Source organism: Asterias rubens, chromosome 6, assembly GCF_902459465.1.
Source record: "Asterias rubens chromosome 6, eAstRub1.3, whole genome shotgun sequence".
In the NCBI taxonomy this organism is placed as follows: Eukaryota; Metazoa; Echinodermata; class Asteroidea; order Forcipulatida; family Asteriidae; genus Asterias; species Asterias rubens.
The window spans coordinates 8,240,219-8,312,307 of NC_047067.1; the positions used below are offsets into that span (position 1 = coordinate 8,240,219).

Consider the following 72,089-nt stretch of genomic DNA (forward strand, 5'->3'; position numbering starts at 1 on the left):
GGAGAAAGCTGAAACAATTGTTATGGAACTGTCAATTTGGAAGTCTGTGAGAGATTGTGAGCTAGCAACTAGTAATGTCGAGACCTGTGGAACCAAAGCTTACAACAGTGCTTCAAATCCATTCGTTGTTCCTGATTTATTTTACTTTTTTACTAAAATGTTATTAATATTATTTAAAAGTCAATTGGACCCATCTCCCCCTGGATGTATTCAATAATGTTGAAAATATATTTTTTTACAGATTTACATTTATACATATACTATGGTCATGGTGGACAACTTAAATTTAAGTCCGAGTCCAAAATCTGATGTTTTAAAACAATGAAAACATAAACATGAAACAAGTGTTTTTTTAAATGATATTCTCGTAGCTCTGATGACCGATTGAGCCCAAAGTTTAGCAGGTTGTCCGCCATATGGCTCTTTGGAAGAGTGGAAATGTCACTCTTTTGGAGTGGTGTTCACTCTATTACACCAAGAGAGTATTTTACATAAACCTGATTGTGATAATATAAAACGTTCACTTTTATGGAGAGCACAGCGATTCGTTACTTGATGGGCTAATTGTTCCGTTCCCAACTATACACCCATTTTGGGGGTCACAAAGCAAGGGTCATGGCCGATAGTTTTTACGTGACGATACAAAGACTTTAAAAAAAAAGTGATTTCGACCGTTGCCGAAAAAAGGGAAGGAACAGTAGAGAAACTTTGTTAGCTTCGATCCCAGTTTATATTCTGTCGCTACGGGGGACATTAGGGTACAGCAATATGAGCTAGGAATAATGAGGTTGTATACACTGAGTAAGTTCTGGCAGTGTGGAACTGTACAACATAATACAAAGGAAAAACTTCAATTCTTCGTATAACCACCGTTTTATGATTTTAATGACATTCACTGATTTTGCATGTACAAAGACGTTAAGGTGTGGGTGCAACAGTTAAGACCTGCATAATAGAACAACGTTATACATACGTCCTCTATTTTCACTTTGATATCTTTTTCTTCATATGCATTTACCTTGATTAAGTGTCACTTGTTTTAACTTGACGGTCCGTTTTTACAAAGAAATAAAACCTAACGGGCTTTAATTAGTATCTGTGATACATTGAAACTAAATATCTTGCCTAAAACAGTTAAACGGACATTGATGTTTTTTCTTCGAGGCTCTCAAGTTGTTACACAAATCGAACGAAGTTATGCGTTTTACATGTTTGTTTCCCCATAGTTACCTAAACTTTATGCAACTTAATTATCCACAACTCAGTAGCGAGCGCATGTTTAATGCATAGTGCTTTACAACATACCAGGTACATTAAAATGCCCATTGATAACCAACAAAGTGTTGCCACAGGCTCCGCTGATTGGTTCTCATGAAAGTTCCCGTATCAAGCATGGCCCATTCACTGCGTAATTAGGCAGTTTTACAGACATTTAACCCCCTTTTTCCGGGGCAGCCCGAATTAATATGTTAATCTGAAGACTTGTTGACACGAAAACAAGAAAAAGTTCACATGCAACCAGGCGTCTCTCGGTCAGTAACACTGGTCGAAGATGGAGTCAATCAATCAAACCGCGAGCAGGTTTAGCTCTTTTTTTTCTGGTGGGCTTCCAACCCCGCATAGATTTCTAATTTCTCTGAGGTTTTACTTGTATCCAATTTGAGGTAAAGTAAGCCCCGTCCCCTGGACTTACGATTGATTATATCTGTAAATCCATCCATTACCGAGATGATGCTGAATAATTGCTTAACCAGCCCTTGCTCTAAAAACATGGCGACCTTCGTGGGTTTTTTCTAAAACTCGCTGTTGCAAACACATTCCTATGCAAACACGCCGACAAAAAAGGGTAGTATTTTTGTTGGCTGGTATTTCACAATATCCAACGAGTCACAACAGTCTAAGCATAGTTTTCCATTGTGTTATTTTACTTTAGTGACGAAACCCACTGCGTAACTTTCGATGGTATCCCGCAGATTGATATTTTTTTGGAATGTAAGAAAAATGCTATCAAACTTTTTTTTTCTTTTCTTTTTTTTAATTCAAAGACACCGTTCCCCACCGCGAGGGTTCAATTTCTAGCTCATTCACGACTGAAAGCCCCCGCAGAATGCAGCTTAAACCCGAGATCACACACCAGCCGTGTATTATTTAGGAATTTTTGCTCTTTTAGCCGGCCACACAAAACGTTAAAAATTTACAAAAAAGTCTTTCAATCCAGCGGCATGCCATTCAGCGAGTCTTTGAAATGGTTGTTGAAATCGTAGGATTAGCCAGTGCGCCCTCGTTTTCCCGCGCGAATCGCTTTATTCTTGACAAGTACACTGGAAGGGGGGTAGAAACTTTATCGCTCGCCGTCGGGCCGAGGAAACTATGTATAATTCAAAATGTGTGTTGTATTTTGCAAGGAAATCTGTATTTATTTCTCCTTTCAAGAGTCAGAACGGTCAGGCAGTTGAGTTTAGGAAACACCGATTTAGGCTTTTTGGGGATTTAATAATGGCTGGCGTTCTCATGAAGTCGTCGTGCCAATCAACTCTAACTCCTTCAAGTTTTTTCTTCTTTTGACTCAAACCAGTACAAGTCACGGCACCATATAGTCACTGTACATGGTGTTGTTTGGCAAGAGGACATTTTTCTAAACTAACAATGTGTTAGCGGTTTGGGTTGTGCCTTTTCAAGTCTTGCCAAACAAAGATCACAAGTCATTATTGATCTGTCACGACTTCTTAGTATCATCGGGTGGATTTGCTTCTCTATATGGGAAAGGGGGGGGGGGGGGTTACTGGCAACTTAAAAGAAACAGCTTTCGTCGGATTCAAATAATAAAAATTCAAACAATAACAATACAAATCTGCGAGAGCAGCAGCAACAACAAAAACTACTACACAACAATAACAAAAGTAGTGTCTCCAACTGTGATGACCATGTTATTTTGACTTCTTAATAGTTTTTTATATCAACAATCTTTTTTGCATTTGGCAAAAAAAAACGTTTTTAAATCCTCGTCGGCTTTTAAAAAACTTCAAAATTAGTTCGCGAATACCCCTTTATTGCTATAGTGTTAATGGACGCTGTGACGTCACTTGAGTAGGGCGCCCTCGGCTAGAGGTCAAAAAGAAGGTTGCTCATTTTGCCAATGCCGCGCACTTTACGTATAGTAAACACGATGCATCGTGGTTTGTCAATCTCCCTGAGCAGCTTTTCCACGACGGTTCCCCTCTTCTTTTCTGTATCCTTGAGAATCGAAGTATGTCCAGACAAAAACGTTAATACAAATGCAACACTATTGGGGAGTGTATCTTTTGCAAGTAGAACCATCGCAAAGACATGTACATGTATACCTGCCAGCTTATTGCAAAGGAGGAGCAAACTAGGCCTATGTAGCTCTAAAGAGAACAAAATCTCGTATCGGTCATGTCAGTCATTCCTCACGGCAGAAATGGCGCCCGTGAATTTTTAAGATAACCACCTGATAATTGTACTCCAAGAAAATGGACAAGAAAAAAAGAGGGCGACAAAACAGAGGATGGAGAGATGAACTAAATACATTATAGTGGCATTGCTTGGCAACAGACAGTGCAGGAAAAAGTGAGATAGAGAATTGGTGAAGAGGCTTCCTCCTGCAGTGGAGTGAAATAGGCTATAAAAGACGATGACGACTCTGAAAACCAAAGGATTCGTTGTGAAAATAACTCTCCAAAAAAACAAATCAATGAACTCATGACAAGATTTATGAATTCCCGGAACTCCACCACATTGACGGATGCTGTTTTGTTGATGATGGATTAGGGCGGGGATGGATTTATTTAGGATGATCACTTTTGAGCTAATCGAAGGACTCTTCTTTTGTATCATGTGTTTCCTCTTAACTTTAAAGTGCTTTTTGTAAGAGTAAATCTTCTTGTTTTCAGTCAACAAGGCATATAAATGTATAACAAATCTATGAAGTCAACCGTGATTTGGTTATTCAGAGAAACACAGATTGTTGTAACTTCTTTTATCACTCAAAACCACAAGGGAAACTGAGTGATGGGTCGAGCTTTTAAAAAAATAAATTTGGGTTGTACAAAGAAATATTGACTAGAGTGTGACGGCAAATTGGTTGAGAGGTGTACTTTATGAGGGGTTAAATTTGGAGAAAATTTTGTTGTAGGTCTAACATGGCAGTTTTTAAGACTTGAAACACGCATAGCACTCTGGCATATTATCTAAACTGTATGACTGTGTAAAACTACATGTCAATCAATATGACATTTATTTCCACATCCACCTGGTGATACATTTTTTGTTCCTGAACACCCAATTATGATTTGGTCATGATCCTCGAAAAACAACATTTCTTAAATTTTTCTCGAAAATGTAACCATCTCTTCAATATTTTCTTGAAAAAGACAAATGATACAAAGGTAAACGCCCCTACATTTGCGCTATTCACATCCTCAACTAAAACATCATCATTCAAACCATGGCTGACAATCCCCATCTAATCCCCTGTTTAGCAAGCTACCTACTTAACTTTTAAATAGATTTTATTTCATTTGTTGTCAATGTTTCAGATTGACATAGCTTGACCACCCACTCCCTCACTTTCCATTAACTGGTTGACCACAAACCCCCGAACGTTTGCTTTTATGAGCTATCCATTAAATGGAAATAAATCGAACCCAAGGTGTCTCTGAACAGAAACCCGGATTAACGGATTTTCAAGGAAAACAAGTCGAGACCTTTTTATTTTAAAAGTCGTGTCCTCGACGAGGAGGAAATGAACTCTCCGGGGACCGTGGGTTACGCACGCGGTTGTCGATGCCGTCTAAAACGTCATCCTCACGGGGGCGTGTTCTTTGAATTGAGGCATCGCATTGTGTTTTGTTAGGTTGATACACGGATCATAATGGTGATGCTGCTGTGTGATTGATAAACTGTCATCAATGAATGTTGTGGTTTTCCCTGCATTGAGTACGTTGGAAATGGGAAAACCTCAAAATGGAAGGTCGAATGACAGTTGAGAATACTCTGCCTCTATAGGCCATGCCTTTTTAAAATGTACATGCACAAATCTTTACAATTTTCTAAAAGCATATCATCCTTAAGTTGACTTGAGGGCTAAGCCCACATCTAAGGCAACCCTTATCTTCTTTAGAAGCATACAGAAACAGAGGCACAGAGCCCGTCACTCTCATGAAGACGATCAGAGCATACTGATCGAAACGTCAATTTATATAGAGATATACGAATACAACTTGGACTAAGGAGAATGAACATTCGTTCTTCAGAATGCTCGAAATGAGCTTCCCATTACTCGTTACCAAGAAAGGTTTTATGCTAAAAAATATTTTGAGTAATTACCAATAGTGTCCGCTGTCAAAGAAACATACAGCAACAGAGCCACAGAGCCCATCACTCTCATGAAGACGATCAGAGCATACTGATCGAAACGTCACAACGCTCGGAATTAGTATAAATGCCAGGAATGAAAATCATCAAACTCTTACGAACAGGAATTCCGAGATATCAAGAGTAAACATTCTAGTCTTGAGAATAATTGTCGTTGTCGCATGATTTTCTTTTTACAAGAAAGCGTATCCATCTCATGAAAATAACTTTTTCAGCCAGATTTCCAACTTGACCAACTTAATATGAGCAACCATGCAATGGCTAGCCATAACCAGATTCATCAATAAAACAACACAATGTCAAGGATTCAAGACGGCCGCTCCGGCGTCCTGAATTCTCAAAGGGCCCCCCAGTGCAAGCAGGGCCCCTGTGCAAGCAGGGCCCCTGTGCATCAGCCGATACTGTCATTAGGTTTACAACGACCACTCCAATATACAAAACAACCCCTCTAATATTCAACAACCGAGCGTGGGCAATATAGATATGCTCACCTGTGCATGTGTGTCCCTGTACTGACAAGGGGCTACGGGGGCAATACGTTTCCCAACGGGCAAACGAACCCAAAAGGGGAGTATGACATTTATTTTGCCCCTTCATTTTCTCCACCGTGCCGGATATTCCCCATTAATGTGAAGGTGGTAAACAATTAAGTTGACCGGCATTTCGAGAAGGCAATGCGCGAGATACTAATTGAAGATGACGTAACGTCAAGCTGAACACGTTTTGGAGACGTAACATGATCAGGGTGTGCCTGTAACTTGATCGGTCATTTCGCGATCGGCCGGCGGTTTCGCTATGGTCCAACATTTTAGTTTACTGGTCCATATTTTCAGGGTTTCTTTCAACATTTATTAGCCTTATTGTGACTTTTAGAGGCATTTTTTCAATTACAAATTTGAGGTCATTATGGCCAGGGGTGCAACGGGGACCGGTGGGGGGGGGGGGGGGGGGTGTCATCGAGCCGATGTCCCATGCCATGCCCCTCCTCGATGTCCGTGGCCCACACCAGTTTTATATTTGTAGCCAAATTCACATGCAATATTGAGCAGCAACATTGTAGGCTGGAACTAAATTTATCAGAAATGATAATCGAACGAGTTTTACCCAAAAGTTAGAACTGGTGCCGATCCGTCTGCAACCCCCCCCCCCCAATAATATGACAAAGTTACACTGTTGTCAAAAAACAAAAGGTAAAACCATTGATATTCACCACTTTGCACGTAAAGTCGATACACCTGTATTCCACTCCTAAAAAACAAACTTGAACCATCGCGAGACCCTTCTAATAACTTCAAACCAGCCCGTAGATTTGACAGATCATACAAAAACCAGTATCAGATCCACCCTTCATTCTAACATTAACTTTTAATTATTTTTTTTCCATCCAATATCCACCGACAAAAGTTCCTGAATGTCGGTCCTGCCGCCGCAAGGCGCCAGCGACTACCCAGCCCCAAAGAAAGTTGCTAGACCTTATACCCTTGCATAAAGGAATACCACGCACCTTTGATAAATGCTTGATAATGAAGGAGTCTATTGGTCTTGACATAAAAGTAGGGTTGCGGATTGGGTTTTTGTCAACGATTGTACTGATTTATAAGAAATGAAGAGACAATACAAGTATCAAGTGAAAGTTTCAGCCGAACACAGTATACTTGCTACGAAAACAAGCACACTGGTTGTTTCACAAGAATTGCGAGACCATCTATGTTTTTAACTTTTCTGTTTCCCCCTCACAATCAACAGAGTTTTTGTAAATAGTATCTTCTCCATATAGGTCATTCTATTGAAACATAAAATTGGAAGAAACTATAAATGAATAGTAAACTTGCGGGTACAACCATGCTCAAAGTCATCTGAAAAGAGCCGGTGTGCACACCAGCTCTTAAAAGAGCCGGTGTCAGATGTAATTGTGTCCGCCATGCAATACTGTCCGCTCCGGACACTTTTGCATATGCATTCGTGTCCATGCAAAAACCGTCCGGTGGACATGTACATGACTATGTATACATTAGCGTGCATGCACTGAATCTACGTACTATATGCAGCATGAATATTCACGTATTTTATGATTTGCAGCGAATGCCCAACGGCCAAACATTTTCCATGTCATTCATGACATGGCAAAAAATGGCGAACGTATTCCGACGACCAAGTGCGTTTAATTCACTGCAAGGACGGTTTTGCACGGGGGCGGACACAACTGCATATGCAAATGTGTCCTGGTGGACACACTTGCATTATGCAGCAGGCATCCGGGCGGACACGGTTGCATATGCAAAACTGTCCGGCGGACATTATTGCATATGCAATACTGTCCTCCGGATAGTATTGCATAGAGGACATAATTGCATGCGACACGGGTGTGCAAACGTCGTGGTCTCGACGTTTGGAACATTATACTCTGCTCGTCTTCAGGACTGCACATAAATTGTCAAAAGGTGACTAATCAAAACCGTATTTGAATTGAATGTTCCTTGATCATCGTGAGGTGAGTTCACCTTCACCTCATTTTCTGTGTACTTTTCTTCGGCGGGAAATACAGATTTTTCAATTGTATTTCACGTGCGGTCAAAACGTAAATGCGATTTGATCGAGCACATGGTATATCTAATTGGACAACAGCACAAAATGTCGGCCCCGACGGTCATTCAACCCGAGTGGGTTCACCAATTTTCTTGTCCCTCCCAAGGACGTACCTCACAATGTGACTGAACCGTATGACCGTCCATCGCATGTTTAGATACACATTTTACATGTAGTCCTGCTGGACCCATATCAACATAATGACATTTTGTGGGATACATGGATGTGTCATGCATAAGATATGACTTGGATAATGTTGAGCATCGATCAGAACGAAACACCGGGAACCCTCCTGTTCAATACCTATTCTTGGGGTATCGAATGACCGGTGTATACGGGGGAAGTTTTGTTTTAAACTGGCGCACAATTACTTCACACCTCGTGGGGTCTATTCAGAGATTTGAAAAGTGACGTGTCAGGGGGTGGTGTACATCCGTCAGGAGTGCTGTCCACATGAATGTTCACTCGATGATTCACACAATGTATAACAAACATGAATTAAGACGTTCTCATTGGGTTCTTTTGATGGGGCATTCGTCGATCAATGCATCACAGAATATTGACAATGGCCCAATGATTGTCAAACACTATACAGAACTCAAATGTTATCATAGAGCAAAGACATCTCAATGCTTAAATATAAAATGGAAATCTTATCACAGAAACAGGCTAGCTGCTAAAAATGGCAGTAGTTTTTAACATAGATGCGGCTGTTCCCAGATATTTTTCTAGATTGTGCCAAGCATTATTTTTCTACCTAAAGAATATGAATTTGAGCTCTGTGAGATTTTCATAATAGGCATACCATTATATTTTCCGTCATTGTTAAAAATATTGAACAGAATTCTTTGACGTAGATGATTTGCATATGTGAACAATACATCAGCCCTCTGTAAAAAGCACAATAAAAGGGGGTTCTGCTTATAAAGAGTATGTCATTTAGAATATACCGAATCTTGACTCTGCTTTGTGTTTCTTTGTTTGGTTTTCCTTTAACGACAACGTTCCTGTTATAAAGAGGTATAGTTTGGCCAGTCTCAACGATCTTGTTACAGCATTATTTATTTTACAAACTGTCTGCTTGTGTTTGTAATTGTTTAATGGCCAAAATAAGAATAAGAACAATAGTCGATAGTATTGTGGTTAGTAGTGCACGTTTATTCTAAACCAATAGAAATTTCCCGATGTTTTTTTTTTTTTTTTTTTTTTTTTTTCCAAAGTCACAAATAAGGTCTTTATCAGCATTCATATCTTTCAACTTTGGTCATCCATTTTACAACGTAGTCTTGTAACAATTTCTGGTGCCACACGATTTTTAATTACCCTATCTATGTCAGTTAATCTTACCTCACAAACCATGGCTTAAATATCACGGTAATAAGATTTCTTTATTTATTGACAACATTCCTTACGATAACAAACCTGCCAATTAAAAAAGTGCTATATAGTCACTCATAGCGATACCCCCTATATATTATTCACATTCCAGTCAGGCTCATCCCTAGACTGAAGAAAAAAAAAAAATGAATGACAGCTAAAAAGGCTCGTCTTCAAAAGCAAACAAAAGAATGCTATTCTTACTCCAATCCCGTGGTGAGCCTTTAATCTTAATACGTCAATCACTACAGGCTTGATCGGGATTAGCCTGCCATGCACGCAGAGATGGATTGATTATGAAATTGATTTCCGGAACTCACTCATTATCAAAACCCCGGAACGGTGCAGAGGAGTAGATGGTGAAGCCGATATTTTGGGAGGAAAAAACAAAACACAAGAAGTTGACAAAGTGTTTTGGACAACATCCAGCTTTTTTATAGTAATGTTTAACATCCTCAAATAATGTGAGAAAACAGGAGACCAGTGCACATTGAAAATGAAAACAATAGAGCATGTACGCCTTCTTAAACCTCGACTATTCGAAAAGGGACATTGGATACTACACAAATATTGCGTTCTTTTCACACGAGGTTATTTTTTACAACCATACCACAATTTAGCAAAGGACCCTCGCCAAATTGCGCTCGTTTGAACGGGGGTTAAAAGTGGCATTCAAGTGGAAAAGTTTCCGAATCTTCTGGAAAAAGTAAATAGACAAATAATAGTCTGGTTCTATATCGAGAAAATCAGTGTTCATATTTGCGTTTCACACAGGGAACACGACAGAGACGAGTCATTGAGGGTTGTAAATGGGAAATTCAGTCGAATTGATTACCCGCAAAGTGATAGATCACCGGATGTGTTTCATTGCAAACTCGAGTACACGTGTCACAATGTATTTTATTTATTTTCCTTTTCCCTGAAGATTACAAAACGTTTTTGAGCAAGTTTACTTCATGTTTACTTCATCGTGTTCTAAATAAAAACCTCTTGCCATGTCGATGTCCTGCTCAATTAAAATGTAATATGTTTCTTCCTTTATGAACATTCTAACCGGTAGCTGTTTACTTAAGCTTTGGGTATCACTTAGACCCAATTGCTGCATGAATAAAGTGAACATTTTTGAATGAGAAGAACTTGTTTGGATTATGATTGATCGAAGTTGATGTCTTCATTATGGAGAGGGGGTGGAGTCATGAGGGATAAGTGATCAATCGGGCCGAGGAATGTGTCTGCCAAATATGGATCAAATCACAATATTATGGCATGAATAGTCAGTTTACAGATATTATACATCAATCAATATTGTAGTCGAGACCCGGTGGAACAAGACCCGTAGGTCCTACCTCTAGGGGGCGAGACCGGTGGGGAGCATTGACGTCAATGTTCTGTAATACTGTAACATACTTATTCCAATCTTCTAGATATACCTATACACCAAGCAAGTGATACTGAATGATTAAGACAGAGAACGATTGGCAACTCTAAGTACATTATATCATATAGCAGTATCTATTATTCAAAACTAAACCTTGGATGATATCGAATGGTCAGCCAGTAGGAGGGCTGACTGTGTACTGTGTAGACGTTTTCACCACCTGATAGTAGTGCATGCTGACGTACAGTTTATCCACCATTTGAAATCATTGTGAATGGTACCGAAGGGCATGGTGGTTTCAAGCATGTATTGCCTAAATATTGATATCTCTGATGTTGTGTGTGAGAGCAATCGACTAGACTAAGTAGCCAACAACATTATTTCAGTGTACCTTTATGTAGTTGCACTTTTTTAATGGCGCGTTATAAATGCCTGCTAATGTCATGACCAGGAAACAACATTAAGAAAAGCTTGCTTTCGTTGAAATGAAAGTTCTCTTCCTTAAGTCATCAATGTGTTCAGAACATTATAACATTAACGAACCACAGATTGGGGACATATAGGTTTTTAATGGCGCGTTATAAATGCCTGCTAATGTCATGACCAGGAAACAACATTAAGAAAAGCTTGCTTTCGTTGAAATGAAAGTTCTCTTCCTTAAGTCATCAATGTGTTCAGAACATTATAACATTAACGAACCACAGATTGGGGACATATAGGTTTTTCATTAACCCGTTCTTAATTACAAACGAACAAACAAGTTGACTCTAGACTTGTTGACAAGTCGTTAATTTACACTGAAAACATCACTTAGTCAATTGTCTAAACAAATTTAGTCATTTACATGGTTTAATTTGACTAATCTTTAATTGGTCACTCAATCAAAAGATTAGTCAATACACACTGAAATGACAAATTATAGTTTGTCTTTGAAAATGGTTTAAAATGACTAATTGATCTGGAGATTGGTAATACACGAAATTTAATTAGTCATCCAAAAAAATTAATTAGTCATGCAGCACAACTATTTAGTCTTTCAATTAGTCTGACAATACCAATAATTAGTCTTTTACACACTTCTGTTATAATTAGTCACTGTAAATTTATTGCAAATCCAACACAACTCCAACTGAAGCAACTTTGTTAACCATCAGTTCCTTTGAGAACAATCTGCTGAATAACTACTGAATCTCAAAATTGTTTAACATTATTAAACAAACTTCAATAGATTTTTTTTTCCCAACTTGCAAAGTCAAAAAGTTGTTTTAACAACCCATTAGCCCCACCTACAGTACACACCGTGGTGACAGGACTTTAATAAAGCGGTATTTAAAGTCAAATTCAGTGATGTACCATTGTTTCAATCGACAGTGAAACAATTATGAAAGTAAACAAGTTATCACAAGTCTCTAATTTTACGTGAAAACCTGTTATTTTGTATGCCCTTTCAGTGCAAAATTTTGAACACAACTTCATTCACTGCCAACAATAACTTTAAGAGGTATATTCCATAGAGGAATTTCATTGTTAAAAAGTGTAATTTAATACAGTTTAGACACAATATTATGGAAATTTAGTATACAGAACCATATATGGGAATTACATTCACATTGCACACGTTTTGGGGGTGCTAACAGATTTTGCACTGAAAGCGTATCAAATAAAGTTAAAACTTACACAGATTAATAATGTAAGATTGGCCATGATGATTTTGTCTTTCTTTCACAAGTGGACTTTGACTACTGAAAAATAATTGTACTGTTTTATTTATGGTTAAAGATTTGCACAAAACTTACATGGTATAAAGATGGTCATGGTAGAAAACTTCCCTTGAAATAGTTTTGCTTGAAATTGCATAGTTTTTAGGAAATGAGTAAAACAATAGTATTTATGGTAGGGTCATATCTTTGGATTCCGTGACCATTTTTTTGCTACCTTTTTTTCTCGATGGATTTGACTTCAGGAACCATCTAAAAGAAAAATAAGCCCCTATGAACCTCTGAAATGTGATAGGAACTTTTTTTTTATTGCGCAATATGCAAAATGGCCGCCGACGCCATCATGAAAAACATAACTTGTAAAAGCTCTGGCACCATATGAGCTAGACAGACAAAATATATGTCCTTTTCAACTATATCTGGCATGCCAAATACACTGGAATGGTAATTGTAAGGTTTGGGGACCATCTTGACCTCTAAATCCAAGATGGCCGACATCTCCAACTTGAAAAATATACTAGCTATATGGAACCAGATAGGGAAAAAGAGGTGTATATTCCCACTATTTCTGCCATTACAAAATCCACTGGAATGGTAATTTTAGAGTTAGCGATCATTGTGGTCACAAAATCCAAGATGGCCGCCTCCGCCATCTTGAAAATTATGAAATGTGGTAGCTCTGGCACCAGATAAACTAACAGAGAACAATCAGGGTTTCATTTTTAACATAAATCAATTATGGTTTTTGTTTTGTTTATAGGGATAATATTTAATAAGATTATTATCTAAAAATATCATTGGCCATCCTGAGTGATGAAAACCTATTCATGCCTCTATTATATTATTTGATAGTTAGAGTCTATGTCTGTCTAGGTCATCTGGTGCCAGAGCTAATTTATGGAAGTTATGTTTCAAGATGGCGAAGGAGGCCATCTTGGATTTAGAGGTCAAGATGGTCCCCAAACTTTACAATTTCCATTCCAGTGTATTAAGCATGTCAGAGATAGTGGAAAAGGACATCTCATTTGTCCGTCTAGGTCATCTGGAGCCAGAGCTATTACAATTTATGTTTTTCAAGATGGCGTCGGCGGCCGTTTTGAATATTGCGCAATAAAAAAAGTTCCTATCACATTTCAGAGGTTCATAGGAGCTTATTTTCTTTTTAAATGGTTCCTGAAGTCAAATCCATCGAGAAAAAAAGGTAGCAAATAATGGTCACGGAATCCAAAGATATGACCCTGCAGGATAAATTATGATGTTTGAAAAAAAGTTTAAAACGCATAAGTCTTATTGAGCTTAAACTTTCACATGTTTGCTATTTTACGTGCATGTTGGGTCGTATCAAGTTTTTTTTTTACATTTTCTTGGAAAGTGACCTTTTCTAAGTTAAACGTGCCAGTAGGCTTAAAACTGACTTATGAATACCAGTCTGGTCGTCAATCTTAAGAACACCATATTGATAAAAAGCAATTGTCTTCACTAGTTCTGGGATGTACTGCAGGTGAAATACAAAAAACGAGGAAATGTAGCACGCGACTGCTGTTGTTACATCATCAACAACAGAAACTACCTCGCCTTCTGCAACTCCTTTAAACTCTGTAGACACATGTGCCGATTGTTCATCCATTTCGATGTACACAGGATGTGTGGTGTCTTCATCCTTCAATAAATAAAAGTAAAAAGTAAAATTACTCAATATTGCTGTAAGCAACCAGATGTCTTATTCATACTTCAAGTAGTAAATGGACAAAACTTTATTTATGCTACAATACAGCACATCAGTGCTTTGGGAAGCAATTTTGCAACATTTTTTTCTACAATTTGAGACCACTGCATGACATCACATAACACTATTAGTTATTATACAAGCATGAGAGGAATACAGAAAAACACGACAGTCCTTCTGCGTCCCATGTCAACATGGGATGCAGATTTTTTTGGGGTGCATATTCCACGAGTTCGTGGGTGATCACCCCCCCCCCCTTTTAAAGGAATAAACCATAAATAGGCAAGTTTTCCACAAAATTGTGCAAATTTGGATCAGAATAAATGCTCTAATCAAAAGTCCTTAAAATAAGTAAAACAATAACTATGATCTTTGACACAATACCTTGACCTTTGACCAAGATTAAAAAAAAAAAATATTCCAGAAATTTCATGAAAAAAACTCTGCTTGATAGAGCAGATTACCACGTACAAAAACCATTACAATTTATTTGGGGTCATAAAATGAAGGTTCTGTGGTGGTTTTGCCAGAAAGGAGGTGGGTGCATGCAAGTTGTATTCAGTTGACATACATTACCGCTTACACTAGAATTAAAAAAAAAACTTGATCCGTGTTTTGTGTACCAAACATATGGACACGCGTCTAGGAATCAGACATCTGGTTCCCAGACGCGTGTCCATATGTTTTTGTACGCAAAGCATGGATCAAGTGTTTTTTAATTTTAGGACAAACGTGTGTAGATAATTCTCCACGTTTGTCCTGGGAAAAAAATAATATGAGCACGCTGGTCACGTGTCGTGACTTCGCGATGCGTTCGGCAGATATCGGGGACAATCAGTATTTGTAGTGTAGAGGTAAAACAGCGCATTTGGGGACTGAATAACGGTAGGAATTTATAACTTTTGACATTTTTTGAGATTGCGGAGTGGGTTCTCTGGTCGCCCCCTTGGACATTGAGATATCAAAGGACACATAGAGCCTAATTTTTGCGAGATTAAAATAAAAATAAAGAGAGATTTTTGATTCCAAAATTCATTGAACAATGATTGAACCATCATTAATGCGTGAGAGGGATAACTTTCCGTATGGCGCCACCACTTTTTCACTCATTTTTCCAAAAAGGGATATATCAATCAGGTAAATTAGATACTATATTATTTTATTTCGAATGAAAAAGTGGTGGCGCCATACGGAAACTTTTCCCGTGAGAGATATAAACCTATGAGGTTACGGGAGACGATAGCCGGACGAAACCGAAATAGTTCTAGGAGTAGTAGCTACTCTAGTACACTTCTAGTAGTGGTAGTCTCCCTTGTGCAACTTACATAGTATTAATGATTGGGTACGAAACGTCCTGCTTCGGGTAATCATGCAGAAATTTAATTTTGCCATCAATAAATATAAAATGTGTAAAACTGTTGACTGTGTCTGTGTAGGCAGTGAACTTACTTTGTCGAGTCCATGGTGAAAGTTGTATGGGATGTATGTAGGCCTGTGTACATGCACGTCAACCTGAAATACAAAACAAAGGTTTCTTAATTAAAATCCTTTAAGTGTTTGGGTACTTTTTGTTCGACCCAAAACGCAATGTCCACAGATTTACATTTAAAGTAAAAATTAAACTTACACAGTTTTAAGATAATGGTGGTAGAAAGCTTCCCTTAAAATACTTGCTGTGGTGCTGTAGTTTTTGAGAAATGAGGAAAACAATGTCACAAAAATAACTTCGCCTCAGGATACAATTTACAAACATTATTTTAGCATGTACAACGTACATAGCAGTACTGGTATTTACTATTTAAATTAATACGAGACTCTCAGACTGAAAACATCGCTTTGCCCTTTCCTTTGTGATTTTCACCTTTTTTCCAAAAACTTGGCGACTATAAATCATGCTAATAAAATTGTTCTTTGGTTTAGTTTGTTTGTGACTCACAGCTAATTTCTGAATGGCTCATAACTTGCCGTCACTGCACTGGTGACTGGCTCAACAGAAACCGGTTGCTCGTGTATGGTGGTGTATTTACTTAAAAGTAGTGTAGCAGTAGCAGTTTTATACTACGTACAGCAGTACAACATACATGTACTCCGCAGTACGTTAGTTCATGAAACTTTTTTGAGTTGAGATTGAAATTTGAAAAGGGAAACTAAAAATGTTGCTTATGTAAGTTAACGTTTGTTCATTCTCAGCCAGGCATGTCCTCTATGCGTTACTTATTAACATGTTATTATATTTCTGAATAATTACAACAGAATACAATAAATTAATTACCTTATTTCACATTCCACCACCCACCAACAGCACACGTTGACACGGACTATCCTGACGTTCTTGTTCTGGCAGACGATTGAGAGGGAAAGTTACGAATCGCGCGGGCGATATTTGCGCGACAGTGAAAATGACACGCTATTTTTCGATAATGGTTTTTGAACAGTGTAACAAACTGTGCTGAATTGCAATGCTGCGCGACCATCGCGCACTAAACAATATCGGCGCGAAACCGGCCTGACCGGGGGGTGCGATTTGTGTTCTGGCTGTTCTGTTAATTGTACTCACCGTGCTGATTAATGACAGCACTGTTTACAGACTACCTCCCAAGGTTACAAGCGGCGCCCATGTTTTCCAAAAGTTGAAACAGGAGTTTATTCTTGTATTAAATTTATTAATTAAGAAATGCCCTTTGATGAAGTATACACAATTGTATTTAATTCACAACCTCTTGATAGGGAGGAAGGGTCGGTGGCATTCGACCGAACGTTGTACGAGTAAGTTCTGTACAGGCTTTTGTATCGAGTGCCCGCCTTCGGAGCCAATTCAATTAGTATTTTTCTCACACATTAGTCGACAAATTTGTCATTGCTATGTCAGACTGGTCATTTCATATTTTGGAGAGAAACAAATTAGTCAATCAGTACTCTGTATCAACTTATCTACGGACAAAATTAGAAATAACAAATTCGTATTAGTCTTTAAAAAATATTGATTAGTAATTTCATTAGCTCAATTAGTAAAAATGTTTCCTATTAGTTAGTTCGGATTGAAAAATTAGTCATGAATGGAAAGACTAATTTTTATTGCGTAGTTGACTATTTTTTTCTCCAAATTGACTACTAGATGTTTTCAGTGTAATGTATGTCGCGGTGATAGCGAAACGTCCCTCTCGCAGCTGTCTCACGAGAGGGCAGCTCAGCACGAGACTATTGCTCTTTCGATTCGGCATGGGACCAACCATGTAGTTCGAAATAATATTTTTTCTGTGATGTAAAAAATCGGACTCCTGCACTGTTTGGCTATTAAGGGATTCCCATTTTGCATTTTCTGTTTTTAACTATCTGTGGACGTGAAATGTGTGGTTAAACTGTGTGGTTAAAAGTCCAACTGCCTTATTACTTAAACCCCCATGCTTAAACCACTGTTTATTATGGTTGTATGTGCGAATAATAATAAAAGTAAGTTTTATATAGCGCACTTATCTACCAAACTCAAGGCGCTGAGTATATTCAAACTTTCAGAAAGATAGGTTATTGCAGTGATGAATTCTGAAACCCAATTATTTAGCACATTATAAGGGTTTGGTGCTATGGCACATACAGCCAGGAACACCGAGGCGAAACCCTTATCTTTTCGATCAGTACACTTTGTAGAGTGTCACGGCCGAGTGGTTAAGAGCATCGAATTCAAGTTCTGGTGCTAATTCACCGGAGTGTGGGTTCGAATCCCGGTCGTGACACTTGTGTCCTTGAGCAAGATACTTATACTATAATTGTTTCTCTTCACCCAGGGGTATAAATGGGTACCTGCGAGGGTAGAGGTTGATATTGTGAATGACAAGCTTTCGGAGCGCCACGGCAGCTCGGGGCTGTATACTCCCTAATGGGAGCTGAGAAAGATTAAAGGGATGTTTATTGGCCCAATGACCAGGGGACCAATGTAAAGCGCATTGATACGGTTTATTGTGAAATGCGCTATATAATAATTTGTTATTATTATTATTATTCTTTTACATTCGTTACACAACACATGGGACCAACGGCTTTACGTCCCATACGAAGGACGAGTACGTTCCTATCCGAACGCAAACTTCTATCCGGGCATCAAACACAGCAAGCAGAGGACCTTGCTAAACAGACGCCACCCCAGTCAGCCTGGCTTTACATTCAAACTCCGGATGTATCTATTTGGCGCACCTGTCAAAACTCTGCGCACCCAACCATTGAAAAGAAAAGAAAAGAGCCATCAATATTCTGGTTGTATTTGGAATTTGCAACTCCCCCTTCTTGCCAAGCACTGTTACGGAGGACACATTCTCACCTTTAACCACTGGTTATGACGTCATCTTTGGTTTGGGGTAAAAATCTGGATTGTGACAGCAAAGTTGTTTGCAAAGTGTCATTCCTTTCTGTAAAGGTTGTCCTTTAGACGACCTTCGGTAATATAAAAACATATCAATTGATGAATGAGTAGGATTTGAAACTTTGCATGGTGGAAGTAAGATGTAGAAAAGTTTGCGGTAACACTATGTAATAACAATCTCTAAATGAGTTGGGGTGGTTCTGAAAAGAACCGTTGGATTAACTCGACGTTTCGATCAGTATGCTCTGATCGTCTTCTGGAGAATGACGATCAGAGCATACTGATCGAAACGTCGAGTTAATCCAATCTCCAGAAGACGATCAGAGCATACTGATCGAAACGTCGAGTTAATCCAACGGTTCTTTTCAGAACCACCCCAACTCATTTAGAGATTGTTATTACATGGTGTTACCGCAAACTTTTCTATATAATTGATGAATGGATAAACATTCATATTGTGTAACAGGTGACAAGGTTTTCGATTCGAGCTGTGAAATAAAAATCAACGTTCCATACGAATGTATTGTGAATTAACACCCGGTAAAAGAGTTGGGTGTTTACAATTGTTTTATTGATACCAATTTGTGACATAAACCGGTAGTATATATTGATTGATTGATGGGGAATTTGAACTTTGGGAGTTGACGTGTACAGCTGCAAGAAGGGCCTCTGACGTAATTGACCATAATTAAAGCATAATAATTGATTCTCTCGTAATTATTAATCAATACTCTCTGGCCTAAATACAAAGTGTGCCAAACTATTTGCTGCATATTGGTACATTAGACCCCTTAAAGACACTGGACACTATTGTATGTGTCAAAGACAAGTCTTCTCAACATAATATGCATAAAATATCAAATCTGTGGTAATTTTAGCTCAATTGGTCGACGCAGTTGCGAGATAATAATGAAAGAAAACACAAACTCTTGTCACACGAAGTTGTGTGCTTTTAGATGCTTGATTTCGAGACCCGCAATTCTAAGCTTGAGGTCTCGAAATCAAATTCGTGGAAAATAATACGTCTTTCTCTTAAACTATGGCACTTCAGAGGGAGCTGTTTCTCACAATGTTTTATACCATCAATCTCTCCCCATTACTCGTCACCAAGTAAGGTTTTATGCCAATAATTATTTTGAGTAATTACCAATAGTGTCCACTGCCTTTAACACTGTTCCTGTTTTTGGTGACGCCGTGTGTCAGTACCATGATACATGATGTTTTTACGAAACAAAAAGAAAAAAAACCTTTGAAAAAACTCATATGTTTTCAATTCCAGTAAAGAAAATGTGCCCACTTGGATTTGAAATTACATGAATGAACACCTGATATCATCAGTGACGAAACGGGTCTCAAACACATACCAAGCTACATCAAATACCTAATGTCTCTGCTGCGAACGTCAGTGTCTGAAATTGGGACCAAATATAACCACAAAGTCTTTCCAGATACAAAAGGTACACGGTTCATCAGACTCCGGCATAACTCCACGGTCTCTAAAGTTTATCAGAATCTTAACGAAGAAAAACTGCAATGTGTGTAGATGTCATGCATTGTCTAGTTTGTCGTTAATCAAAATGGTAGTATGGCGACCCAAGTTGATCAAACGACAGAAGAAGGAAAAAAGGCTTTTGCAATTTATGCTCTTCGTTTCCCAACCGGTCAAGGTCTTAGTGGTGCGGTTACTTGACTTTACGCCAGGAATATGTGTCGCTAAACAGCTTGCCAATGCTCATTCACATCATTGACGGCTTACTGAAGCCCCGTGTCGTCATAATCTGGACAGAAGGGTGAACTTTGGAGGAAGAACAAGTGAACATTCTCTTGACTTTCTTTTGGGTGAACTTGATACAAGGTACTTTTGCTCGACAATAAAAGGTCAGAGGTGGAGTGCATGCTCGGCGCAGAGCCAGACTTTTTTTTCACGAGTTGTTGTTGTTGCTGTTGTTGTTTGTGTTTGATCTGTTGGTGGTGGTGGTGGTGGTGCATAACGGGAGCGGGTTTAAATTTATGGGAAGTGGGAACTAGCTCCATAGGAATGACCATTATTGGTACACTCTTATAGACGCCAATGGATGTTTCAGGGGAGTGAAAGTCGTGATTTATTCTACTTCCTGGAGAACAAACGCTGATATAATCTCATAGTTGGAACACAAAGCATATTCTTAGTGCAATGAAACACATAGTCCTATATTTAGCATTATCAGTCTTAAACTTTCCCCTTCATTTGCTAGAGGAGCACCATAAAATCACTAACCTCAGAACAATTTTAAAAAGAGTAAGAAACAGCAACTGGGCTATACGTTGTTATCAAAACAAATCCTCCGGTTTACTCCTGAGATCAGCAGGGACCCTGGACCACAACAAATCCTGCCCTTCCCCAACTCGTCACGACTTCTGTGTGTCCCCAGAAGTAGGTGAGAAATGAAAATAAACACTCTTAAGTGCTTTGATATGGCGCTACTGAATTACGCATTCCACAGCAAAGGGGAAGCTGTCAGATGGGCGGCGTATGGTGTTACGCTGAATCTTGGTTTTCCTGCCGTCGATTTCACGAAACTCTTCTTAACTTAAGAAAGTTGCATGTCTGTATGTAAACTGGAGTCGCATTTATATTGAGGAACACGTGTCCAGTCTCTCCACATTGCTTTTATGTTGGGTTGAATATCAACCCCCTCGAGCAATGATCACTTTATGTGAGCATCTTCTAATTTTCAGGGGTGCTTGTGTCGTGTAATCCCACCCTGGTACACAACAGGGGACACTTAACTCCCCGTGAAACGAAGCCATTCTTCGGCGTTCATTTTGACCCGAGAAAGGGGTCGAGAACGCTAATCTGAAGTCTCCAACATCCTTGAAGTCCTGATGACAAAACGATACGGGTGGAGTGTATTCTTTAGAGTGAGATTAAAGGGCAGTCAGATTTGTAATTGTCATCCGTAGTTGATCTCATTTCTTCTTCCCCTTCTCAATTTCCTTTTCGTTGGTTGATTTGATGTGATGTTAAGCCTTTAGGCCTATTTTAAATCTTCTTAACTACATTTATAGAGAGGGTTAGTCACCTGTCGATGCACTGGTCCTCTGAAAGGGATGATCGTCATCCCCATCTTCCATATCCCCCATCTGTGTTAGCAATTGTCATCTTATAATTGAAGCCAAATCAGACTGACGGACTCAAGATTGGAAACTTTAAAGTGTTTTAGAGAGTAGAGTTGTTCCTTTTCTCAACCTACTTTCCTGGTCAATCCCTGATCAAGGTCGTGTGTGATTAATTGACACTGATTTACTGCCAGTACTAGTCTTGTCTCAAAACCTTACGATGCATGTGTTTCACTTTATAACAGGAGTAACCGTTGCTCAAAATACAAATAACAGAACAGACGGCTCATTTCGAAGATATTATTCAATCAATGAATCAATACTTCCCGCAGGTTTTATACGAGGTTGCAAAACACATATCGAACCACACAGTAATAATTATGACGCCATCACACATGACATAGTCAGGCCTGCATGTACGCTTCGTTTTTGAATGGGCAAGTGCACCAATGCATGCTCTCCGTTGGTAAACGGCACTTTATGAGGAAAATTTCTTCGGGAGCATTTCAAGGGCACCAAGGCAATGACCAGGGGGCACGGGGGGCAATCACCTTCATTGCCTCTGTGAAGTCATAGTGATAGAAGTCTCAGTCATATCAGGTCTGCATAGTTAATGCTTTCATGTATTTGGAAAATCCGGGGTCGAATAAAGAGCATCGGACAATCTGGTGGTGAAATAAAATAGTAACAATTCCCAGCGCGAACAATTTAGAAATCTCTTCTGCGTAGAGACAGAATGAGTGAATGCCTGAAGGTAGCCAGCCAGATGGAACTTGCGGCTTTATTGAAAATAAAACCCAGGAAATTGCGTCTGTATAGAAGCAGTGATCCTAGAAGGTTGTCTCAAAACTGCATTTAAAGTATTGTACAAATATTAAGTGATTGTTAAGTTTCAACCTTGTGTAAAAATATCACTTTTTAGGCCCCTTATGAATACATAAAGCAGAGAGTATGTGTTGACATTCATAACTTTAACCATAGAGTAAGGTTTAAACAAATCACAACTCACCAGCAGGACTATAATATTAGAGTTCTCTGCGGAAGTGACATCTTTTTTTCAAATCCTTTTTTTTTTTAATGAATGTTTTCTCTCTCCTGCCTATCACTTTATGTGGGCAGAGAATATGAAACAGTTTTCTTTTGTATTCACCATGGGCTCGTTATCATGGAAAGTATGATCTACTCTCGTTTCAACAAAATTGCTGTGACTGGCCAAAATTACATATTTTTCCTGGCATGTTGTTATGAGAGGATACCAAAGCAACGACAAAAAAAAAAAAAAAAAGTAGAAAATATGGTCTAGAGTTTCAGAATGTACTTTTAAAAGCAGAACCTCTGTACTGTACAACGTGTTCGTTATAACGAGTGTTGACGATTGGTATCCTAAAACTGAGGCATGGATACATATTACACGAATTGTTATCACCGGTACCACATAAAGGAGACTCTAAACCAACAACGATGCCTATTTAGGCTATTTCCCAAAACCAATTAATTTTCATCAAATTCTGACCTGTTTCAACATAACTAAAGCGAGTGACTCATCTGTTGTTATTTTCTGCACTTTTCATGAATACAATGAATGCCGTTAATTTGACGTCGCTGTCATTTCATTGGAAACCGAACCAGGCATGTCCACCGCCGTAGACTATCCACCTTTTGATGAATGGGGTCTCGTAAAACTTGGACAAAGGGCTGGGACTGCTAATTTTTAATGACATTTTAGTCATAAGGGCAGTATGGGTGTACTCATTCACACCCACCGATGGGATAAATTATACGAGGTAAAAGCTTATTCAATGATGACAATGAGGGGTGACATGTCTTTCTGACGAGGGGCTCAACGTCAAGGGCAACCCACCGGGGAAGTTTCCCATTCTTACACCCCGGTTTTATAATCTTTTAACCTGTCCATCAAAGGAGAGAATAACTCCTGCATCTTAACAATGTCCCTAACTAATAACAGACAACCTTCGAGTTCCTAACTGAATTGTAAATGAACTCTCAGTACCAAGAAATATTTATGGTGTTTTTGCTCCCCCACTGTTTGGACCATAAGTGGCAACTGTATGGTGCTTGAATGCGTGGCATTTAGAGGTTTTCATTTTGCAAGTGTGTTATTAGTGGGCAGTGCAATTGCTGATTGTTTGATTTTAAAGGATCAACTCTTTTGAAAATCAGCGTTTCAGTGGAGTGTTCCAAACAGCACTTATTTGTTTCCTAAAGTTCGGTGGTGAAGACGAAAGTCTTCCTTTGTAAAATATACTCCAAGCAGTGATAGAGATAGCCTATTTTAACTACACACCCAGCGTCCATATTGTAACCTGTACCTGTACTGAAAACATGACAGAATGTAACGTACATTTGCGTCTATTGTAGAATAGACTCACAACAGTTATTAGGGAATGCCTGTTTTATTCACAAACCCAGTCTATTATATAGCCATACTGTGTCCTTAAAACATGACAGAATGTAAAATGCACAACACAATCACCAACACACATTCCATACTGACTGATTTTCTCCCATTGTATGTTACTGGCTCTCGATTGATTGATCACCAATGTCTATGGAGCCTGTATTTGGTGTCGAACCAAGGTTTTGTAAAACCACAACCAACATGGCGAACCTATTACAAGCCCTGTGATCTCTATAGTTTTTCATTGATTTGTTTCCCTTCATCTTTCACTGCAGAACAATGCATTTACACGGTATTTGTGTCCCATCAACCTTTCCTTGACTCAGAACTCAACGATAGTATTAGTGCAAGAATTCAATAAATTGAAACTCTACCAGTGTGAAGTGATACACCATTATTTAGACACCACACCATCCGCCTATTGTTTGTTAGCAGACCATGCTGTGGTCTGTAGAAGGCCGTCGGTCAACTGATCCCATTGTCACACATGTGATATTGTATGACTTGGAAAACATTGAAATAAAAGGGAAGACCTGAGCCGATTTTCGTAAACCCAGCCCAACCAATTTCCTTAATTCCCAAGGATTATTTCACTACTTTTCATGCCAAGACGTATAAAGGTAACATGTCCAACAAGGACAGCTCCAACAGAACAAGACAAAGAGAGAAAAAGGCAATTAAAATGGATACGGAAATAACCGTGACACAGATGTAAATAATTTCGCCACAATTCACGGACAAATTGTGCGTTTCAATTTCTGCTCGTAGCTGCTGAATTATTGGTCAGGTCAAGCAGCATTGATTTGATGCAGGCATCCGTTTTGTGCTGAGTATTTTTTGTTCGTCAAAATCAATCTATAAAAGGGTCAATGAAAATGATATAGTTTCCACTGACCCAAAATAATGGACCGTTAAGTTCTTGAACGGTCCATTAGAGCTTATTATTTGACAAGGAATGGGTTCATGTGGAGTATATAGGGGAGGTCACTCGTCTTACTTGTAAGAAACAAAATGGTTTTCAAAAGCTTAAACAATTTTTTTCATTTGATCATTTTGTTTTATCCCAAAAGGCATAAATTGAAAACTACGATTTGATAAACACGTGAGTGCAGCACTTTTAGAACTTTCGTATGATAAGGATAATATTACAGAAGAGCATGTTTAAATGACTGATTTTATAACCGTAACATTTTATGTTTCCAACGAAATAGGCGGCACTGGGAGGATGTTCCATGGGGCTGATCGCTTCGAACAGACCCATGACCTTCATCCGACTGGCAGCCCCCCGTCGTACCCTTCTGCGTCATTACAAGACCTTCTCCGTATCCGAATTTACACCTTGAGAAGGTTAAGGGCCCGGGGAGGAGCTTTCCAACAAAGCCTAAAACATCTTAACGTTCTTTAATTGCTAGTACTCAAAACTTGGAAGGCCAATTGCAATTGTTCACCATTTAGTTTTACCCCGGGGGTTAAAAAGTACTTGTGAGCAGTTAGGACTCTTCGTTTAAGCCGCGGATCGTTTTGAGTGCGAACGAACAAACAAGTTTTCAAGGTACCTGTATTCGTGTAACGATTATCTTTCAACAAGACCACATTTTACGAGAAGACATATTTAACGTCGTTAAACTGTGACTTTTCAGAGGGGATTGATTGTTATTAACGGTCAGAAACTGACCTTCAACATATAGGCCTTGGTCGCCCCTTAGACTAATCACATTGTCCTCAATATAAAGAACTTGATCTATCGGTTATTTTGCTGGTAAACTTGACAAAATCTTTTGTGAAAGCTTGTTTACAAAAATATAATTATTTTAAATGTTGGTCATACACGTCAGTTTCAATCAGACTAAAAAGTAATGGTTGTTTGCGCTCTTGATAATTTGTTCAGTGAACGCGTCGGGTACGTGAAGAAGAAAACGGTGACATACATTCCTTTTAAAAAGTGATGTTTTTTTTAGTATAATTTGAAATACCCTTCCCTACTACAATACCGTATACAAAATTTAAATATAGGCTGATTTGAAGCAAGTCGATGAAAGCAAAGTGAAATTACAAAGCAAGTGAAACATTTACACAGTCGACTCTCCTTATAACAAGGTATGTGACTGACCAAATTACATCTTAATAACAGGAATGTTGTTATAAGAGGACAGCAAAACAAAGAACCACAAAGCAGAAATGAAATTTCTGACTTCAGAATGTACTCTTTATAAGCAAAACCACCATAATGCTCTTACCAGGCAAGCAATTTTTCCTCGGATCGGCTGATTTCCACTTTTTCTAATCTCAGTTTTACCATTCAAATATGAAAAATGCTATACACAATCATTGACATTTTGTTGTTTTCCTCTTTTTTTTTGATGAAGTTACAGTTGCATGCCTGTCTTATATAACGATGGTTCTGTGCACGATGCGTAATGGTGCATGTATAAGACACTGGTGTTGAGTCTTAACGAAGTAGTTAAAATTATGCCGTGAGTAAACCGGTTGAGTATTGATAATTCGGTTATAGCGAGGACCAGGGTGAATTTTCCACGGAAGGATCATGTTTTGTTTCATCATAAGTTGAATGTTTACTTCCGCCTTACACAACACATTGTTCGAGTATTGAATGAACATACTTTTCACACGGGTACTTTTGTGACACGCATCAACTCCGCTTTAAAACTGCAAACAATTTCGGCTTACATAGCGAGATGTATAATATATTCGTTCGATATTCACCGATGTCACTGGGGTGCCCCGAAACTGTTCCCATGGGGTCAACTCTTTAATAATGCGCAATAAAGATACCCCGATCCTATTGCATGGGTCTTTTTTCCCAATTCGTTTGCCCATAAAGGAACTGAAATTCCGAAGAATTTAAGGCTCCCTCGCTCCTTTATCATCCGTCGATAATTCAGGGTTTTTTTGCCCAAAAGATGACATAGATTGATAACTTACGCCCGGGGCCTTGGAACGTGGTGGGAAATTCTCGGATTTAATCAGTGTCAAGAGTCGCTGGTTTTAAATACAAATGGAGGGAGAGAGAATGCGTGAGAAAGGAAAGAAAGGAGAAGGAAAAACAGGGGAAATTCTTGATGATTAAACTTTAAGAAAAGAATCTCCGGTTCACGCATAAAGATCCGTTTATAAAGAACACTGAACGGCATTGAACCGCAGAAAATAGAAGAGAACAATAGCTGGAATTATTCGAACTCAGCGGCAGAGGGCGACAAACTCGGTTCTGAGTTAAATACAATGAGTCATGATTATGGGGACAAATTTGTACCATTGCGACAGATCGTGATACTCGACACTTTTCACAAAAGATTTTACTTTGAACTATTTTTAGATTCAACAAATATTTGGCCATATATAAATAACAACAGTAATGACAGTGTGCTTCGTTGTTTTTAAGGACAACAAGGCATTTTGCCCTTGGTAAAGGGCACATGATGAAATTGTAAATTTCTACTGCACCAAGGCAATGATCAGGGGGCATGGATGCAATCGCCTTCGTTGCCTCCATGAAATATCAGGCCTAACAGTAACACGTGTCAACTTAATACGAGCCAAAGTGAGGAAGAACCTGTACTACAAATTAGTGTTGTATTTTGGATGAAACCAATATCAGTTAGCATGTTTTCAATGTAGTTTATAACTGGCTCCCGTCTACTCCAAGCAATTTGACTTTCAATAATGCAATGTTTCCATCCAGCTTCTCTGTAATAAATTACACATTGACACTACCACAATACATGCACTTAACAGTGCTTCCCATTAAACACAATATACCATCCATCGAGCCTTTAATGGCGTCAGTCAGCTTCAGCTGCTTCCAATGTTATGGCCGACCATGACTAATATTTTTGTTAAAAAGCATGCATGAAAAAAAGTATTTCTTAAAACTGATCAAAATCATCTTTGTTCCCTGGAGGTTTACAGACCTAAAGCTCTGGTAACCGTAAAATTGCGGCACACTTCAAACGAGTGATGTCATTGTGCTCACTGACGTTTATTTGTTCGATAAAAATGGCGGGCGCCTTTACGTGTACTAATATACCGAAAGTGTGGGATTATTAAACAGAGAGGCAAAGGGCTTTCTGTAAACAACAATTTCTGAGTCTTTTATGGTTTTTTTTTTAAGGAGATTTTATATTTTGATAAATATTTCTTTTGATGCTATGGTTAGTAAATAATTATGGCATAAAATGTTCCCTAACCACAACTATGCGAAGGTGATTTCGTTTGAAGTAAATGCAATATCAGTACAGAAGATACATGCATCCAGGCCTATGTATACTTCGTTATGAAATGGCAAGGGCACCAAGGATTTTTCTCCTTGGTACAGGGCACCCTTGGGGAAATTTTAAATGTAAACTGAAAGCAATTTAAGGGCACCAAGGCAATGACCAGGGGCATTTGTAGTTAAAGAAGGAATTACTTTTTGAATTTTGAAACAGACGTCTGATATCATCACAATTTTCTCTTTTTGAAACATAACCAACTTCTTCTCTCTTTTATTTTGCAGGACACTTGGAACTGCTTACACATTTGCAGATGACCAGATTTTCGAATACCCGTGTAGAAACATACCTGGTTTCCAGAACAGACAGCTCCGTTTCTGTGAACAAAACGAGGAGTTTGTCCCGACCGTCGCTGAGGGCGCCAACAAGGGTATCGTGGAGTGTCAGTTTCAGTTCAAAGGACGCCGATGGAATTGTACAACAATTGACGGAGACGAGTCTGTGTTCGGAAAAGTTTTACAAAGAGGTGGGAATATTATTTAAAATTGTGTATTTTACTACCCTTATAATCATGGAAGTCCAAGTTTGTTTTTATACATAAACAGAATACAACAAATGCTAACAAAGCATGTATAACATTCATGAACTAAAAAACACCTTATAGGGAACATTCATCTTAACAATAATACGCAAAAACTGAAGTAACACGATGCTTGCTCCCTGATATTTAAAAGCTGAAATATTTCCGTAATTATTTGACAACCAATCGTGATTTTCTTTCACTCAAATCAAACGGGACTGAGTCGTTGGGTGGATAGTAGGGTCCACATTTTGTTTGAGGAACATCAGTATCCATTGGATGTTGCATTTGGGAACATGACCAAAATGGTGGCAGTATAATGACGAAGTCTATTCATCGATCACCAAGGGAACGAAGTTGCATTCTACAAGTTACCTGCAAATGATCACATTCTGACACCATTGTATACTTGTTTGTTTCATGTAAGTTGCATTTGATTGTTTTGTACCAGACTTTTTGTTAAGCTTTCTAAACTAGTAAATATAATATTTTTATTCGCCAGGTTCGAGAGAGAAGGCTTTCGTGAATGCCATATTTTCCGCAGGTGTAGCGTACTCTGTCAGCAGAGCGTGTTCCAGGGGCGACTACCTTGGATGCAGCTGTGACACACGGCACCAGGGCCCGACTGATCAACCCCACCAGGTACGTAAACCTCGCACTCAATATTTCTCTTTTCAATTCTATATCCTCGTCTTCTTCTATTCTTCAAGTATGATGTGTTATTATTAAGCATGCTAAGTTGAAACAACTCATGAAGACGAGTATACTGTTCGAAACGTCGAGACCAAGTCGGCTCTTTTCAGAGCCACCACTCCTTCAAAAGAGATTTTACTCATGGTTGTACCCGCAAGTTTACTATTCTATTTATGTTTATAGTTAATATTCTTCTAACCCATGAGCCATTCACTCTTTTTGTTTGTATTACCCAGTGTTTGACTATGGCCGAGTAGTTTGCCCAAAGATTTCTTAGTAGCATTCAAAATATGGGTTCAAAAATAATCTGGTTCACAAATTAAATGTCGAAATTATATTTTGCAGCGAGAGACTTATCACAGAAAGTCCAAATTGCGGTGATAATTTTTTTATTTACACAATTTTGTTCTCTGCTGTATATTGAGGCTGGTTCATCCTTGTCATTCGTCGCAAATTACTGACAAAAATAACTCACAGAAATTAAAAAATCGGACCAGAAGCTTCCGTGTTTTCCTCTTAGAATTGCAAGAGGGGTTGCAAATTGAACTGAGGTGGATTTCACAACGAGTGAGTATGAGTTATTCGTCCTATCTTACGGGATGGCCTTGAGTTTGTAATAACTCCTTGGTCCTAAGTTGGACTGTCTTTGTGAAACCGACCCATGGGCTGTCATTGATTATGAAGCTCAGGCGAACACTTTTTGGAAAGATAAAAACTGTCCGTCTATAAATTAATATTTTGTTATTTCATTTTGTCTGGTATCAGATAGTTGCAAACAGCACGTGGCGATGGGGAGGGTGCAGCGAAGATGTTGACTTCGGTATCGACTTTAGCCGAAAGTTCACCAGCTCCAAAGAGCTCAGGAACAGGGCCAGTGTCATCATGGATAAACACAATGACGAGGCTGGACGCAAGGTAAACCTATTACTGATTCTTTTTTTTTTATACAGAAGAGCAAACGACGTACTTTTAAGTAGTTGGAACGATATAATAATAATAAACTACAGCATTTATAAGGCGCACTTAACTGAAAAAGAGAACCATTCAAAGGCGATGGTCAAGTTTTGTCAAGATGTTGGAAAGCAAGCAAGAACAAGTGTGTTTTGAGTTCCTGGTGGAGGAGAGTGATGTTGATCGAAATACTTAGTACGTCGTTCAAAACTTACGATTCGAACGAGACAAAATTCGATCCTTATACGAACGACTCATTGCCCAAACGACTTATCTTGTTTGAGAACTTATGATCTCGTTCTTGCCAGAATGTTTGAACGATTCAAACAATATTTTCTGAGGTTTTATTCAAATTGGGAACATTGTACTACAGTAGTTTTCGGTCACGCCTGCAGGATCATATTTTCCTTTTTCATGTTCAACAAAAATGATTTTCAGATTTGCCTAAAACTTTAAGTCATCTTTATGGGTACTAGTATTATACTGAGTATAACTTATAAAAAGGTATAGTTGTTACACAGTCAGCTCTTTTTCAGAACGTAACTAAGTACGTCTATTTCTGATTTGTAAAATTTCAAATACTAGAAATGAACATCACTCTGGATCGTAGGGCTTGGGCGTGTATGGGTGGAGCAGATCAGACATTTTTTACTTTTGTGTGCGAAGGAAGTTTCGAAGTTTGTTTAATGTCTTTTTGGAATATAACTATTAGCTCTATGATCTCTAGCTCTATGTCTATTTCTGATTTTAATTCAATCGTTTTATCTTTCGTATTTCGCTTGTATATTGTAATACTTTACACAGATGTTTATATTAAATTTCAATGTATTTTTGTCTAAATGGTAAATTTTTAGTGTAATTTTCATATAACCAAAACCAAAACGAATTTCATATAACCATACACGCAACCATACACGCAAAACCAAAACGAATTTCACTGTACAAATATTTGTTTTTACAAGTGATAATTAAACATTATTATATTTTATCTAAAACTATCGCTCATTGCGTTTTCTTGTTTTCAAATTGCAGGCAGTATCAGACAGTCTCGAGTTGAAGTGCAAATGTCACGGTATATCGGGAAGCTGCGAGCTCCAGTCCTGCTGGTGGCAGATGATCCCGTTCCGTAAACTCGGCCTGTTGATGAAAGATAAGTACGACAGCGCTGCCGAGATGCGGATCGTCCGTCAGTCCGAGGCACGGGGCCGCATCGAGACCCTGCAGCCCAAATCACTCCTCTATAAACCGCCGACCAAGGCTGACCTGGTGTACTACGAGAGCTCACCGGACTACTGCGAGTTCAACCCCGAGCTTGGCTCTCTCGGCACGGTGGGTCGCCAGTGCAACAAGACATCCAACGCGATCGACGGGTGCCAGCTCATGTGCTGCGGCAGAGGGTACAACACCATCGTGCACCAGGTAACGGAGCGTTGCAATTGCCAGTTCGTCTGGTGCTGCAAGGTCCTGTGCGACAATTGCGAAAGGAGTTATGAGATTCACACGTGTAAATAAAACAATTGAAAATAGGATACTGGGTTCCTTTTTTTATTATCCCTTTTTTTGTTTTACCTCTTTCAAACATTGTCATTGCCGTGTTGACCTGGGAATTGATTTTTGACTACCGTTGGTTACAATGGTAACAATGAAGAACTCAACTTTTAACTGATAAACGCCATATTCAAATCCCTTTTCTGACCTTTTAGGACTATTTTGGCAAAGTTTCGGCTTTAATTTGCCATTTCGAGGACTCTTTTTAGATTAATCGCACACAAGTTTCGTAGAGGAACAATGACTCAATGAACTCGCTGGTCTAATCTGACATAGCGAGCGGCTTTAACTATAGGCAGAAGGTGTCACTAAAATAATGCATTGCAAGCAGACAGTTGTGGGCCAGTTACTAGTAACTTTAACATCATGCTGCCCGATTCGCCACAAAAGCGACACAACATTTGTGTTGACCCTTTCGGTATCTACCTATACAATTTGAACTATACTTTAGGTGCCCGATGCATTGATATAATGATAATATTCCCTCATATAAAAAGAGAACCCAGAGAATGCAATGTGTGTAGTTATCTGTACGTATCATGCTTTGAAGCATTTCGTGCACGCTGCCATTTTGGCTGTATGGCAATTTACAGCTCTCCCATTGGTTGATGTGTGTCACTTTGACCATACGTCACATTAAGTTGATACCTTATCACTGACAAAGAGGGCGCACTAAGTATTCTCCGTGTTCTTTTTTACTATGATTTTCAATAAACAAATTATACTAAAACGTCCCTTCATACAATGAACTTTTTTTAAAAGCTGTATGGCAAAGTATTAAATATAACGATCGAATGTGTAGATATTGTTAATGACTCTGTATATACTATTTTTAATTGTAAGCAGTTCGCTTCTCGTTTTTTTTGTATTGACGGGCGGCCATCTTTAGTCTGGCGTCCTAAACGCATGGTATGGATTATTAATGGTATGATGGAACATCAAGTTTGGGTACCATAATTTAGTAAAAGAATAATGAGTGTGTAATTAAAAACATTTAGAGAATGTTACCTTTAAAAAACTACTTGAATATGTGTATTTTAACCGATAAAGGCGTCGTAGCTCTGTAAAAATGTAGCATTGTATACTGTACAAAAACACAGCTCAAAAGTCGGCATATGGTTTGACAAGTTTAACAAAATCATTTGCTGCGATCGTTAAAATGTATTATGATGACTATTTATTGAGTATTATTGAAATTATAATTTTGAAAAAGAAGAAGTTAGCACCCACTTTAATATGGTACTTTACAGCATTAAACACAGTCTCACTTGAAAATAAACAAATTCCGTAGTCTGAAATTTGGATGAAGTGCCTTGCAATACCGTAGGCCCCTTTTTCGTGTTACCACCATTTTGGTTTACTCTGTTTAAATGTGTAACCAACCTGATGCTGGAAGGGGATAGTCTGGTCCTTTTTCATAAAATTAATGCATAGTGTACCAACTAACTCCTCACTGTTGATACAGACATCCTAGCAAAGAGGGCCGGAATGTTATAAATATTGTCTGTTTCATCTACCAATATGATTTATGAATGGATACAATTTTATGCAAATTAGCAAATTTGCATGCAAAACAATTTACATATAAGGCCTATGTATACGAATAAGTCCACATTCAGCTGCATATTAAATACACTCTTAGGGCCTATATAATGCGTTTCGTAGACTCCATAGTAAAACGGTGCTGTATAGTAATTACTGATTTAATAACGTTGAGTTTTTGACTGCTCTTTTCAGAGCCATTGCATTGTGGCTTGTGTTCTCACCGTGACATTTCAAACATTGTTGAGTTGAGACAATTCTAAAACCTTCTTGATCTACACCAACGATACGAAGGGTCTTGTTTTCAGTTTGTTTCTGACAACACTTCGTTTTCCATAATGGTGTAAAATCGAAATAACCAACACTTCAAAATATACTTCACTTAAAAGATATTTTTTTTTGAGATGTACAAATTTATCTGAACATTTCTCATATATTAAAATTAATAACCATATCCTGTTTTAAGGCGAAGTGGTTGATACGAGTTATGATTTATATACTGAAATTGCTGTTATTAATTTAGCATGTACGTGTACATTGTGCCTGAACCGCATTAATGTACCTTTTTATATCATAGTATAATGCATTGCATTCGGTGCAGTGTATTTCATGTATTTATATAAATAAGGCTTTTTTTGCATCTACTTTTACGACGAAATAAACAAAATATTTCTTATAAAATGCAAACTTGTATTTGACTGATATTTATTTGTCCCTTGATGACTGGTCCATGCTTAAACAAACATGTGATTTTTTAAAATACTTTTTGAACACGAGCAGTGGAGGGTGAGAACCGGGGCCAACATCATACGCTTACAGCTAGTTTAGGCAACCTAAACATTTGGGAAAATTTTGTGTAGATCTTGCGTTGAGATATTCTGTTTCAGTGCACACATTAGAGGGACACTTAAAGACACTGGACACTATTGGTAGTTACTCAAAAATAATTGTTAGCATAACAACTTCCTTGGTTACAAGCAATAATTGAGAGCTGTTGGTGGTATGAAAAACGGCTCCCTCTGGAGTAGTTTTTGAGAAAGAAGTAATTTTCCACGAATTTGATTTCGAGACCTCAGAATTAGATTTTGAAGTCCCCGAAATCAAGCATATGAAAGCACACAATTTCGTGACAAGGGTGTTTTTTCTTCCATTATTATCTCGCAACTTCGACGACAAATTGTGTTCAAATTGTCACAGGTTTGTTATTTTGTGCATATGTTGAGATACACCAAGTGAGAAGACTGGTCTTTGACTATTACCAATTATAGTTTGCAGTGTCTTTAAAATGGGCTTCAGGATTTAAATTGCGGACTAAAGTATGTACCTGAAATTGGAATTTCTGAGAAGTTGGTTGGTTGACTGACGTTGGTGCACAACCCCCATACCCCCAGTGAACATGGCCAGAGTTTATCAACAACTTGGTGTTGTTTTGGTCGCACAATATTGAGAAATATTGCGTCCGCACATCGAATTTGATGTGATTTCTCTTTTATTATTCAGTAATGTATTTAGGCATTTGTAGTGAGATATTCTTTGAAAGCTTGGCCCTGGTTTCCAATATAGATGGACTGCAGATGCATTGATAACATTTGCTACACAAATGAGCTTATTATGAAAGCCTGCAACAACGATGACAAAGCAACTTTTCGGAAGTAAAATCATCCTGTGTCAGGTGATACTGTTTTGGTCATGTGATTCTTTCTAAGCGCACGTCCTTGACTAAATTGTGTATGCAGTGGGTCAATGAACAGGTACATTTAAATGTACATGTATAGGCCTGCATACATATCTTCTTGGTATGTAAATAGAGTGGCTTATCAGTCACAAGGTACCGTACATCACATGCTAAATTTTACGGGTGTGTGCAACGTTCAGAATGATAACAAATAATCCCCTCCATACCTATGTTGTTATTGACTGTAGTCATTTCAGTCACGAGTTCTTTCGGGAGTGCAGAACACCTACTACAATTCGCTCATTCAAACACACACCATAGTACTCGCAGGTGCTTGGTAACTTTAAAAACAAATTTTGAATGAAGCTGGAATTCAACCGAATAAGAAGATGACACTCGCCATATTCTTCATAGCTGCTGTCCTTTTGGGCACAGCGAGTACGGGGGTATCACAGGGCGTCCCAATACCCAAGAGACCACCGAGAGGGTTCGTCTACAACGCCAGTTCCTGCACGGCACCGGTGGAACTCAAAGTATTCGTAGACTTGACTTGTCCTGATTGTAAGGCAGCATGGCCCACACTGCTACAGGTATTGTGATATATATTTTAAAATTAAGATTTAAAACTTTATTTACAGTTGTTTGAATTTATTCCCATGCTTTTTGTATTTTTGCCTCACTTTATACCACATATACAGTCTCGATTGAGCTTTCGGAACCTCTGATCCATCATCTATCGGAGATTGGGTGCAATTGTGTGTGATTTTTATTTTTGAGAAAATGAAATAAGCTGTTGCATAGCTTTGGCTGCAGGCAAAAAAAATGACCGGTGCGTTTAGAAGTACCATTTCGTCACAATCACTTTTTCACACACCCCTAAAAACAGCTATTGTATGTAGTACTATGTGTTTTAATTTATGCCGAGTCTCATGGATTATTGACTTACATAAGATGATACTAAGTAGGCCTACCAGGGATTTCCAACCATCAGCTGCAAGCCATGGAAGAATGGGAAAATAACCATTACATCGCCATGCACAAACTTACCATAACTTAAAGATATTAAAATCCGTGCAATTGCTGCAGGCAAAAAATGACGGTGTGTTTAGAAGTGCATTCAATAAGAAAGGTGAACAACTATGTCAACTATTTATAGACATGTACAAAGGAAAATCGTTTTTCTATTGCTCTGCCTGGAAGCCAATATTTTAAAAGAGTTTCTGATGTGCAATATATTGGCGGGCCAGGTTCAGCTATAGATATTCTTCAAAATAAAAAGAAAACAAAACACTTAAAATTTAAGGAGTCGAGTTGTTCCAATCAATTTACAATCATTATAACGTTTTAATAAAATTGTGTGTGTGTATTTCAGGTAGCCGAGGTTTACAACCATGCGCATATGGTTACCTTCGAGGTGCTTATTTTCCCGCTGCCGTACCATCGGGCCTCATTTCCAGCCGCACAGGTAATTACACTGAGTTAGAATGGAATGTGACGCTTGTTGGCGGTGACCCAGATAATTCTGTCCGCCGGAGATTCTGTGGAAAATTAACGCGGGCTGAAGGAGGATGTTTCAAAAGAGGGCGCTATCAGAAGAAGTTTGTACCACAGACTTAAAGAACCCATATCTCTGTGGTTTGTACACAGTTCGCCGTATTGGGGGAATGGGAGGGGGGGGGGATCTCCTGCCACCTATCTCCTGCATCCATCATACAAAATAATCAAATTCATCGCACTCATTTAATATTTTTTGTCTTACATACAGGTATCCTATGTTCTCAACAAAATTGCACCAGAGAAAGTCTACACGTGGTTCACGTACATGTTCAAGAATCAAGCCAAGTACTACAACTCCGCCATCTTGAAACAATCTCAAGATGTTGTTCTACAGTGAGTCAATTCAACCAAAAGTTTCCGTGTACTGCATTACTATTAAGATGGTTGACGTATTTCCCTATACATGCCTACGACTAATGCACGTTGTTTTTAGTAATGTATTTATTTTCTTTACACATAACCGGTAACAACTGCTAGCAGAAAAGGAGTAATGATTTAATGTTCCTGGCATTGATGCCTCCAGTAACAGGAGTGCGTCTAAAATGAGTGAACACCAAAACATTAAGACTTCTATAAACAAACCAGCCTGTATATATGCGTGCGCGATTGATAGTATAAGTATTCCTTGGACAAGTTTCACAAGTAGGATTAACACTTTAAATAATTTTCTTTCTATAGGATGTTCGCAGATGACCTTTTTACAGCCACTGGTATCAAACAGAGTGAAACGCTCCCTCATCTCGTTGACTCTGATGCTTCGAGAGAAGACGCCATTGTCATGTGGAAGTATGCCTGTTCACGTAAGATCAGATTTCAATTTTGTTTTAATGAGATTTTATGAACTTGTGTTCGGAATATTCAGAATGAAAACAATTATTGCAGTATACATCCAACAGCACAAGTGCCACGAACGGGATGGTCATTGGACGCGACAGGAAATGCTTAAGTTTAAGAGGTTAGATGAAAACCCAAAGTTGTGGAAAACCCATGACATCGGGTAGGGACTGAAAACCCATAAACCCACCTGATGCACGCTCTGATTTGAGGTCGTGGGAAATAAACCGGGTCCAGAGAGGTGAAATGCAGGAAAACATTCGCCAGATCTGAATCTGAAAAGATGTAATGCTTACTCTCCAAAGTATACGTTTGTTCCCCGTGTACGTAATCTTTGAAGACACTCAAATCTTCAAAGAAACCACTGAGACAACCTTTTATGCCCTTGCAGCATAAATGGACATGTCAATGCTTACGACCTGGGCCCAATTTCTTAAAGCTGCTTAGCACAAAAATTTGCTTAGCACACACATTTCTTCCTTGATAAAAACAGGATTACCAACCAAATTTCCATTTGTTGCATATTTCTTGTTACATGTATTCAGCTGTTGTTTGCTTATCCTGAAAATCACGTGGAAATTTGGTTGGTAATCCTGTTTTTATTAAAAGGCAAACAAATTCATGCTAAGCAAATTGTTTTGCTTAGCAGCTCTATGAAATTGGGCCCTGTTGGGTGGACTGACGTTTATAAACCGCCCAACCCCCAATCATAGAATGGCCACATTGGAACTGTCAGTGTTCGTCAGTTGTGAATTATAATAGCAGTTTGTTTTTGTGTACAGGGACAGTTTCGGGGACACCGACTGCTCTCATCAACGATGTTCGAATTGACTTTGGTATCGACTGGACACTGGACGATTGGAGTAAAGTCATTAATCCATTACTCAAGAATCAGGTATGTACAGGGCATGTATAACACTCTTGTATAGCACTGTTAAAGGGAACGAAGGGTCTTTACGTTTTGTAAACACTCTTAAATTATTGGCAATAATAACTCTTGGTTAGAGGCCTACATCAACGCTTGGTAGTATGAAGCATTTTTAGAAACATTTCATTTTGAGGTAATGTGGTTTATGTAAAGGTATAATTGTTTTTACTACCGCTTAGGCGCGTAATAAACGATTCTCATTCCCCTTGTGTGGACACTATTCGTGCCGGATTTTTGGCGACATCTAAAAAACGCGACCACACCTTAAGAAATGAAATTTTCAGATGTTGGTTTTTATTGTGAACACGTACATAGGATTAAAGCAATCGAGCGGTTCAAAAAAAATAATAATGACTTGGTGATCCTACTGTACGTTGAACTATATTTTTAGCGCTCCCGTTGGGGGATCTTGTGTACTACTTGCTATTGGCCCATTTGTCATGACGTCACACGCGGCTGCTGATGCCACGCTCTCGCTCGCCATTATTGTGGGCAAACAAGTATGTCAAGCAGTACATTCTGCTTAACGTCTTTATGAAATTGACTTTTACGGAACCCTAAATAAAGTGCACGATTCTTTAGGCATCCACAAAATTCCACGGTCCAGGAAATTATGCCCTAGTGATCAAGTGTTATTTGAAACGTGTATACATGCTATTTCCTGTACTAAATTTGTTACTGTAAAATAACTATGGACAACAATAAACCTTGATACTTTGAAACCTTGACGTTTTGGCAGCCTTCTATAAGAGTGTCTAAAATTAGATCCTTCCTTTATTGTCTGTCAATCTTATACAATGTTTCAAGGACTACTCGCCCTCTAATGGACGATGATTACCGATACATCACTCAACTGACAATTGCCAATCAATCAATCACTGCTAACTTTATAATGAGTGTTCCTCTTTCCAATCATTCCCTGAACACAGGAATACAGTAGTCCGAAGAAATCTTGCCCGGCTGGAGAGGAAAGATGCGAGTACCTCCCGGGGAAGATAGAGTGTTGTCTGTCAGGAGAAGCATGCATCCCTAATGTGGGTTGCAGGTGCTAAAAGTGTCAACTTATCATCATATGCGAGTACAATCGTGTATACTCCAGAGGAGGTTTCTGCAAAGTATAGGAAGATGATGAGGATGATTTGCTGTCAGAGTGGCCTGATCTTGTGTATATGTTTTCGTCAACTGTTTCATGAGGTGTATTATTTTAATTGCTAATGAAATTTATATTGAGGACATTGTGGAAAAACTGTGTGACATAATCTTTAAGAAAACCTGTAGGTACGTGGTCGGAATGTGGTTTGTAAAAAAAGATATGGATGAGCAAAGAACTTAGATGCACAATATCATTGACCAAAATTGAGTTTGTGACAAGGGACACATTTGATATTCAATAAAATGTGGCATGGTGTACCCCCTCATAATTGTGTCTCCATTGTTTTCAGTGAATCTCAGGAATTCATTACAGGTTTGATTTGGTTTTTATTTGCTGCCTTTTTTCGGAAGGGGTGGGTCTGCGTGTTCAAGAGGAAAATGGTGCGTTATTGTGGACATCAATTTGGAAAAACCCTCTACCACATGTCGGGCATTGTAAGGGGGCAGCACGTTGGGTTTCTTTAATCATAATATACCTTTATGTTAATAAATCCTGCATAATATGGAGTGCCCACTAAGAAATAAAACGCGCTAATTAAAGGTATACAGATCAATCAATCAACCCTATTGGTGGGCGGATCCATGGTGAGTGCATCACGCTAAATAAACAACCCGGCATGCTTACACTTTCAGTGGAAGCCCTAATTAAACACCTCTCCGGATCCACTCTTGCCTAAAATATGCACGCGGGGGAACATATTCATTTAAAAAAAAACATGAATCAACAATTATGTCAACTGTCAATTTGCCATGACATTAGTAACTAAAACCGTAGAGCTCAAATTGCCTTGGGCGTAACTCAAAGATTTTATAAGCATTATGGTTTACGAAGCTTGACACTATTTTATTTACGTTTACTGTATGGAATGTTAGTATTATAAATCTGAGTTAACCAATTGGGATGTTTGCATTGTTTTCTCTGTTGTATGAGTCACATGGTTGTGTATGTGAGGGATATGTGAAATAACATTATTATGATTGGCACGATTATAAGGCATATACTTGCACTTTTGACATTTCAGGTGGCTCCCAATATTAAAATATTCACTGGGTCATGGTCTACAACTCAACGTTCAACCTTGTTAATGTTATGCGTTACAACCACGTTATTCTTTGATACTATTGAAAGCATACAACTCGTCTTAAAACCTACAACAGGCGGATGTGTTGGCGCATGCGTGATTTGTCACGATGTGGACGGAGGAAACGAGGGTCACTTATTTGTAGAGGGGGCAATTTAAGAAACTTTGTCGGTACAAAATCTTACAAAATGCCAATTAACTGGTTACTTCATTTCAATTTCACTTCTGCCAAATGTGACATTTCCAATACTCAAAGATCTATCAACAAAACAACATTATTGCATGTTAACATTATGACACCTGTCGTAATTTGTCAAGAAATGTAAATTGTTGACATCAACATGTCAAATGAATATCCTGGAAACCTTCATGAAAATTGGGAGGATATAATAATTTGATTATACAAAATAATTGTTACCCACCTTTTCATCACTTGCCAATGTGATCATAGTTTGCCTCTCTCTTGCCGCATTTCTGTCCGTCAAAAGGATCCACGGACAATAAAGCACACACGTTCTGTTGTTTGCATCCCTTGAAACATCTTTTGTTCTATTCCTTTGTCCCAGGAAGAACCGCCCATTGTTCATAACATCCCTTGTGGAGCACCCCGGTCTTTAGAGTTCCCATATGGAGACGTTTTGTTTTCCCTTTTCTGTTTTGTTCGCGGTCTCCATGAGGTAGACTGTGAACATGAAATCACACACATAGATCTTCCACTTGTTTATTCGATCAGAACATTTCGTATCCTTTGCTTTATATTAGGAGAAAGTAACTGTTGCTGGCATGAATGTTTCCACATCACAAGATGTTCACCGTCTCATCTGTTAGTCTGTTCTGCAATCATGATGGCTAGTTGAAAATGTGTAAAGTAGTGGTCATCCGAAGATAATCCGAGGAGGTCGAACAGCAAGATTTCCACCATCTAAGTTAAAATGTTACTCACGATTGGTTGCTTGTTTCGTGTAGTGCAGGGCATTCGTCTGTACGACTCATTCACGCTAACAGCAGACCTAGGGCCTACTAGCTACTGCAATTTGTAGGCCCCGGTAGATGTTATGCCCCCTCGCTAGGTTATGTGGTTATCCACTCGCGAGGATAATTATTAGAACAGAAAACAGACTTCCGAAGAATACGGCCATGTTAAGACCGAAAGTGCTAAACATTCCAACAAACCCGTGTTTTGCTGTCGCCAAAATCAGCAATGGTGAAAAGAAACACAAGAGAAACGCGTACGGTAATTTGCATAACAATGCATCCCAGAGTTGCTGACCCACAGGATCACATTCTATCATTCATCCCCCAAAATGCGAAGAATCTCTAACTGGAATAAAAGGCATGACCAGCGGATACTCCGAGTGGTGATTGGTCGGATCGGTTGAACACCACTATAGACTGAGGGCCCTAATTGAGCTGCATAAACACTAGGAGCAGCGCAACAAAAAAATGATGCTTACCAAAATATTATGATTGTCGGCCAAACTACCTTGTCAAGTTATTGATGGTATCCTGCTAATTTTTACTTTCATATTTCTGCTGAATGGCACTGGAAACTATTGGTAATGACTCTAAATAATTGTTAAAAATAAAAAACTTACTTGGTAACGAGCAATGGAGAGCTGTAAAACATTGTCAGAAACGGCTCCCTCTGAAGTCACGTAATTTTTGAGAAAAAGGCAATTTCTCACTAAAAAAATAAACGACGTCGGCTGAAGCCTTTTTTATGCATAAGCGCACAAAGTAATTTTTCTTTTTACAAATTCGATGACCAATTGAGCCCAATTTTTACAGGTTTGTTATTAATGTACGTATGCATGTTGGGATACACCAAGTGATAATACTGGTCTTTGACAATTCCGAACGCGTCCGGTGCCTTTATGAAATGCCCAAGTCTCCATTGCCACTGTACTATATGTGCAGGGATGTTTTTCTTTTGTCTATAATTTGGCCCATATGCTAAATTTTAATAAAGCCTGTATCAACACAAACAACCTGCTTAGCTTAGAAAAGTATTGCTTAACGGAAATAGGTTACCAGCCAAAATTACATTGTTGTGACTGGTGCCCTGGGCCTACTCAATTTTTGCCTATCAGAGCGGTATTTTCAGCAGTATTTTTTGACACTGAGCTTCATGAAATTGGCCCCACCCAGGGCCGAATTTCTCTGCGCTTACCGTATTAGCATAACTGTGGCGGGAAGCAGTGGATGAAGCTCCTTGTAACCCAATTAATAAGCGGTGCCTACGGAAGCAGGGAATTCCGCGCTTACGTTCACCAAGCGTAATGATTTTAATAAAACGGATTAGTAGAAAAAATTTCAATGCTATTAATTTTTCCATAACATGGAAATAATACGCGAGTGCGCACTTCGCTTCGCTAACGAAAACTAGTGAAGAAATTCGGCACTACTAAGAGGAGAATTCGGCAAGTAGAGAAGTCCGTGAATGAGTTTCCTGCTGAGCTTTCCACTATCGAAACGCAATGGGCCAAAATTAATAAAGCCTGTAAGCACCAAAACTTGCTAAGCATAGAAAATTATTGCTCAACAGAAACATATTACCAGCTAAATAAGAAAATTGCCGTGACTGGGGACCCACTATTTTTGTTGGCTGAGCAAATTTTTCATCTTTATGAAAATACATGTATTGGGCCCTGGTAAGTCTGCCGCCACCTAGCGGCAATAAAAGTCTCCCATCGAATGAAGGGTGGTCTGTTACCTGTACGTATACAAGCTAGTAACGTTGTTTAACACAAATCTGGGTACTGTTCAAAATGGCAGCGCGCATGGAGCAGTAATGAACAAGGGCAAAAGGGGTGTGGGTAAAATCCGGAATTGCCTGATCTGCCTGATCTGCCGGTACTCAAAATATAATACACTGTTTTTCTAAAATATGTAATTTAAGCAGCCGGAATTAAATATAGATAGTGGTAAATATCAGTTGTTGTCATATACCCACTTCACTCTGCCCAAGAGTACCCCGGAACTCAAAAAAGGGGAAATTTGACAGACTTTGTTGATCGCATAACGGACAAATCGGACAGCAGGTACCAGACTATGCAACAGACGCACGCAGAGTGGCACTGTATTCGTAATCGGGCGGTGCGTGGGTTATGGGATGGTCGCTTATAATATTGCAGGTCGGAACTCGCTTTGCGTTGTGTGTCGCGAGCGTGTGATTACAACGGCCGCAGTTTGCAGGTCGGAACTCACATGTGTATAATGCATATGGGCTCTAACGTTTATTATTTTGTTATGTTTGTCAGGAATTTGAAAACAGCTAGCCTTTCTGACTGTAAATGCCTCCGTATTGGTTTGCTCTGTATCCATTATATTATATTATTTTCATTGATATTTTCATGATTTATTTTCTAGATCTGTCCTTGGTAGTCTTTGACATATAGTTGCACTAAATAAGTAACAATTCTTATTTTTTGAATTAGAAAAACATAACGATTGAATTGAATTGAAGCACCATATAAACAAATAAAGCAGTTGCATATTTTTTGTTTTCGACGGCATTTATTTTCTTGGCTTGTCATGTATTTTCCATCCAGTAAACTTAAGCAAGCTCAGGTCGGAACTGAAGAATTAATTACAATTCGAATTTATTTGTAAACATTGAACTGGACGGCCTATACGTGCGTGCAGTCGTACTAATAATTTAATGGTCTTAAAAAAAAATGTGGGTAATTAAATCAGAAACGATCACTCACAGTTTTATTCTTGTCGGTAAAACAACGATGCACACAGCATATGGGGTCGTACCGAAGCTTGGATAAAAGCCGGGTTCTGCCATTTAATTAGATCGTACACACACCGTACGTTGTGCGGTTTTCGGTGGGTAAAAGCCGGAACTATCATTTCTGTTTTACTACCACGCTTGGGGATCACAACAGATCTTGTACACCATACGTTGTGCGGTATTTTGGTGGGTAAAATCCGGAACGATAGCAGTTTCTTGTTTTACTACGATGCTTAGGGAATAAACAACAGAGCGTGATAATCATTTTTGGGGTAAAATGTGAGGCACAGAAAATGTCCGTCCCTTTTTTTTTTTTAAGTTAAATAACTAGGTAACAAGGTATCAGGGACTTGTGGTATTCACTCTGTCGATAGGGTATATCTCTTTAAAATGTAGCTGAGTAAAATAAGAGAAAAAGAAGAAGTAGAGAAAAAGAAGTTGTATTTGGTCCGTGAATGGGGGACGGACAAAATTACACAATCGTTTCAACTTTCAATACCCCTGTTGTATACATTAAAATGAGAATAATTATCCTAAGCTATAAGGGTTTATTCTTCCAATGTAAATAGTAAAAACCACCAAAAGTGCATAGTACATGGTATGGGGGGGGGGGGTTCGCAGAAAATATGATTTGAGGGTTAATTTTTACAAAAGAATGTTTAACTTCCGGAGTAGTATAACAATTCACACGTCTGGAAAGTTTCGGCAGCTGTCTGGACAATTCCAGTGGCGAAACTCTTTAAGATAATGCACAATTATTTAAGGTGTGTCAGCACTGTATACTCAGTTCTTTCCCGAGTCCTGTGAAAAAATATCACAGGCATGTTACTCGGGTGGGATTCGAACCCACGACCCTTGCGAATCCAACCCGAGTAACATGCCTGTGATATTTTTTCACAGGACTCGGGAAAGTACCGAGTATACAGTGCTAACACACATCGGTGTATGGGTACAAAAATTAATATTCTTTGTCCCCGATGCAAACTTAACATCTATTATATTCGTTATCCATGTCGGAACTTTAATTCGTGTATCATTTGTATTATTATTATTTATTAAACCACTTCCCTGATGGCACAACATAGAACACATGGAATTAAACCGATACATTTTCCACCCGGTCACATTGCTGTTTGTTTGTTGTTGGTGGTGGTGACTAAATGAATCTGTATAGCTTCAAAGCGAGAGAAGGAAAAAAGGGGAACAAAATTTACTTATAGGGGCCTAAACACTGTATGCCTAATAGAAATAAACGCATATACAAAACTGGTATTGGGGGAGGGGATCACATGGCTTTCCCAATGGAAGTCCGTACCAAGTGCCTCTCCCGTGGGCGTGGGAGGGGATCACATGGCTTTCCCAATGGAAGTCCGTACCGAGTGCCTCCCGTGGGCGTTTGTAATTAAAAAATTACCTGATTAAAATATTGGATTTTGTATTAAGTTTAATTTGATGCCCTTAAACCCATTTTTCCATTTACACACAACAGACAATGTATTTGCTTTTACACTCACGTCAGTCAGTATATATTTTTAAATTACAAAAATCATGGTACATCAAGAACACTGAAATGTTTTTTTTTAAAGAAATGCAAAACGGGAACTAAACTGTGCAACCCTTTGTGGCCCGTAAATATGTACCCTTGATTTGGCTAAATTATTTTGAGCGGATTTTTGTTTTTTTGTTTTTTGAATCAACATACAATAATTTATTCGGTTCTTCCATCCACGGAAGTGTAAAGAAATACGACCCGGTTGTGACCAAATTCTAGTCTTCTATTTCAATTTCTCCTCAAAATATATGCCCACTGCTCCAAACGATGACCGCTCAACAATACCGAACGTACAAAGCAATGGGAGACTTTGGGACGCTAGGTGACAGCAGACTTACCAGGTAATGACAGTGATGACATGCTATGAAAATAAAGCTGTCGAAAAAAACACCTGAAACATCGTTTTGTTTCATCACCATTTCTTGTCAGCATCCCCACATTAATATACAACTGATTTATTTACATGGTATTGGCAAAGATTACCTCCACAGTGCAAAGTTTATTTAGTTTCCCCATGTTCAAACGATCTACATTCTGGCATCCCTGTTCCGACCAACTTAGGTTCCGACACCCCTATATTATACACATAATGAATGTTTATGAGTGCAATGGTGCGAATATGTTCATGAGTTGAAAGATGGAATGTTCTATTCAACGAGGCGGAGCCGAGTTGAATGGAACATTCCATCTTTCAACGAATGAACATATTCGCACCATTGCACGAATGACAAACATTCATTATTTGTTTTATATAACATCCAAGTAGATCTTTGTCATTTTGATTGAAAGATACAACTTTCAAAACAAACAATTTCAACTGTAGAAGCTGAATTCTAGTAATTTTACTATGCCTTCTTGCAGTAACACCTGATGCGTTACCAAAGACACGCGCACGCAGTGATGTTTTTACTCAGCTTTTTCGTTCCATCCGAAAAGTACCATTGCACGCTGCAGCGTGCAATGGTACTTTTCGGATGGAACGAAAAAGCACGGTGAGTGACTCAGCGTGCAATGGTACTTTTACTTGCTATCACGTGACGGACAATCCTCCAATCAAATGGCAAGGATCTGCTTGGGTGTTATATAAAATCCGATAACCATTTCGACACGTTCCGATACCCCCATACCAACGACCTAACCACCCCTGTGTTCCGACACCCGGTCCGACAACATGCATAAAAAACAATGCGACTAAAACACTGCACCGACTGTAATCCACAATTGTGCCGCCGGTAGTCTATATCTTACGCCATTCCCCAGAAAGGTTTATTTCATCTTTGGTTAAAAAAGAAGCGGGCTGGTTAATTTTTTACTTATTTTTTTATGTTTTAATCTTTTGGGGGGATGTCGGAACAATGAGTTTCGAACATAGAGGTGTCAGACAATAGGGGTGTCGGAACATAGGGATAGCGGAAGATAGGGGTGTCGGAACATAGGATGAGCTATGGGAACATATGCAGGTCGGAACTACATACGTGAGTTCCGACCTGCAACCCCCAACCACGTGCGTCGCTTCAGAAATGAGTTCCGACATGCACATGTACATGCACACGAAGCATACGTGTACATGTATATTTACTTGTACGTACAACCAATTCTGTCAACACAACGCGAATTGCGACCTCTGCAGATTCCAAACAATAATACGATTGCTTTTTAATATCATTATAGACCCCGATCGACTTATTTTATGAAGTCTTTCCATGTCGGCATTTTAATTTGCGAAATAACATGACGGAACATAGGGCGGTCGGAATATATGGGTGTCGGAATATAGGGGTGTCGGAACATAGGAATATCGGAACATAGGGATAGCGGAAGATAGGGGTGTCGGAACATAGGATGAGCTATGGGAACATATGCAGGTCGGAACTACATACGTGAGTTCCGACCTGAAACCCCCAACCACGTGCGTCGCTTCAGAAATGAGTTCCGACATGCACATGTACATGCACACGAAGCATACGTGTACATGTATATTTACTTGTACGTACAACCAATTCTGTCAACACAACGCGAATTGCGACCTCTGCAGATTCCAAACAATAATACGATTGCTTTTTAATATCATTATAGACCCCGATCGACTTATTTTATGAAGTCTTTCCATGTCGGCATTTTAATTTGCGAAATAACATGACGGAACATAGGGCGGTCGGAATATAGGGGTGTCGGAATATAGGGGTATCGGAACATAGGAATATCGAAACAAAGGGGTGTCGGAATTATTATAAGATGATATGAGTTGTCAAATGGATGTCGGAACATTGCGTTTACCGACCTTGCATCGTAAATTCACGATACGCCACATGTACATGCACACAATCATGTACATGAATATTTACAACGCGACAAGGGTGTTTTTTCTTTCATTAATATCTCGCAACTTCGACGACCGATTGAGCTCAACTTTTCACAGGTTTGTTATTTTATGAATATGTTGAGATACACGAACTGTGAAGGCTAGTCTTCGACAATTACCAATAGCGTCCAATGTCTTTAATATTAGATTGATGCTAGGCCCCGATTACATACATACATACAACTAAATATTTATAAAGCGCCTTTACGTAAAGACTTAAAGTCATTCCATGTAGACCTTATCAGTCCCTAAACAAATCTTTTAAATAAAGGTCATTCGATTTATTTCTAAGACTAGTCAAAAATGTACTTTTACGTCATTCGATTTAACAAAATAATCATTCAATTTAACAAGTCATCGAAGCTGCATTCAAATTCACAGGATTTTTTTGTGGCGTGCGTTTGGTCATTCAATTTCATTTTGGGCAGTCAATTCTGGAGTTTGTGCAATCTTAAAAACGCTTGGTTTTAAACTGTTTGTTTCCTTACGATTGTCAAAGGCATGCATGCGGTAAATTTTTCGACACTCTTGAACATGCCGAGATGTCTGGAACGCCAACAGATTGATGGATGGCGAATGTTTACCCCCCCCCAAAAAAAAAAAAAAAAACCAAACAAACAAACAAACATTAAAACACATTCAAATATCAGTTCTTGCTCAGTTAACCATTAAAGCTCTCGCGAAAGAAATATAGAAGAAAAAACCTTATGGGGCCCCAGGTAACGTCTACTTGAAACATAAAATAATGAAAATAAGGTTCGCTTGATTTACAAGTGAAGGTACGAAACCGACTGCCTTTAACAGTTTTTCTGTTTACTTATTTGAATACGAAATTAAAAATGATCAAATCAGCTAAATCTGTAGTCGAACCAGCTTTAATAAATTGAATGATGATTGTGTGTCATGAAAAAGAATGAGGGTGCTAGGAACTTGAATGCCTCAAACGAAATTGAATGACCGAACTCTGAATTTGAAACGCAGTAAAAACCGGAGAGGCAAAATAGCTTTAATTCGAATTAAGTTGACTGGTTATTTTCCGAAATTGACCAAGAAAACCTATATTAAATCAAACGTGTTTAAATTCCGCTTAGCATCGTTGTTTAACTGACAATGAAAAAAAAACTGGGAGTGATCGTATCTAATGGGAGTGATCATTTCAAATAGTTGATTTCATGAGAACCTATAATACTGGTCTACGACGACTGCACGCGCGTACCAGTTTAGGTTTTAATTCAAATAGTATAAATTTCTTCAGTTCTGACCAGAGCTTGGTTTACTGGGAAACAACCGAGAAAAATAATGGTGTCGAAAACATAAAACATGGATTGTTTCAATCGCCTACAAAAATATACTGATATATATTATTTGTAATGTTACTTCAACACTGCACTGAGAGTTCCGACATGCGTTTACCGACCGTCGCATTTATACACAACATGTAGGCCTACATGGATTGTTGATCAATGATGTCAAGTGAAGCACTGCACATAACGTCCGTCATAGACAAATAGAAAAAAAGGTTGATGAATTAAAGACAATTGACACTATTGGTAATTGTCAAAGACCTGTCTTCTCACTTTGTGTATCTCAACATAAGCATAAAATAACAAAGCTGTGAAAATGGTAGCTCAATAGGTCATCTCCCCATGACTAATCAAGAAAGATTTAAATGCGAATAGGTATTTTAAGTAATAACCAATAGTGTCCACTGCCTTTAAAGACAGTGGACACTATTGGTAGTTGTCACCAGTCATCTCACTTGCTGTATCGCATGAAATAACAAACATGTGAAAATTAATTGAGCTCAATCGGTCATCGAAATTGCGAGATAATATTGAAAGAAAAAAAACACCCTTGTCACACAAAGTTGTGTCCTTTCTGATGCTTGATTTCGAGACCTCAAATTCTAAATCTTAGAAATTAAATTCGTGGAAAATTACATCTTTCTCGAAAACTACGTTACTTCAAAGGGAGCCGTTTCTCACAATGTTTTATACTATCAACCTCTCCCCATAACTCGTTACCAAGTAAGGTATTATGCTAATAATTATTTTGAGTAATTACCAAAAGTGTCCACTGCCTTTAAACCTGTACAAATTTAGTTTTTAAAACTACTGGATTAATAATTGTATAAAAACTTTTAAAAACATAACTGAACAAACCTTTGTAAATAATCATTTACAACAACACTGGTTGTCCCGACCTTTATTCACAAGTGGCGCAGTGTATGTATAGGGATACGATCTACTCTATAAACTACTACCATGTGGTGTTGATACCCTAAGCATCGTAGTAAAACAGAAAACTGCCATCGTTCCGGATTTCACCAAAACAAAATCAAAATGGCCATGGCCGGCGATCTTTTTTTTTCTTCTTCTGATTAAGGAGAAGTACCACTTCTATCAGTGCACTAAAAGTGATGTAGACCTATTACAAAATAATTATCAACTACAAAAAAGAAGAACGGCCGTTGATGGAAACGCTGATGTTTTTGTTCATGTGAATTTCTCCATGTTGATTTTTCCCTAACATTGCCTATGGGTAAACCTGATTTTAAATTAATATTTGGAAGTCTGTAGTGCATATCCATAGAAAAATAATGCTCTATTCTCTCTCTGCATCTGTTCACAATTCTTTATTATTATTAATTTTTAATCATGGCTTATTTTTAATAGTTTATTGGGTATCAGTCCAACACGCGCATTAAGCCAAACAAATCACCGCGTGACGAAAGTTCAGAAGTCACTGCTTCCGTAAGCGCCAAGTTCTTTGCTTACGGTATAAAGCAGAGCCATGAAATTTTGCCTTGCACGTGCCTGGCGGATTTTTTGTCTCTATTAATTTGAAGGATTCCTTTGTTTAATAAAACAATTTAGAATAAACAACTTTCCCATTGAAAGCACTAACGACAGTGCAAATTTCCTAATACAGAGAGAAAAAATGCTGTAGGGGGGTGCGCGGTCTTTCATTCTGAAAAAAAAGGTTTAAATATTCTTCTTAACACATTTATTGCAAACATTTTTTTAATTAACCCTCTTATCTTATTTTCTTGGAACCCCCCCCCCATACCATCAATGCTAGGCGGGTTTCGACCTGCATAATAGATAATAATATTATATTCAACTTAGGCCCTGGCTTATGACACGGAGGAAGGTTAAATCTGTTCATTAAATTTGAACTTCAATTTGAACTTCAATCAACTGGGTTGATTGTATTTATTATATACAAATTGAAAAAAGAAAAAGGTAAAAATCTATGTAAATAATAATTTTCAATAACACTGGTTGTCCCGACCTTTATACACGAATTGCGCAGTGTATGTACAGGCCTATACGATCTACTGGCTTCGAAGCTTCAGTTCTTTAGCCACATTAATACTTGTTCAAACTGGCTGGAAGGAAACCCTCAAAATTAGCGAATTCGTTTTTCAACAGCGCCCTCGGTGGCAGCTTGAATACCACCAGAGCCGATAATTTTGAACATGGTATATAAATTTCTCGAAAAGTTCAAATAATCTTCTTGATGTAATACATTTATTGCAAACAATTTTTTGTAAAAATTAACCCTCAAAATCAAATTTTCTTGGAACCCCCCCCCCCCCCCAATACCATGTACTATCAAAGTTATGGACGCGGGGCTTGGAGACCTCGACTTCCAAACAATGGACGAGGGTCTATAATATGATATTAGATTAGGTCTATAATATGACATTAATTGAAATAGTCATTTAATGTGACAGACGACTTGACGGACGACGACAGCCTACCCCAACCACATTAAGATGCGAAGCCGAACTGAAAGCGCTCAAAATAGTTCAATACGTATTTACAAGCTTCAGTTCTTTAGCCACATTCTTCTTGATGTAATACAATTATTGCAAACATTTATTTTTGTAAAAATTTACCCTCAAATCATATATTATTGGACCCCCCCCCCCCCATACCATGTACTATCAAAGCTATGGACGCAGGGCATGGAGACCTCGACTTCCAAACAATGGACGAGGGTCTATAATAATATTAGATTAGGCCCTGGCTTATTAAACGGATGAATGTTAATCCTGTACAAATTCAGCTTTGACATCTACAGAATAGGTGTGTTAAAACTAAAAATAAATTGTCAAAATCTATGTAAATAATAATTTTCAACAACGCGAATGGCGCAGTGTATGTACAGGCCTATACGATCTACTCTACTACCATGACGTGTTGTTACCCTAAGCACCGTAGTAAAGCAGAAAACTGCCATCGTTCCGGATTTTACCCACCGCATAACGCACAACGTATGGGTGTACAATCTTCGTGGATTCCCTAAGCGTCGTGGTAAAACATAAAATGATAGTTCCGGCTTTTACCCACCGAATACCGCACAACGTATGGTGTGTGTGTGACAAGCGTCGTACAGAAAAACAGCAGAATGGAACTGAGATCGTTCGGAATTTTACCCGGTAGTTTAAGGCACTTATTACATCGAGTATAATCTGCTGAACACTGAATAACTCGTGAGTCAATTCCGTGTTTTACTGACAAGAAAATCTGTAAGTGATTGTTACAAATTTTACCCTCAATTTATTTTTTCACGAGAACCTATTTTGAAGTTAGTAGACGACGACTGCACGCGCGAATTTAGGTTTTAACTCAAAATGTATAAACTTCTTCAGTTCTAACCAGAGCTTGATTTACTGGAAAACATCCCCGAGGAAAAATAGTGTAGATAACATAAAACAGGGATTGTTTCAATTGCCACCCAAAATCTACTGAATTATTTACACATGACGTTACTTCACTACACTGCAGAAATTAATGAGAGTTCCGACCTGGTTTACCGACCTTCGCATTTATACACAACTTGTAGACATACATGTTGATTGGACCCCCACTATACGTAATATTTTATATAATAAATAGGCTGTTATAACTGACATAGAAAAAAAGCTGCCGAATAAAATTTAAAACTTCATAATATTGCAAACAATTATGACCATTATGGTGACAGTGAAAAAAAATGTTTTTATAACCTCAACTTAAGTGTGGTTGTTCTCCTGTGATGTAATATTTTTGTAAATTTGAAATGATTGAATGAATTGAACTTGACATTAATTGAAATAGTCATTTAATGTGACAGACGACTTGACGGACGACGACAGCCTACCCCAACCGCATTAAGATGCGAAGCCGAACTGAAAGCGCTCAAAATAGTTCAATACGTATTTACAAGCTTCAGTTCTTTAGCCACATTCTTCTTGATGTAATACAATTATTGCAAACATTTATTTTTGTAAAAATTTACCCTCAAATCATATATTATTGGACCCCCCCCCCCATACCATGTACTATCAAATGTGAGTTCCGACCTGCAATGTGCGACCGCGTAGGACTGCAAGCAATGTGAGTTCCGACCTGCATTGTGCGACCGCGTAGGACTGCAAGCAATGTGAGTTCCGATCTGCAATGTGCGACCGCGTAGGACTGCAAGCAATGTGAGTTCCGACCTGCAATGTGCGACCGCGTAGGACTGCAAGCAATGTGAGTTCCGACCTGCAATGTGCGACCGCGTAGGACTGCAAGCAATGTGAGTTCCGACCTGCAATGTGCGACCGCGTAGGACTGCAAGCAATGTGAGTTCCGACCTGCAATGTGCGACCGCGTAGGACTGCAAGCAATGTGAGTTCCGACCTGCAATGTGCGACCGCGTAGGACTGCAAGCAATGTGAGTTCCGACCTGCAATATTATAAGCGACCATCCCATAACCCACGCACCGCCCGATTACGAATACAGTGCCACTTTGCGTTCGTCTGTTGCATACATAGTTTGGTACCTGCTGTCCGATTTGTCCGTCATGCGATCAACAAAGTCAGTCAAATTTTAATGTTTTTGAGTTCCAGGAATAATCTTTTGCACAGGTTAGTGAGTAGTTATAACAAAAACTGATGTATTTGACCATTCCAACTGAGTTCCGACTTCAAATGCAATACAATTATCCGAAAAATTTCATTTTTTTAGCAGTTCCGGCAGATCCAGGCAGATCAGGCAGTTCCGGCTTTTACCAATTGCCGTCACCCTCGAAGGATCGGAAATAACAACCAAAACTTCCCACCAGTGACTCCGATTTGTGCTGATAAATACTTCGACAAAAGCATGGACAACCTCCATGACAAAAGTAAGACATTTTTTTCTGTTACAAAACAGAGAAACATTGCCATGGTCATGATGATCGAGGACTGTCATGACTGTTTTACAAAAAATAAAAACATTTCTTATTCCTGGTCTAGATAGAGTCTAGATATAGCTCTATGGGTAGAGCCCATCAATGGTTACATTGTCTTGATTCGATTGTATCTGTAATACTGATCAGCAATGACGTGGACGTAAATCGAATAGCTATCAATCATGGTAGTTGAACCCTTGCAAGCGCGTCACATGCAGCAACTGATGCCACGCTCACCATGTTGGTGGTCAATAGGTTTACGTGTAAATGCCGCGTCGCCTAAAATGCGCACTTCACTGAATAACACACGTTTACATTGACCACCAAAATGGTGCATCCAAGATTATTCTGATGATGACGTTAGGTGAATTGGGTTAAAACTCATGTACACTACATAACAAGAGTAGACCTGATAACAAAAGTCCACATAATGTAGGGGATTGAAACACTGTGTGAACTTGCACACATTCACACAGTGTTATTTGAAAGTGTTGAAGAATATGATGCCCCAACCCACCCACCCCAGTTATGCCAGTGTTTACGCCACATCTTCTCTGACAAGTCTCAATCGTGAGGGGCCCAAAATGTCTTACCAGTAGAGACTTGATTTCTGCATGAGTGGAATGATGTCTTGATTCTGCATGTCTGCAGTGAAGCATTCCAGACAGAATAGCGACTGGAGAATGGCGTTCATGTAACACGTATTACCAAGATTTGAGAATCTGGCGGAAAAAGTGCACAAATCAGACAAATCGTCACCAACATTACAAACGGACACACACAAATACATGTAAAAAGTAGCAATCCGGGAAAACAGCAATGAACATTTTTAAAATCAAGCTCTGTAAAAAAAGTTATGGGTATTTTCAACTAGCTTTCTAACAATGGTTTCTTGATGCTTTGAACTTTATACATGCGTCGAAGATTGCAAAAAGGCATTTTCCGTTTTCACAAACTGACACCAGATAATACAACAAATTAGCAAAAAATAAAAAGCACATTGCACATTGAGACATTTGAGATAAAAACTAATTAATGTTATTATTGTTATAGATGGTAATGTTACATTGGTGCTAAAGAATATTAATGCAGTACCCGTATTGGCAGTTCGAATCCTATGTTAACATCTATTATATCGTTGTGGTACCCGCTGCCAAAACATAGGATTCAAACTGCCTCTAGCTACTGGCAGTCACGGTAGTCTTATTGGTAAGACACTGCTCTAGAATTGCAAGGGTTGTGGGTTCGAATCCCACCCGAGTAACATGCTGGTGATATTTTTCCACAGCAATCGGCAAAGTACTGAGTATACAGGGCTAACACACATCGGTGAAAGGGTAAAAAAGTAATAATAATACTTTTTTTTTTAAGTGTGTGAATGACCTACCCTTGTAGACTGATCTGAGACGTCTTGACTGCTGTGGGGATGCTCTTCTGCCTCCAGCCGGGTAGCTTGTGATCGGGTACAACCTCTTTGAGTTAGAGACGCTCAGGAATCCAGGGGTACGCTTTACCGTGACGTTAGAGTTGGTTTGCCTGAGGGGACAAACAACATTAAGAATATGGGACTTGAGGCATTGCACGGTGGGGTATCAATAACCTAGGTATCAATGTTAGCGATAACAACATGCGTATCTACTTGCTAGGTAGATTTCCTACCTTCTGCCTAGGTAGTATTTAAGAAGCAGGACAGTTCTTTTCAGAACTGAGAAGTCTCCCCAATAGACCCTTTCCATGAAATATGTAAATTGCACATAGCGCGTGCGCACTAACGTTTTGGTTGGCAAAATGAGGGAGCATCGCGCTGTTTTTTTAAACGGCTAATGGGTGCGTGACGCAGACGCGATTGCGCGTCTGCAACCAACAGGGTCTGTACGCATGCATGAATGTAATTAGCATATTTCATGGGTAGGGTCCATTCAGAGAATCTAATCTGAGGTAGTAGAGAAGTCTCCCGAATTAAAAAAAAGGTGTTGTGCTCTAAAGAAATCAACATCAGGTTGTGAGGACAAATAGAACTAATGCCATATAAAAAATAACATGTTTTTTTAAGGCCCCACTTTAAAAAACCCGATAAACTCACCTTGATTGTAGCAATGCATCCGTGGCAGAGTAACCAGCAATCTGGCGCCCTCTACTGTAGAAAGCTGATGCATTGGAAACCGGCTTGGGGGCAGCTGCAAGTCAGGGTTTAAAAAAAGAATTCACTAGTATTCTCATACTTTGTATTGTTACTAAAAATGACACTTCATCTAAGCCCTAAGCGGATATAGGCACGGGAAAATTCTGCATTTTAGATGCTTTGTGGTGCAATCTTTGGTAAATTTTGAGGGGGGACATTTGATATAGTGTCCCCCACCCTTCTAAAAAGTTGTGTCATCCTTATAGCCCCCAGGATTAATGCCCATGGCGAGACACAGGGTTGGTCTTACACAGTGCAATACTTGGGCTTCATGATTAAGGTGGTCAACAAGATGGGGGGACATTTGATATTGTGCCCCCCTCCCCTTGTCACCCCCCACCCCCACCTATTTGATGCCCACCACCATTAGTAGGATTTGAAACTTTGTATGGTGGAATTGTAACTATAAGAACATTTTGCGATAACACTATGTGAATCTCTTTATGAGTAGTGTTGGTTCGGAAAAGAACTATTGGTTAAAGACTCATGTTTCTATTAATATACGCTGATCATCTACAGGAGAAAAATCATAAGAAAGACTGTACTTACTGTTTGTCTAGACGCTACTGCTCGTCGAAAGTTCTTCGGTAGGGTTCTCTACGCAACCTAAAATAAACGACAAATATCGGACAAATTTACATCAGCTGTGTAGTTGCACGTTTTGTGTGCATTTGATCACTAGGCATAGTTAATTTTTTACAGTATTACATTTGAGAACCACCAGTTCCTTAAAAGCTCAGATATGCCTAGTTCATTTTGATGGGTCATAATAAATAATTTGCATCAAAGTCTTTTGGGAAAAGAAATTTCACACAAATTTCACAAGTACCTACATGTGAGGTGAAACTAAACATGGATTGGAAATCACTAACAAGGCAATTATTTTTTTAGAAACCTCTTTCATCAGTGAAAAGGGTACAAAAGAATTTAGGCATTGCATGGTGAGGTATCAATATATATTTGGTTTGCGGTAACACCATGTGTGTTTCTACTTGCCAGGTAGAGTTTGTTCTTAGAGAACTGTCTTTCTTTATTCTACTACCACAAAGAGTAGATTATCAGATTTTTGAGAGACTTGTTCTGAAAAGAACTGTCCTGCTTTGTAACTATACCCGGGCGGAAGGTATAGAAAATTGGCTGGGACAACTACTTTAGCTTTATAGGATCATAATTAACTGCACTACCGCGGAGTCAATCTCTTGACGATGACTAGAGCAAGCTAGTCAAAACGTTGAGACCAATTCAAGAACTGGATAGTGATTTGGTTCCCTATTGGGCAATCCCTATAGGCTTCTGCTTGCTTTTTGTTGATATGTCTCTAATTATTTTACTAATAATGTAAAAATTACACATTTCTACTTATTGTTGCTGTGTGTTTTGAAGTTTTTAAAGCCTAAGTGAATAAATAAATAAACAAATAAATAAATTACTTGATGGATTGGAATTGGACCAAAATTAAGTACAGTTTCAAGAAAAAGGACAAAGCTTTATGGAAAGGTTTCTCCAAACTGTAATAACCTGGTTGTCTCTTCGTCTTTTATCCATATGCTTCAAGTCCTCTGCATTCTTCTCACTCAGCCTCTTCCTTGATTCAACCTCTTCCCTGCAAACAGTCAATCAAAACAAACAAAGCTCGGTAAATAACACCAAACTCACAAATCTCAACTCATGTTAATCCGGCATGGGTAGGCCTATCGTCGTCTTGATACGCCAAGAGTTTATGAAGACGCACCAAAAATTCAATCCATACTCAGTGATACCGCCTCTTGAAATACATAATTCTAAAAACTCCCCCTTTCTGGAGCTCCAGCCCTGGCCCCACGCGTCGACCTGGTATTCTTTAAAAACGTGAGAGCCCATAATTTAATAACAACAAGTATGCTAGTAGTAGTACAATAATTTCGCTACATTGGCCTGCAACCCCCCCCCCCCTCCCCCTGGGTTAAACAACAGAGGAACTGCAGTTGAAATGACCAGATAGAGAAAGGACCAATAATACTATAATTAATACCAGTATCAGCCGCCAGACTTGAGATTTGCTGAATTGGGCCCGCCAGACACCCCCCCCCCTCCTGGGTTAAACATCTGAGGAACCACCTAAAACCAAGTTGAAATGACCACTGATGACACTATTCCCAATACGCTTTCTGAGCTAGCCTTTTAAGCGTAGAATGCCTAGAAACGTGGAGTAGGCACGCGCAAAAGCCAAAATTCGCCGCTAACCCATGAAATACGCTTGCCGTATACACAGAATTCCCTGCTTCCGTAAGCGCTGATTTTTTGCTTACGGTAAGCAGAGCCATGAAATTGGGCCCAGCTGGAGCTGTTTATAACCGGCCGGCTTCCGCGTGTCAGGCCTACGTACGCCAATATACTCATGCCGGACGCGCAATTCATAGCTTTTAGTAACAGGGCGTAATCTATTTCTAAGCGCGCGCGAATATCTATTTCTAAGCGCGCTTTTTAACAAAAGGGCATTTATGAATGGGAATAAAAGAGTAGTGACTTGTTCTTAAACGTATGTTGCCGTGCGATATAGGCCCTCGCCTTCTGCTCGGGCCTTTATCACCTGGCAACGACCCTGCTGGTTTTAAACGGCCAATAAAGAACTCGTCGCTTCCCTTTTGTTCCCCTATCAAATGTCCATCAATTGAACAGATAAACAGTTCTTGAACTTGGTTCATGAACTGCTCTAATGAACATGTTGTGAACTGTTTAAGGCATGTTCATGGACTGATCATGAACATTCTTGAAAGTTCATCGAGTCAAATTCCATCTTACCTGATGGGGTAGATTGGTTAGATGCATAGAGCTATATATACATACGTATACAGCTGATGACAATTAGTTAACAACAGGGTGGACCACGTGAAGGTTGTCATCTCCCACCCCACAAAAGGGATCGTAATACATCTGAGTGTGTAACCATTACAACAATTGCTTCTTTGTAATGTTACCCCCTCTAACTATTATTTATTATTATTATTATTTTATGTTATTATTATATTATAAAACCTTGTTCATGAGTACTCTATACAGCTAAGACAATGGCATGACCTTTGTATACATACAACCTTGTTAATGAGTACTCTATACAGCTAAGACAATGTCATGACCTTTGTAATTATAAACCTTGTTAATGAGTACTCTATACAGATAAGATAATGTCATGACCTTTGTAATTATAAAACCTTGTTAATGAGTATTCTTTACAGCTAGGACAATGTCATGACCTTTGTAATGATAAAACCTTGTTAATGAGTACTCTTTACAGCTAAGACAATGTCATGGCCTTGTATTTATAAAACCTTGTTAATGAGTACTCTATACAGCTAAGACAATGTCATGACCTTTGTAATTATAAAACCTTGTTAATGCGTACTCTTTACAGCTAAGACAATGTCATGACCTTTGTAATTATAAAACCTTTTAATGAGTACTCTATACAGCTAAAACAATGTCATGACCTTTGTAATTATAAAACCTTGTTAATGAGTACTCTATACAGCTAAGACAATGTCATGACCTTTGTAATTATAAAACCTTGTTAATGAGTACTCTATACAGCTAAGACAATGTCATGACCTTTGTAATTATAAAACCTTGTTAATGAGTACTCTATACAGCTAAGACAATGTCATGACCTTTGTAATAATAAAACCTTCTTAATGAGTACTCTTTACAGCTAAGACAATGTCATGACCTTTGTAATAATAAAACCTTGTTAATGAGTACTCTATACAGCGTAGACAATGTCATGACCTTTGTTATTATAAAACCTTGTTAATGAGTACTCTATACAGCTAAGACAATGTCATGACCTTTGTAATTATAAAACCTTGTTAATGAGTACTCTATACAGATAAGACAATGTCATGACCTTTGTAATTATAAAACCTTGTTAATGAGTACTCTATACAGATAAGATAATGTCATGACCTTTGTAATTATAAAACCTTGTTAATGCGTACTCTTTACAGCTAAGACAATGTCATGACCTTTGTAATGATAAAACCTTGTTAATGAGTACTCTTTACAGCTAAGACAATGTCATGGCCTTGTATTTATAAAACCTTGTTAATGAGTACTCTTTACAGCTAAGACAATGTCATGACCTTTGTAATTATAAAACCTTGTTAATGAGTACTCTATACAGCTAAGACAATGTCATGACCTTTGAAATTATAAAACCTTTTAATGAGTACTCTATACAGCTAAGACAATGTCATGACCTTTGTAATTATAAAACCTTGTTAATGAGTACTCTATACAGCTAAGACAATGTCATGACCTTTGTAATTATAAAACCTTGTTAATGAGTACTCTATACAGCTAAGACAATGTCATGACCTTTGTAATTATAAAACCTTGTTAATGAGTACTCTTTACAGCTAAGACAATGTCATGACCCTTGTAATGATAAAACCTTGTTAATGAGTACTCTTTACAGCTAAGACAATGTCATGGCCTTGTATTTATAAAACCTTGTTAATGAGTACTCTATACAGCTAAGACAATGTCATGACCTTTGTTATTATAAAACCTTGTTAATGAGTACTCTATACAGCTAAGACAATGTCATGACCTTTGTAATTATAAAACCTTGTTAATGAGTACTCTATACAGCTAAGACAATGTCATGACCTTTGTTATTATAAAACCTTGTTAATGAGTACTCTATACAGCTAAGACAATGTCATGACCTTTGTAATGATAAAACCTTGTTAATGAGTACTCTTTACAGCTAAGACAATGTCATGACCTTTGTAATAATAAAACCTTGTTAATGAGTACTCTATACAGCTAAGACAATGTCATGACCTTTGTAATTATAAAACCTTGTTAATGAGTACTCTACAGCTAAGACAATGTCATGACCTTTATAATTATAATTATATTAACCTATTAATGAGTACTCTATACAGCTAAGACAATGTCAAGACCTTTGTAATTAAATCACCTCGTTAATGAGTACTCTATGACATTGTCATGACCTTTATAATTGAAATAACCTCGTTAATGAGTACTCTATGACATTGTCATGACCTTTGTAATTAAATCACCTCGTTAATGAGGACTCTATGACATTGTCATGACCTTTGTAATTAAATAACCTCGGTAATGAGTACTCTTAAACAACCTCCATATTCACACAACACAATGTCATGACCTTTCACATTAAAAGCTTTAAGAGTTACCAACAAAACAACATGGTGGCCACCATGTAAGCTACCCCAGAACAAATACCATGTAAACAAATAGACTAATAAATAATTGAAAGACAAATTAATTAGTAACAATACAAAACTTAATGTCTAATAAACACTTAAACACACTCCTTAAACATATTGTTCTCTTTTTATTTGTTATGAATTTACTACAAATAAACTTATGTTGTTTCGTATTTTGTAATGAGCAAACTGCATTACAAATTAACTTAACTTGTTTCACGGTTGTAATGCGGTACTTCATTACGCACATGAAACGTTTACACACTTGCAATAAGGTACTTCATTGCAAGCATGTTATAATTACATGATTGTAATGAAGTACCTCATTACAAACATGCAGTTTTTGTATGTGAATACATGAACTTGTATAGTACCTCGATACAAGTTTAACATGTATTCTGTCTACATACTTGTAATGAAGTACCTCATTTCAAGTACGTTGACAACAATTCGAAAAGCACATATACTTCCAAGAATGAATTAAACAGGCCAACGAAATGTGAAGTCTTCACAAATCTTGTTGTGGCTTGTAGTCAGGCACCCTCTGGGATGTAGCTTGTAGTCAGGCACCCTCTGCGATGTGGCTTGTAGTCAGGCACCCTCTGGGATGTGGCTTGTAGTCAGGCACCCTCTGGGATGTAGCTCATAGCCAGGCACCCTCTGGGATGTTGTCAGGAGCAGGTAGCACCACATCCCCAGCAGAACTGCAGACTCCTGAAATTTATACCAATCGAGTCAAATCAACAAGTGTAACACTGCATGTCTCTATGTGGGTCTGTACATAAGCCCTTTTGATTAATTATGATCAGAATTTGGAAATTTACCTATGTTTGGTGCGCTTCAATCACATGGGATGATGTCCTCTAGGCAGGCACCCTCTGGGATGTGGCTTGTAGTCAGGCACCCTCTGGGATGTGGCTTGTAGTCAGGCACCCTCTGGGATGTGGCTTGTAGTCAGGCACCCTCTGGGATGTGGCTTGTAGTCAGGCACCCTCTGGGATGTGGCTTGTAGTCAGGCACCCTCTGGGATGTGGCTTGTAGTCAGACACCCTCTGGGATGTGGCTTGTAGTCAGGCACCCTCTGGGATGTGGCTTGTAGTCAGGCACCCTCTGGGATGCGGCTTGTAGTCAGGCACCCTCTGGGATGTGGCTTGTAGTCAGGCACCCTCTGGGATGTGGCTTGTAGTCAGGCACCCTCTGGGATGTGGCTCGTAGTCAGGCAACCTCTGGGATGTGGCTCGTAGTCAGGCACCCTCTGGTATGTAGCTCGTAGCCAGGCACCCTCTAGGATGTTGTCAGCAGCAGGTAGCACCACATCCCCAGCAGAACTGCAGACTCCTGAAATATACACCAATCGAGTCAAATCAACAAGTGTAACACTGCATGTCTCTATGTGGGTCTGAACATAAGCCCTTTTGATTAATTATGATCAGAATTTGGAAATTTACCCGTGTTTGGTGCGCTTCAATCACATGGGATGATGTCCTCTAGGCAGGCACCCTCTGGGATGTGGCTTGTAGTCAGGCACCCTATGGGATGTGGCTTGTAGTCAGGCACCCTCTGGGATGTAGCTCGTAGCCAGGCACCCTCTGGGATGTTGTCAGCAGCAGGTAGCACCCATCCCCAGCAGAACTGCAGACTCCTGAAATATATACCAATCGAGTCAAATCAACAAGTGTAACACTGCATGTCTCTATGTGGGTCTGTACATAAGCCCTTTTGATTAATTATGATCAGAATTTGGAAATTTATCTATGTTTGGTGCGCTTCAATCACATGGGATGATATCCTCTAGTCAGGCACTCTCTGGGATGTAGCTTGTAGTCAGGCACCCTCTGGGATGTGGCTTGTAGTCAGGCACCCTCTTGGATGTGGCTTGTAGTCAGGCACCCTCTGGGATGTGGCTTGTAGTCAGGCACCCTCTGGGATGTGGCTTGTAGTCAGGCACCCTCTGGGATGTGGCTTGTAGTCAAGCACCCACTGGGATGTAGCTTGTAGTCAGGCACCCTCTGGGATGTGGCTCGTTGTCAGGCACCCTCTGGGATGTAGCTCGTAGCCAGGCACCCTCTAAGATGTTGTCAGCAGCAGGTAGCACCACATCCCCAGCAGAACTGCAGACTCCTGAAATATTAACCAATCGAGTCAAATCAACAAGTGTAACACTGCATGTCTCTATGTGGGTCTGTACATAAGCCCTTTTGATTAATTATGATCAGAATTTGGAAATTTACCTATGTTTTGTGCGCTTCAATCACATGGGATGATGTCCTCTAGGCAGGCACCCTCTTGGATGTGGCTTGTAGTCAGGCACCCTATGGGATGTGGCTTGTAGTCAGGCACCTTCTGGGATGTAGCTCGTAGCCAGGCACCCTCTGGGATGTTGTCAGCAGCAGGTAGCACCCATCCCCAGCAGAACTGCAGACTCCTAAAATATATACCAATCGAGTCAAATCAACAAGTGTAACACTGCATGTCTCTATGTGGGTCTGTACATAAGCCCTTTTGATTAATTATGATCAGAATTTGGAAATTTATCTATGTTTGGTGCGTTTCAATCACATGGGATGATGTCCTCTAGTCAGGCACTCTCTTGGATGTAGCTTGTAGTCAGGCACCCTCTGGGATGTGGCTTGTAGTCAGGCACCCTCTTGGATGTGGCTTGTAGTCAGGCACCCTCTGGGATGTGGCTTGTAGTCAGGCACCCTCTGGGATGTGGCTTGTAGTCAGGCACCCTCTGGGATGTGGCTTGTAGTCAAGCACCCACTGGGATGTAGCTTGTAGTCAGGCACCCTCTGGGATGTGGCTCGTTGTCAGGCACCCTCTGGGATGTAGCTCGTAGCCAGGCACCCTCTAAGATGTTGTCAGCAGCAGGTAGCACCACATCCCCAGCAGAACTGCAGACTCCTGAAATATTTACCAATCGAGTCAAATCAACAAGTGTAACACTGCATGTCTCTATGTGGGTCTGTACATAAGCCCTTTTGATTAATTATGATCAGAATTTGGAAATTTACCTATGTTTGGTGCGCTACAATCACATGGGATGAAGTCCTCTAGGCAGGCACCCTCTGGGATGTGGCTTGTAGTCAGGCACCCTACTGGGATGTGGCTTGTAGTCAGGCACCCTCTGGGATGTGGCTTGTAGTCAGGCACCCTCTGGGATGTGGCTCGTAGTCAGGCACCCTCTGGTATGTAGCTCGTAGCCAGGCACCCTCTGGGATGTTGTCAGCAGCAGGTAGCACCACATCCCCAGCAGAACTGCAGACTCCTAAAATATATACCAATCGAGTCAAATCAACAAGTGTAACACTGCATGTCTCTATGTGGGTCTGTACGTAAGCCCTTTTGATTAATTATGATCAGAATTTGGAAATTTACCTATGTTTTGTGCGCTTCAATCACATGGGATGATGTCCTCTAGGCAGGCACCCTCTGGGATGTGGCTTGTAGTCAGGCACCCTCTGTGATGTGGCTTGTAGTCAGGCACCCTCTGGGATGTGGCTTGTAGTCAGGCACCCTCTGGGATGTGGCTTGTAGTCAGGCACCCTCTGGGATGTGGCTTGTAGTCAGGCACCCTCTGGGATATGGCTTGTAGTCAGGCACCCTCTGGGATGTGGCTTGTAGTCAGGCACCCTCTGGGATGTGGCTCGTAGTCAGGCACCCTCTGGGATGTAGCTCGTAGCCAGGCACCCTCTGGGATGTTGTCAGCAGCAGGTAGCACCACATCTCCAGCAGAACTGCAGACTCCTGAAATATATACAAATCGAGTCAAATCAACAAGTGTAACACTGCATGTCTCTAAGTGGGTCTGTACATAAGCCCTTTTGATTAATTATGATCAGAATTTGGAAATTTACCTATGTTTGGTGCGCTTCAATCACATGGGATGATGTCCTCTAGGCAGGCACCCTCTGGGATGTGGCTTGTAGTCAGGCACCCTCTGGGATGTGGCTTGTATTCAGGCACCCTCTGATGCTACAACTGGTGCTACAACTGATGCTACAACTGATGCTACAACTGATGCTACAACTGATGCTACAACTGATGCTACAACTGATGCTACAACTGATGCTACAACTGATGCTACAACTGATACTACAACTGATGCTACAACTGATACTACAACTGATACTACAACTGATACTACAACTGATACTACAACTGGTACTACAACTGGTACTACAACTGGTGCTACAACTGGTGCTACAACTGGTGCTACAACTGGTGCTACAACTGATGCTACAACTGGTGCTACAACTGGTGCTACAACTGATACTACAACTGATACTACAACTGATACTACAACTGATACTACAACTGATACTACAACTGATACTACAACTGATACTACAACTGATACTACAGCTGATGCTACAACTGATGCTACAACTGATGCTACAACTGATGCTACAACTGATGCTACAACTGATGCTACAACTGATGCTACAACTGATGCTACAACTGATGCTACAACTGATGCTACAACTGATGCTACAACTGATACTACAACTGATACTACAACTGATGCTACAACTGATGCTACAACTGATGCTACAACTGATACTACAACTGATACTACAACTGATACTACAACTGATGCTACAACTGATGCTACAACTGATGCTACAACTGATGCTACAACTGATGCTACAACTGATGCTACAACTGATACTTCAACTGATACTACAACTGATGCTACAACTGGTACTACAACTGGTACTAAAACTGATGCTACAACTGATACTACAACTGATACTACAACTGATACTACAACTGATACTACAACTGATGCTACAACTGATGCTACAACTGATGCTACAACTGATGCTACAACTGATGCTACAACTGATACTACAACTGATACTACAACTGATACTACAACTGATACTACAACTGATACTACAACTGATACTACAACTGATGCTACAACTGATGCTACAACTGATGCTTCAACTGATGCTACAACTGATGCTACAACTGATGCTACAACTGATGCTACAACTGATACTACAACTGATACTACAACTGATACTACAACTGGTGCTACAACTGGTGCTACAACTGGTGCTACAACTGATGCTACAACTGGTGCTACAACTGGTGCTACAACTGATGCTACAACTGATGCTACAACTGATGCTACAACTGATGCTACAACTGATGCTACAACTGATGCTACAACTGATACTACAACTGATACTACAACTGATACTACAACTGATACTACAACTGATACTACAACTGATGCTACAACTGATTCTACAACTGATTCTACAACTGATACTACAACTGATGCTACAACTGATGCTACAACTGATGCTACAACTGATGCTACAACTGATGCTACAACTGATGCTACAACTGATGCTACAACTGATGCTACAACTGATGCTACAACTGATACTACAACTGATGCTACAACTGATGCTACAACTGATACTACAACTGATGCTACAACTGATGCTACAACTGATACTACAACTGATACTACAACTGGTACTACAACTGGTACTACAACTGGTACTACAACTGGTACTACAACTGGTGCTAGAACTGATGCTAGAACTAATGCTAGAACTGATGCTAGAACTGATGCTAGAACTGATGCTACAACTGATGCTACAACTGATGCTACAACTGATGCTACAACTGATGCTACAACTGATGCTACAACTGATGCTACAACTGATGCTACAACTGATGCTACAACTGATGCTACAACTGATGCTACAACTGATGCTACAACTGATGCTACAACTGATGCTACAACTGATGCTACAACTGATGCTACAACTGATGCTACAACTGATGCTACAACTGATGCTTCAACTGATGCTACAACTGATGCTACAACTGATGCTACAACTGATGCTACAACTGATGCTACAACTGATACTACAACTGATACTACAACTGATGCTACAACTGGTGCTACAACTGGTGCTACAACTGGTGCTACAACTGGTGCTACAACTGGTGCTACAACTGATGCTACAACTGATGCTACAACTGATGCTACAACTGATACTACAACTGATACTACAACTGATACTACAACTGATACTACAACTGATACTACAACTGATGCTACAACTGATGCTACAACTGATTCTACAACTGATGCTACAACTGATGCTACAACTGATGCTACAACTGATGCTACAACTGATGCTACAACTGATGCTACAACTGATGCTACAACTGATGCTACAACTGATGCTACAACTTATACTACAACTGATGCTACAACTGATACTACAACTGATACTACAACTGATACTACAACTGATGCTACAACTGATACTACAACTGATGCTACAACTGATGCTACAACTGATACTACAACTGGTGCTACAACTGATACTACAACTGATGCTACGACTGGTGCTACAACTGGTACTACAACTGATGCTACAACTGATGCTACAACTGATGCTACAACTGATACTACAACTGATACTACAACTGATACTACAACTGATACTACAACTGATGCTACAACTGATGCTACAACTGATGCTACAACTGATGCTACAACTGATGCTACAACTGATGCTACAACTGATGCTACAACTGATGCTACAACTGATGCTACAACTGATGCTACAACTGATGCTACAACTGATGCTACAACTGATGCTACAACTGATGCTACAACTGATGCTACAACTGATGCTACAACTGATGCTACAACTGATGCTACAACTGGTGCTACAACTGGTGCTACAACTGATGCTACAACTGGTGCTACAACTGATGCTACAACTGATGCTACAACTGATGCTACAACTGATGCTACAACTGATGCTACAACTGATGCTACAACTGGTGCTACAACTGGTGCTACAACTGGTGCTACAACTGATGCTACAACTGATGCTACAACTGATGCTACAACTGATGCTACAACTGATGCTACAACTGATGCTACAACTGATGCTACAACTGATGCTACAACTGATGCTACAACTGATGCTACAACTGATGCTACAACTGATGCTACAACTGATGCTACAACTGATGCTACAACTGATGCTACAACTGATGCTACAACTGATGCTACAACTGATGCTACAACTGATGCTACAACTGATGCTACAACTGATGCTACAACTGATACTACAACTGATGCTACAACTGGTGCTACAACTGGTGCTACAACTGGTGCTACAACTGATGCTACAACTGATGCTACAACTGGTACTACAACTGGTGCTACAACTGATGCTACAACTGATACTACAACTGGTGCTACAACTGATACTACAACTGATACTACAACTGATACTACAACTGATACTACAACTGAAACTACAACTGATGCTACAACTGATGCTTCAACTGATGCTACAACTGATGCTACAACTAATGCTACAACTGATGCTACAACTGATGCTACAACTGATGCTACAACTGATGCTACAACTGATGCTACAACTGATGCTACAACTGATACTACAACTGATGCTACAACTGATGCTACAACTGATACTACATCTGATACTACAACTGATACTACAACTGATACTACAACTGATGCTACAACTGATGCTACAACTGATACTACAACTGATTCTACAACTGATACTACAACTGATGCTACAACTGATGCTACAACTGATGCTACAACTGATACTACAACTGGTACTACAACTGGTACTACAACTGGTACTACAACTGGTACTACAACTGATGCTAGAACTGGTGCTACAACTGGTGCTACAACTGATGCTACAACTGATGCTACAACTGATGCTACAACTGATGCTACAACTGATGCTACAACTGATGCTACAACTGATACTACAACTGATGCTACCACTGATGCTACCACTGATGCTACCACTGATACTACAACTGATACTACAACTGATACTACAACTGATACTACAACTGATACTACAACTGATACTACAACTGATGCTAACAACTGATACTACAACTGATACTACAACTGATACTACAACTGATACTACAACTGGTGCTACAACTGGTGCTACAACTGGTGCTACAACTGGTGCTACAACTGGTGCTACAACTGGTGCTACAACTGGTGCTACAACTGGTGCTACAACTGGTGCTACAACTGATGCTACAACTGGTGCTACAACTGATGCTACAACTGATGCTACAACTGATGCTACAACTGATGCTACAACTGATGCTACAACTGATGCTACAACTGATGCTACAACTGATGCTACAACTGATGCTACAACTGATGCTACAACTGATGCTACAACTGATGCTACAACTGATGCTACAACTGATGCCACAACTGATGCCACAACTGATGCCACAACTGATGCCACAACTGATGCCACAACTGATGCCACAACTGATGCCACAACTGATGCCACAACTGATGCCACAACTGCTGCCACAACTGCTGCCACAACTGCTGCCACAACTGATGCCACAACTGATGCCACAACTGATGCCACAACTGATGCCACAACTGATGCCACAACTGATGCCACAACTGATGCCACAACTGATGCCACAACTGATGCCACAACTGATGCCACAACTGATGCCACAACTGATGCCACAACTGATGCCACAACTGATGCCACAACTGATGCCACAACTGATGCCACAACTGATGCCACAACTGATGCCACAACTGATGCCACAACTGATGCCACAACTGATGCCACAACTGATGCCACAACAGCAACAGCAACAGCAACAGCTGTAATAAATAATAATAATTAATAATAATTAATAATAACTAGAGATAGTGATTGTTACTAACAATCACAGAGCTGTTCCGGTAATTTTGCTTAATTTCAAGCTTCAAGTAAAGATCAAATTAGGTACATCGTTTCCTTTCAAAAGTCGCAAGTGTATCGAAGTTGCAAAAATTCACAAACATTACAACCTTATGACATAATCTGCAATGTCAAGGAGTCTATAAAATCGGTTGTGTAGATCTTGATATATAGTCCCACTTCCGGTTGACCCAGAAGTAGAGGTCAACTTGGGGTCACAGTTTTCCAAAGCTAATATTTATTGCCTAAGAGTCTACAACTGAAGTTTGAACATTAGCTTTGTACTTTTTTAGATATGGGTTCACTTCCGGTTGACCCGGAAGTAAAGGTCAACATGGGGTCAAAGTTGTTTCAAACTAATCTTGAATGCCCAAGGAGTCTATAACTGAACCAAAATTGATAATCTGTTGTATAGTTCTTGAGATATGGTCTCACTTCCGGTTGACCAGGAAGTATGGGTCAACTTGAGGTCACGGTTTTTTAAAGTTAATATTTTATGCCGAATGAGTTTATAACTGAAAATATTTTGAAAATCTGCTGTATAGTTCTTGAGATATGGTGACACTTCCGGTTGACGCGGAAGTAGAGGTCAACTTGAGGTCACAGTTTTTTCAAATTAATCTCCAACCCCCAAGGAGTCTTTAAAAACAAACAGTTGAAAAGTCGGCCGTGAAGTTCTTGAGATGATGCTGCAAAGATTTCCTAATTAATATGCATATGAGGGTCACTGGTGGTTAATTAATAAATAATTTTAATATGTTTTATGATAGGAATTAAGCTAAACATCCTAAAGCTTCCATTTGATATTATTTTACGTCTTTAAAAACACATAATTAATTTGTATATACTCCTTTATTTTCCTACTCCTGCCGATAGGGGGCGCTCTTATGAGACATTTCAATTGCACGATTTCTGCACCGTAATTTCTGTATCTGACTCTGTATTTGTATGTGTACGTCGCAGAGACCAAAACTGTCACAAAATGTCAAGCTATAATTTCCCCTATAGAACACGGCCCAGTTTTATGGCTCTGTCTGCTTCAACCAAACTCTGCCCATTTGTTATACAACCACCATTCTCCGCTTACTGTGCAGGCGCTGAAATATCTGTACAATTAGTTCAAAGCAAAGATTACATATGATAAGTTTCCCCGCGCACAAGCAAAAATATCCCTGCTAAGCTGTGAAATATGCTTTAAGTAAACGATAATATCCGCGCT

The 72,089-nt window shown here is 39.2% G+C and overlaps 2 protein-coding genes and 2 long non-coding RNA genes across 4 annotated transcripts; 2 read left to right on the top strand and 2 right to left on the bottom strand.

The window, feature by feature from the left end:
* Positions 1 to 13,726: 13,726 nt before the first annotated feature.
* Positions 13,727 to 16,503, bottom strand: LOC117291386. Its single transcript, XR_004519150.1, has 3 exons — positions 16,452 to 16,503; positions 15,629 to 15,691; positions 13,727 to 14,113 (listed from the first exon to the last, which is right to left on the bottom strand). It is a non-coding gene; the product is annotated as an uncharacterized LOC117291386 (long non-coding RNA).
* A 10,017-nt stretch (positions 16,504 to 26,520) lies between these two features.
* LOC117291328 (proto-oncogene Wnt-3-like) lies at positions 26,521 to 34,281 on the top strand. Its single transcript, XM_033772970.1, has 5 exons — positions 26,521 to 26,525; positions 28,565 to 28,806; positions 29,363 to 29,502; positions 30,319 to 30,468; positions 31,537 to 34,281. Exons 1-5 carry the CDS (start codon positions 26,521 to 26,523, stop codon positions 32,014 to 32,016), a joined length of 1,017 nt encoding a protein of 338 aa, XP_033628861.1. The 3' UTR covers positions 32,017 to 34,281.
* A 1,210-nt stretch (positions 34,282 to 35,491) lies between these two features.
* Positions 35,492 to 40,813, top strand: LOC117291388. The gene is made up of 6 exons (XM_033773040.1): positions 35,492 to 35,859; positions 36,642 to 36,734; positions 37,035 to 37,159; positions 37,505 to 37,626; positions 38,443 to 38,555; positions 39,518 to 40,813. Exons 1-6 carry the CDS (start codon positions 35,659 to 35,661, stop codon positions 39,638 to 39,640), a joined length of 777 nt encoding a protein of 258 aa, XP_033628931.1. The 5' UTR covers positions 35,492 to 35,658; the 3' UTR covers positions 39,641 to 40,813.
* A 14,405-nt stretch (positions 40,814 to 55,218) lies between these two features.
* On the bottom strand, positions 55,219 to 57,445 carry LOC117291892. Its single transcript, XR_004519216.1, has 4 exons — positions 57,415 to 57,445; positions 56,767 to 56,860; positions 56,071 to 56,219; positions 55,219 to 55,405 (listed from the first exon to the last, which is right to left on the bottom strand). It is a non-coding gene; the product is annotated as an uncharacterized LOC117291892 (long non-coding RNA).
* Positions 57,446 to 72,089: the final 14,644 nt, after the last annotated feature.

Coding starts and splice junctions, on each gene's coding strand:
- LOC117291388 (XM_033773040.1), top strand. CDS start 35,659: ATGACACTCGCCATATTCTTCATAGCTGCTGTCCTTTTGGGCACAGCG. Junction 36,735..37,034: donor CCTCATTTCCAGCCGCACAG/GTAATTACACTG, acceptor TCTTACATACAG/GTATCCTATGTTCTCAACAA. Junction 37,627..38,442: donor GTGGAAGTATGCCTGTTCAC/GTAAGATCAGAT, acceptor TTTTGTGTACAG/GGACAGTTTCGGGGACACCG.
- LOC117291328 (XM_033772970.1), top strand. Junction 28,807..29,362: donor CGGAAAAGTTTTACAAAGAG/GTGGGAATATTA, acceptor TTTATTCGCCAG/GTTCGAGAGAGAAGGCTTTC. Junction 30,469..31,536: donor ATGACGAGGCTGGACGCAAG/GTAAACCTATTA, acceptor TTCAAATTGCAG/GCAGTATCAGACAGTCTCGA.